The sequence below is a fragment of the Equus przewalskii genome, chromosome 14 (assembly GCF_037783145.1).
Source record: "Equus przewalskii isolate Varuska chromosome 14, EquPr2, whole genome shotgun sequence".
Taxonomy (NCBI): domain Eukaryota; kingdom Metazoa; phylum Chordata; class Mammalia; order Perissodactyla; family Equidae; genus Equus; species Equus przewalskii.
In genome coordinates this window covers 16,586,404-16,654,761 of record NC_091844.1, presented here as the reverse complement: position 1 = coordinate 16,654,761, position 68,358 = coordinate 16,586,404, and the positions used below count along the sequence as shown (strand labels likewise).

Below are 68,358 nucleotides of genomic sequence, written 5' to 3'. Positions count from 1 at the left end.
TGTGGAATGAATATATAAGGCAACTGAACGGAAACCTTGTTTAGGCTGAGTAGATTGAGAAGAAAAAGGGAGAGACAAGATGTGTTCTCTATGGGAACAAAGAAGGGTAGATTTCTTTAAGGAGAGGGAAAAAATTGACAATGGGAAGAAATTTGTGTTAAATTTTGTAGGGTGCTAGCAAATTTGGGCTCCCTTACCTTGCTGGTGGCTGTATTATCTGGTGCATGTTGCATGAGCCAGTTCAGGCAGCTGAGCATAATTGAAAAAACAGATGGTGACTTCTCTCCTTAATGGATAGTGTGGGTTTGGGATAAACTTATTTATTTCAAAGACTTCTAGGGTAAAAATGAAAGGCATTCATAAAATATGCAGGATGCAGCGCTGCCTATATATTTGGTCCCAGGTGAATACATAAGGGGACAAATACAAGATAACCTCAAACATGTTGGGATAATAGGAAATGTACAAGCAGTAGAGAAAACTTGCTTAAGAAATCCACCAGCTGTACTCCATCATTGAAAAGTGGAAGCTTTGAGCCTCTGAAAAGCCTGAGTAGAGTTTTGTTGTGTAATAGCCAGAAGCACATCTGTTAACCAGGAGGAGTAAACAGAGGTTTCTTGGGCACTGAGTGCTGAGGGAATTTGTTACAGATGGTTCTGGAAAACTGGACATCCACATGCAAAAAAAATTAATCTTGACACAGACCTTACACCGTTCCCAGAAATTAACTCCAAATGGATCACAGACCTAAACATGAAATGCAAAACTATAAAACTCCTAGAAGATAATGGGAGAAAATCTAGATGACCTTGGGTTTGGCAATGACTTTTTAGATGCAACACCAAAGGCACAATCCATAAAAGAAAGAATTGATAAGCTGGACTTCATTAAAATTAAATTTTTTTCTCTGTGAAAGACACCGTCAAGAGAATTAGAAGACAAGCCGCAGACTGGGAAAAAATATTTGCAAAAGACTGTCAACTTAAAAAGCAAATTTGCTTGTTATTTTATTTCAAAATGAGTTTATTTAGGAATAGCCAAAATAATTGCGACTTGGGATGTGCATGCTATGGCAAACAACAGGCAAATCTGGAAAACAAAGTGCCAGATTTTTGTTTTTTTCTCTGCCTTTACAGAGAAAAAGAGGGAGTAGGGAGGGGCTGTTCTAAATGAAAGTTGATTGGGGGAAAGTAACAGTTCAGGGCAGCAACAGCTTCTCACTGGTTGAGATGCAGCATTTCCCATTGCCTGGGCTCTTGCCAACTGGGGAGAGAAATCTTTCTACAGTAGTAAACTAGTTTTACTTCCTGTCTAAGATTCAAGCCGCTGTCTCTCCCTGTTTGGTGTAATTGACAATGTGTGCTAGGGCATGAGAGCTCCCCCTACAGGCCTTCCTGACTCCAATTTAGTTAGGGTTTCTTTTATTAATTTCCACAACACATTTCACATAAAGGACTGTTATCCAAAATATACAAAGAACTCTTAGAATTCAACAATAAGAACACAATATGTTAAAAAATGGGCCAAAGACCTCAATAGACACTTCACCAAAGAACATATACAGATGGCAAATAAGCATATGAAAAGATGCTCCACACCCTACATCATCAGGGAAATGTAAATTAAAACAACAAGGAGATACCACTTACACATGTATTAGAATTGCCTAAATCCAGAAGACTGACAATGCCAAATACTGATGAAGATGCAGAGCAACAGAGACTCTCAACCATTGCTGGTGGGAATGGAAAATGGTACAGCTACTTTGGAAGACAACTTGGTGTTTTATTACAAAACCAAACCTCCTCTTACCATATGATCCAGCAATTACACTCATTGGTATTTACCCAAAGGAGTTGAAAACTTATTTCCACACAAAAACTTGCATGTGGATGTTTATAGCAGTTTTATTCATGATTGCCAAAACCTGAAAGCAACTAAGATGTGCTTTAATACATGAATGGATAAACTGTGGTACATCCAGACAATGGAATGTTATTCAGCGCTAAAAAGAAATGAGCTATTAAACCATGAAGGGAGATGGAGGAAACTTAAATGCATATTATTAAGTGAAAGAAGCCAATATGAAAAGGCTATACAGTATGTATATGATTCCAACTATTTGATATTCTGGAAAAGGCAAAATTATGGGGACAGTAAAAAGATCAGTGGTTGCCAGGGATTAGGGGGAAGGAAAGATGAACAGGCAGAGCACAGAGGATTTTTAGGGCAGTGAAACTATTCTGTATGATACTATAATGGTGGATACATGTCATTATAAAATTTGTCCAAATTCATGAAATGTACAACATCAAGAGTGAACCCTACTGCAAACTATTGACTCTGGGTGATAAGATGTCAATGTAGGTTCATCAGCAGTAGTAAATACATCACTCTGGTGGGGGATGTTGATAATTGGGGAAAGTATGTGTGGGGCAGGGGGTACATGGGAAATCTCTGTACTTTCTGCTCAATTTGCTATGAATGTAAAACTGCTTTAAAAAAATAAAGTCTATTAAAAATTATAATCAAAACATCTGAGTCATAAACGCAATGAATATTTAGATGATAATTTAGAAAAAAATTGAAGCCTGGGAGAGTCTGGACTTTCTAACCAACTTAAGAAAAACATGCTGAGAAAGTTAACTTGTTTTGCATCCATCCTCCCTGTAATAATAGAAACTATGCTCATTTCCTGCAGCTTTCTTTCCCAGTAATAGAAATTTATGTCAGGCCACTTGAAATGGTGTTCAAGACGTCTAGTGGGGAGAACAATGGAACAATGGTGGCTGACCCTGGGTCTGTTCTTCTCCTGCTTGAACCCCACCCATGTGTGGTGACACCCAGCCCCAGCGGCCTCCACCAGAAGCCCCTCCCCTCTAAACTCTGGCTGTGCCTTGAGTCAGGGAAATCAGCAAGGAAACAGTTGCTGTAAGATATCAGGAATGCTGTGCAGAGCACCCAGTAGTGCCTACAGTGTGCTTCATATATAGCAAACAGCTTCAGAGATGCAGGACAGACATTTGGGATGGAGTTACCTTGGTCTGTTGTTTTATCGTGGTTTCTTGGTAAAACTATTAAACTCTTAAACTGCTTGTAAACTAACAAAAAGGGAGGTAATTCCATACCATGTCTGAGGTAGAGTGAGGGTGAAGGTAGGAGTTGGAGGATGAGGGGAAGGAGGAGCCAAGGGCTGATGCCCTGCATTCATTCATTCTGAAAATGTGGGGATCCAGCAGTGAATAAGAAAGGCAAGTTTTCTGCTTATATTCTACAAGGGGGAATACAGGTAACAAACAAAGAAACAGATAACACAGCGAGATGATGTTAGAGCAGAATAGGATGATCCGATGGGCATGAGGTGGGTGGGGATTGGAAGGCTGAGGATTGGGGGAGTGGTACTCTGAGTGGGGAGAGACCTGAGGGAGTCAGTGGTAAGAAGGTCCATGGCTAAAATGTGTGGTGTAGTCTTAGAAGTGCCCCTCTGACTTCTCCAGAGAACTTATTAAATACTGAAGTGGCAGAACAGGTTATTTTCTTCCTCTCTTGCCTCCTTCTTTATGTGGGACATAAATCACTCCCTTCTTTGAGGGCAGGTGCCTGGTAAATCAGGCTGATGCTGCTCAAGGCTGAACAGAGACAGGCTTTTGGGGTAACAGTGCAGGCGTGAGGGCCAGAACTGATCCATCTGATGGTGTGGAAAGGATGGACCTTGTGGATGTTTGCAACCCCCCACCCCCACGCCCTCCAGTCAAAGCTTGGTTTCCTTCATCTTCCTCCTCCTCCACCCACAGGGATCTGAAGCTTCTTCCAGCCTCATCTGGAGGAAAAAAATCAATGGAACTGAGTGACAATATTGACCAAAGAGAAGAGGTGAACTCCTGAGGGTGCTCTGGGGAACAAGGAACAACCAACAGTGGTGGTGGCGATGGGAGGTGGCGAGCTCCTTGGTGACAGGAGGGGTCTGGAGAAGGCCGATCATGCAGGAGTTCTGGGTGTGGTGAAGCAGGTGAAACAAGCTGCAGAGGGTAGAGGAGTCATCCACGAATCCCCACTCAAGGGGTCTTTAAGGTGAGGTTCTCAACTTTAGCACTATCGACACTTTGGGTGGGAAAATTCTTTGTGTGTGTGGCTGTCTGTGCATGTAGGATGTTTAGCAGCATCCCTGGCCTCTACCCACTAGATGCCAGTAGCACCCCCCAGTCATGACAACCAAAAATGTCTCCAGACATTGCCAAACATCCCCTGAGGGCAAAATCACTCCAGGTTGACAGACCCTGCTGTAAAGATTTCGAAAGGTAGCTTGATCCTTAAGCAAGGAATGGTTTCACACAGCAGGAAGGAATTGTTCTATACATATATTTTGTTCCTTTCGGGACCATGTGGTCAACCAGCTGGAAGACCTGGTTTTGGTAAACAGAGTGCCCTACGCTCCCTTCCAGTACTGAAAGTATAGTAAGGCAGTAACACTGACGTATTAACCATGGCTCGTTTTGATCACTGGACCATCAAGAATAATAAGGTCCCATCCTCTTCCAAGGCCTTAACTGTCAGTCAAAATTATTAGTAGACAATAAAACCTGCCCTTGTAGAAAGGAGAAGAAGTGACAGAGGACACAAGGTGAGGCTCCAGAAGACCATTCTAAGGGTGTGAGAGTTAGGTGTTAAGGGGAGGTAAGCTAAGGGGACGCTAGCTTGAGTGCCTATTTCTTTCTTTTTTTTTTTTGAGGAAGATTAGCCCTGAGCTAACTGCTGCCAATCCTCCTCTTTTCACTGAGGAAGACTGGCCCTGAGCTAACATCCGTGCCCATCCTCCTCTACTTTTTTTTTTTTATATGTGGGACGCCTACCACAGCGTGGTGTGCCAAGCGGTACCATGTCTGCACCCGGGATCTGAACTGGCGAACCCCGAGCCACCGAAGTGGAACGTGTGCACTTAACCGCTGCGCCACCGGGCCGGCCCTGAGTGCCTATTTCTAAATTAGTCTAATTGCTGAATAAAATTAGGGTAACCTAAACTCTAGCCTTAGGCATATTTGAGGTAGCCCCACGCCAGGCTCTGGTAGAATCCTCAAATCTATTTCAGCATCTGCTTTGTAGCTCTGTACAGTCTTCCCTGAGGATCCCCTTCCACGTGAACACACTGAAGAAAAAGGGAGGGATAAGGGAGAGAGAAGGGAGGTGGGGAAGTGGAGAGGGAGTTTTTCTTGCTTCACTGAAGCCAAGGCAGGCACACAATGGTGGCTGTGTATCTCCCTGGGGGAGCCTGCATTCTGGGATTACGAGAAGCATCATGGTGCCCCATTGCCTTTGTTTTCTCTCAGACTGGACCACACTAGAGTCATCAACGGGGCGAGGTGCCCAAGGCCTTTCCTCTCACCATCAGTAATAGTGCAGGATGGTGGGCCCTGACCCTGCGATCCTTCATTCTGGCCCTGAAAACTCTTTTCCAAGGATATTAGGGCCCATGAAAGAGAGAAAAATGAGCCCTGGGTGGTTCTTTCTGATGCGAGTAATCTAGAAAAAAAATAGAACTTTTAGCAGGCTACTAAGATTATAAAGTAGACTGATCTCACCTTTGTGAGACCCTGAAAGTGGTCCGGCATCCCAAAACTGCTTCCTTTCATTTAGCACTTCCTCATTTATAGGTTTTTTCCCCCTTCTTTTTTCCCCCTTATTAACCATTTTGTCTTAAGGTCCATTGCTATTACTTGTGACTTTAAAGAGAAAAGGCATTACCTGTGTGGTTTATACAAAGTTTAGGGCTATACTGGTGTGTGCGTGGGCAATTAATAAATCTCCATCTGGGTGATTCCTTTAAAGTGTGGTCCTAGAGTCACTGAAGTTTTGCAGCCCAGCTTCACTTATGAGCAGTGTGACCTTGGGTAAGTTAGGACTTCTTTCGTGCCACATCTGTACAATGGGAATAATGGTACCCACTTCTTGGAGTTGTTAAGATTAAATGTGATAACATTTGTAAAGCATTTAGCATGGTGCCTAGCACTATTATCAATAAATACATAAATGAAGTGTCATAGGAACACAATGCCCATACTATTCCAAGGATCTGCATAGTCTTCAGCCTCTTGAGATGCCACTAGGATTTCAAAATGGCTACAAGAGTCACTGGGCATCATTGGTAGACCTAAGGAGAAGCGTTAAAAGTGGGGCAGGAATGAGAAATGATCACAAAGTGGAGAGAAGAGAGACAAGAAGAAAAGGGAAAACTGGCACAGACAGGTGGACCTTTGTAGAACACTGCTCACTCCCAAAATATTGCGCTAGGCAGTGTGCATTCTTTGAGGAATAGACTGTCTCTGCCATCAAGAGACTTGGTCTTTTGAGTGAGACAGTCAAGTGAAGAGAAAAAGACAGACTATAACAGAGAGGGAAGAGGTGATTGGGAGCACAGAAGAACAGCCAATCCAGCTAGCAGAAGGGTTCAGGGTTGCAGAGTAACAAGTGATAGAGTGGTGTCCTTAAGAACATCTGAGAGTTAGAAGGGTACAGTGTGTGCAAAGACGTGGAGGTAAGAGCATGTGTGCAGGGATTGCAATTCTGTACAGCTGAAGGTGAAGTGTGGGGTTGAGGCATGAAATCTCTGTTATTCAATCATTTAATCATGCTTTAGGTATTTGTTGTGGACCATCTACCTATCAGACACATGTAAGATACTGTAGGGAAAAAAAGCAAATTCTCTCTTCTCAGAAATATTATTTTCTAGAGACGATGGATGACAAGTACAAAACTAAGTAAAGAAATAAAGGATCAAGGAAAGTTCTGTGATGGAAATAAACAATGGGTAAAGTGATAGAGGATGGGTAGGGGTGAACCCAATTTAAAGGGGGTGGTCAGGAAGACTTCTCTGAAGTGGCATTTCAGCTGAGACTAAAGAATAAGATGGAGCTGGTAACGCAGAGGTGGGCAGAACTAGAACGACAGGCAGAGCATTTAAGATGGTGGGAAGACCCCGTGCAAATGCCCTGAGGTTGGAGGAGTAAGGCAGAGATTGGCCACCAACTTTTGCTCCATTACTCTTTGGTGGCGAGTAGAGGAGCCTGAATGGGGGAAAGAGTGCCCCCAAGAGGATGCAGAAAAGGTCACAAATTTGCCTAAGGAGGGCTTCAACTGTGAAGAGGCCAACTGTAACAGGGGTCCAGATACTTTTTCCTTCGTCTTAGCCAGAACTTTGTACTAATTTCCAAATTCTGCCTAAAACCTTGGATTCAAATACCACCTCAAACAACTTCTCCTCCTGCAGACTAAGGCGGAGGTCCAGAGGCTGACAGCTTCATGGGACGCAGCAAAGAGAACTCAGGTGAGAGCGATGACAGCGGCCTATACTGGTGCCTTGCACACACAAGAGGGAGAAGGCTTGCAGTGTTTGAAGGAGATGAGTTCATAGGCAGACAGAAGGGATTCCACCAACATGGACGAAAAGCACAAAGGCTACGTGCTCTTTAAGGACCTCCAAGGAGTCGGTATGGCTGGGGTCAGCATTAGCTTTCTCGCCTGTAAAATGGGGACAATAATTCTCTGCCCCTTCCTATTCCCTACAGTAAGGCACTTTACAAGTAGAGAAGTAAAGAGAAAGTTGTTAAGTCCAGTTAAAGCCCTTGTTAGTCAACAAGGATTGCGGGGTCTCTGCAGAGAACACTTATGCTCGGGTCCAAGCTCTATACGGACGAAGCACGCCACCCAATACTGCCGAGCGCAGAACATCTAGGGCAGATGTTCTAAATTTGCAGTCCTGGGCCTGTTGGGGTCTTAAAGTGGACTTCAGCGGGCGCCAGAGCCCGCGGAGAAGTCACTCCCAAAAGGACGTCTCCAGAAGAGTGACCGCCTTGAAGTCTTGTCCACTGCCACGTTCTTACTGCTGCGAAAAACAGGGTCAGGTCTAACACCCACTTCTCAGACAAAAAACTCCTAAGGTTCACTGAACCGCGGCGACTGGGGCCATACAGGCTGATTCGCTAAAGCCGGCCGCCGGCAATTTGCGCACCCGGTCGCGGAGCATTGTGGGGCTGGTAGTTCAGGCTGGGAAGCGGCTTCGGGTTACCGAAGCCATAGAACTACATTTCCCAGCAAGTCCCGCGCAGCAGTGGGTGCGGAACAGCTTTGTGTACGTGAGCGACCAGACTTCCGGACGAACCGGGGGCGGGTCCGTGGCGGAGGCTGGAGCGAGGCGTCGGGATGCAGCGCCCGGGGCCCTTCAGCACCCTCTACGGGCGGGTCCTGGCCCCGCTCCCCGGGCGGGCCGGGGGCGCGGCCTCTGGCGGAGGCGGGAACGGTTGGGGCGTCCCGGGCTCCCACGTGCAGCTGCTGGGGCCCGCGCAGTTCGGGACCCGCGGCGGCGCTGGCAACACAAACACCAGTGGCCGGGACGCTCATAGCGTGTGCCCGGCCCCCTCCACGATGTCTAAGGCCGAGGAGGCCAAGAAGCTGGCGGGCCGCGCGGCCGTGGAGAACCACGTGAGGGTGAGCAGCTCAGGGCGTGGGGCGTCTATGCTCGCCGTGATAGGCTCATATTGCGCGCTCTGAGCACTGCCGGGCGCGACTCGTTGCTGGCAGGGCCGGGGCTGCCTGAGAGGGGGGAGAGTGCGCACCTTACCCCGCTTTAGACCCGTTTCTTCCCAGCTTCTTAAAGACCTTTTAGGTATGGAATCGGTTGGGGGCGAGTCCCTTAAAGGTTGAGCTACCTAAGACTTCTCTGGCTGGATAACAGTTTACAAAGTGGAGCCTGGGTCTCATGTTTGGAATGGGACTGGAAGGGACTGCCGTGTGGCTTCCTTATCGACAAATGGAAAATGATGAGTTCTGGAGCTGCCGAGAGGTCTTCCCTTCTCTTCAGTGTCGTGGGAAGTGAGTGGAGAGCTGGTTTGAAAATTGCTTTGAAATTTCATTCTAAGGAAGTTGTCCTTTGGCGCGCGCCGGCTTCTGAGTGTAATCACCAGAGGGAAGGAGAGACAGAGCCAAAGGGCTTTAAACCTACTCCCTTTGACGGGCCGGGTGGACACTTGAAGTCTGGAGGATGTTGTTGTTTAAGGTCGCGGTGCAGAGATGTTTAGCTGTTACTCGGTGACGTCGTGGCCCCACTTGTTTGTCAAGCGGCGGGTGTGGTGCTGTTTGTGGAGTCTTTTAACCTGAGTGGATTTCCTATCACCAATCAAGTTAATTATCTTAATTACAGTACTTCGGGAGCCAGTGGAGTATCTCTGCCCTTGGGTGGAGTTTCCTTGGCTTTACTGGCTTTTTGTCTTTCTTTTTTACTTCTTAGAAAGTGTTATCAGACTCCCTTTTTTCCTCTAATGATAGTTCTTAACATTGGATAATGCTTTAGTGTACTACAATTTTGCATAGATAGATGATGTTTGATCCTCAGACAGCCTGGTTAAGTGGGAGGGGCCGGTGTGGCAACCTGTGGCACAGCGTGTTCTGTAGAAGGAATGGCCAAGGATCTTCCAGAACCCAAACCAAGTGACTCTTGTTCCAGTGCCCCAACTCCTGTTCCAGTGCCCTTCCACCAGTTCCACAGCTGCCCTCTTCTGGTGTAACTTGTTCCAAATCTGGTTAGCAATAGGATTTTCTATGGGAATTCACAGAGATAATGTGAAACGTGTGATCTGGCTCTACTTTTGGGATTCAGTACCTCAGCTGTAAAATTGGGACAATAAGCTGAAATTTCAAAATGCCTCGATAAAGCAAATAGCTAATAGGTAAATGAAATCTATACAGTTAGAAAATCCCTATAAGTTAGTTTTCCTATTAATCTATTTACGTTAATATTTGGTGGCACGTCTCCCTGACCTTCGTTTTATGGTTATGTATTTGGTTAAATAGAAATCTGCAAGCCCCCACCTCAGGCTAGAGCCCTAAAACACTGGATTCCAGCCGCATTATTCCATGAAGTTATGAGGTCATCCTGGGGAGATGTCTACTGGCCTTTTGGGGGCACCTCCCCCCAGTCTTAGTTGTACCCACTTTTCCTACCAAACTTCTTTCCTGATATGCCAATACTACTTGAATTTTGTGTTTTCTGCTCTTTGACATTGATTTATTCATTTGTTTGCCAGGTGTTTATTGAGTGCTTAGTATGTGTCAGGAAGTTGGTGTGGTGGCCAAGAGGAGGAGAGTCAGGTCCTCGATACCCTGCAAACAGGATGACTAATTCAAGTCCACACGTTTCTTGAGCGTAGTTATGTGCCTAATTGGCAAGGCTTAGCTGCCCTCCCCGGGGGGTATCCTTTGCCCCATCTAAGGCTGTTTTTCTCTAGCACTTCGTGTCTTGAAATAGTTTACTCATTTGTGTGAGTTTATCCAGGTAGGTTGTATACCAAGTCCTTTGGAGTGTTCTTAGAGTTGACCTTTCCCTTTGACCTGACAACTTTCCTGGTTTAGGCTCTCCGCATGGCCAGAGGATTGCAGCTGTGCTTATCCTGTCCCCTCTGCGAACCTCCCAACTGATGTATTATTATCTTCTGAAGCTCTCATCTGCTCTTGTCGCAGTGGCCCTCCGGTGGCCTCATTCTAACCTTTGTGTAACATCATCTGGAGCATCTGTTGCAAGCTAGGTACTGAGCTCGGTGGAGGGGCTAACAGATAAGAGGCTCTGGTTCTTGTCCTTAAGGCCAGAGTCTTGTTTCCTTCTATGCTCTCTTCTCTCCCATGTTCCAGAACATTGGAAAAGTGAGATTGCTGGCATATAGTGTGTGTTTTAACATCACCGCCCTCGACCTAGAATGCTCTTTCTTGTCCTCTGCGTTTGCCTCTTAAAATTGTGTGTGTCCTTTAGGGTTTGGTTCACGGGCCATTTCCTCCTTTCAGTTTTTCCTTAGCCTCCTAAGGGAAGGAAGAGTTCTCCTCTTTGCTTCTGTAGCACTTTATACCTCTTAGGTGCCTTATGTTGGTGTCTTATGTCCTAGTCATCTGTGTGTTTGTTTCTGCCATCCCCCTAAAGGGTAAGCTCCTAGAGGGTAGTAAACCTTATCTTCACTCAGTGTTGGTCACAGTGGGGCCTGCCGGTAAATCTTCATTGAATTGTGTGGAGTATGGATGCAAATATGGAGGTTGTGGAGTTATTGGTGGTCCTTTGCTTAGAATCTCTGGGGTGTCAGGTTTCCAGTTCCTTAGCCTATTGGTATTCCAGTGTGGTGACCACTTCCATGTCTGGGCGGATGGAGAACTTGGAGAGTTCTCAGCTGAATCCTTTGGGTAGCCACCCTGGACTCAGGTCTGCCTGTTTCTGGGAGTAGCCACCCAGGATGGGTCGCCATGCAGGGCCATGCTCTCCTGAAGGTCTGTAGCCCCTTTGTTCTCTTTGGAGCCTGGGCTTTGTGTTTTGACTGGCTTAGCTTTGAAGAAGTTGGTGGGCAGTGGTTCCAGTTGGTCAGCAGAAAACATATTTCCAAGGTTACCCCATTGGAGAAGGAGAGGGAAGTTCTGATGTTGCACATACAACATATGGTTTAGTATTGCCCATTAGAAGGGGCTTGGCAGCTGCCTGCTTGGCAGCCTTTTGCTGTTGCGCACAAGCAGCCTTTGGCCACCTCTGTTTGGCTTTGGCTAGAACACTGGTTCCTGGGCCAGTCAATCGATTCCAAGGTAGCAGGACCACATGGTTGAAGAGCTTTGGGCCTGGCAGGCTCCTGCAGTTCTTGGCCTTCTCCAAGAGCCAAGGAAGAGCCTTGCACAGAGCTTGTCTGACTCATCCAGGTTCATCGGTGTGCCACCTGCCTCCTGGGTGACGTGAGTCTATGGCAGAGCATGGTAATGAGGAATCTGGCGGTTGAATGATTCTGTAATTAGAGCTCTCAGCTTTAGGTCAGGTGTGAAAGTCAGGTCAAGTCTACCTAGCTAGGCATTAATAAGTCAAGACATTTTTTCATTACTTGAAAATTTTTACGTGTTCAGAAATTCAGCTATTTTGAATGTTTTTCTGTTGTGATGTGCTGTTTACTCGTCTTGAAGACTGCTGTTGCCCAGGAAGCCAAACGACCATTGGATGTGTTGCCTTCTTGAGGTCATCATTGCAGATGGAATCTTGACTTAACCTGAGCTCTGCTCTGAGTGCCCCTTGGTGTATTTGGTGACTTTGGAACTATGAGCTAGTAAAGGTGATTTCTGTCAGGTCGCAAACACAGAGGTTGATGGGTAAAGGCCTCTCTGTAGGTAGAAGAGGCCCAGCTAGAATTGGGGACATTAGCATTTGATTTGTTCCTTTTTGTAACTCCCTTCACCTGTGAGTCATTCTTTCCAATCTTTTCTACTTTGAGATAGAGTCTCACTTTGAGAAGGACCATATGGGGACCAGGGGCAGGCCTTGTGTATTCTTGTGTCCTTTGTCCTGTGGGGTGTGAGGAATGTTGGCTGTAGCCCTCAGTTTGTCCTGAGGGGCCTCTAAGACTTTTCTTCCTCCTACAAAGAAAGTTTCACTATGGGCTTCCCCTTGCCAAATGAGTTAGTTGTTAATCAGTTGCTGGAACTCTAAGAAATTTGAAATAAAATGATGTTTCAGCTAATTGAACTTCCTGAAGTTGTATCTTCAAAGTGAGGTTGTGTAGGGGGAATAATGGATATCGTTAAAAGATAATTTTTTTAAAAAAGGTAAAATAGTGATACTTATTCAGATATAAAATAAGCATATCAAAGATTTTATGTAACTCATTAAATTAATGAGGGAACTGGAAAAGATGTTACAGCCTGTTCACAGGAAAAACCAAAGAGCCATAGATTTATATGCATTCAAGAAATGTTAAAATAAATTTACAAGACCTATCTATAGGTTATTAACCAGTTGGATCTCACAATTAATTTGCATTTCTATGGACAAGAATTATTTGCTTTGTTAACACTTATCTAGAGTTGTAAAGCTGCCTAGTCCAAGGCAAAGACCCACACTCCTGTAGGGTCAGATAATACCTGAAGATAATACTCTTTCAATTCCATTGAAAGGGTGTCCAATAATCTCTTTTGCTCATTTCCTTTTTATTTATTTATTTATTTATTTATTTATTTTATTCTTTTAAAGATTGGCCCTGAGTTAACCTCTGTTGCCAATCTTCCTCTTTTTTTTTCTTCTCCCCAAAGCCCCCCTGTACGTAGTTGTATAGTCTAGCTGTACGTCCTTATGGTTGTGCTATGTGGGATGCCGCCTCAGCATGGCCTGATGAGCTGTGCTAGGTCCATGCCCATGATCCAAATGGCGAAACCCTGGGTTGTTGAAGCCCAGCTCGAGAACTTAACCCCTCGGCCACGGGGCTGGCCTCTCTTTTGCTCATTTCTAAGTCTTAAATTTTTCCTTACATTGTTGAATTCATTTCTAAAGGGAGGATAATGGGTCTTAAGGTCACAGGGGGTGGTTGTGAGATTTGCTTTGCATTAACATTTTAAAGATTGGCACCTGAGCTAACAACTGTTGCCAATCTCCTTTTTTTTTCTTCTTCTTCTCCCAAAAGCCCCCCAGTACCTAGTTGTATATTCTAGTTGTAGATCCTTCTGGTTGTGCTATGTGGGACGCTACCTCAGCAAGGCTTGATGAGCAGTGCTATGTCCATGCACAGAATCCAAACTGGCGAAACCCTGGGCTGCTGAAGTACTCCAGTACGTGGACTTAACCACTCGGCCATGGGGCTGGCCCCTGATTTGTATTAACATTTATAAATCTTCTTGGTAGGTGCTTAATGGTAGCTGCTGCTTTGGTTTTTAGCTGTTTTGTGGGAGATTGCTTCCAGAGAGTTGCTTAGGAACTGAGCTCCACATTAGTTCCTGATTGTTCCTACCCTGACCTTGTTTTACTGTTTGTGGTCTAACTGACCTCGCTGGGCCCCTACTCCGCCCTTAGTCTGCTGATAGGTACCTTCCCCCTTTCTTAAGACGGCAGGCTCGGTAGTGTGATGCCTGTTTCTTGTCCTTTGTACTCAGGAAGTGCTCTACATCTCTTACGAATCCTTCCTATTGTGGATGAAGACTAGTTCTCATGTTCCTAAGTCGTTGCCTTCTTCCCATATTCTCTGAGGCAGGCTTGTACAAAATGAGGACCCCTTGGCATCAACTAGACAGATGATGTGAATTGCTGTTTTGAGGTTCCATCAGACCTTCCCCTCTTCCACTGATTTTAGGGGAGCTCTCGATGGTGGGCTTGATGTGTCTCTTAGGTTCCCTCTGATGCCACCAACTTGAAGGTGCCTGTGGTCAGTCTCCTGCCTCTAGATGTTAAGCTTGTGTGAAAAGGCACTGAAGCCAGAAACCTCTGCTTTCTGCTCTTAGGGTGCAGCTAGAATCTGTTGTATTTTCTCTTAGGGCCTTTCCTTTCTGATCACCCTCCTGGAGTTGGCCAGGAATCTTTCAGTGCTCATCTGCAGGCCATTTTTACGAGGCCAACTTAAGTTGCTTTGTGTTGTGAGTAAGCCAAGCCTTTTGTCTGATAGGATGTAGAGAGTGTTATAAACAAGACAACAGGCCTAAAATGGAGTCACTTCTGCTAAACCGCATATCACCAAACCGAGACTGAATTACAATTTTGGCTCTCCCAGAAATGGAATCTTAAACCATTCAAACAGGAATTGCCTGATGGGCACTAGTTAGGTAATCTGCCTGATAGACCCCGGCCATCCCCTAAAGGAAAGTAACCTTACAATAACCAACCCGCTTTTTTGCCTCCTATGCTGTCCTTCCTACTCCCTTCTGGCTATAAATGTCTTTCATTTTGTATAGCTCCTAGGAACTTCTTTCTGTCTGCCAGGTTGGATGGTCCCCAATTCAAATCAGTTTTTGCTCAAATAAACTCTTAAAATTTTTGATATGCCTCCGTTTATCTTTTAACAGGAGAAAATGGTGATGTCAGTGTCAGAGATGAAAGGAGGACCGTGCTGATAAATTACCGTAGGGCGCTAGGATAAAGGACAGCTTTGAGCTTTAGTAATTATGTTTCTGTGAAATGGGCACAGTACCTACCTTGCACCCATGTTGGCGAATTGCCGTTAATAATAATTTTACAGTTTGAGAAAGTGGGATGAAGAGGGAGTAAAATATGACATTAGTAAGTTTTGATTGTTCCTCCCTTTTTTGGCAGAATAACCAAGTACTGGGAATTGGAAGTGGTTCTACAATTGTCCATGCTGTGCAACGAATAGGTATGTTCTTGGGCTGTCTACTGGGCGTTTTGTGTGGCATGATGGGGGTGGGAAAGTAGAGGAGGAGGGGAAGTGGGGCACAGGTTTGGCACCTGCCTAGCTCGGCTCCAGCAGCAGGGAGCTGGGGAGCGGGACTGCCTGCCTGAGGTCAGTTGAGTGTTTCTGCTCTTCTCTGAGAGAGGGGTTCTTGGACCTGTCTAACTAACTTTTGGGGATACCCTGGGTTTGTTTACTCTGCTCAGCTGGAGGGGCGGAGCTGACTTAGGATGAGGTCTCCACAGAATTTTAATCATCAGTGGTCTTGAGTGTGCCTGCAAGGACCCTGAGGCAAGGTGTCTGATGCCTGTGGGTTCCTCAGGCAAACAAATCAAGGCCAGCCAGGCTTGCCCTGTCCGTGACCCTGGAGTGGATGTGAGGCGCCTGCAGTTGCTGGCTGGTTCCTGCAGGTGCTGGCTTCCTTCTGATTAGGGTGTCTCCGTGCTGAGGAAAGGCTCAGGAATTGTTAGCCCTTGTGGCTGCTCAACAGGTTTTACTGCCCTGCTCTTGTTTGTAAGAACAAAACCCAGAGGAGAGGCTTGCCTGAATGCTGATCGATTCTTCTAGGTGCCAAGGGGCAGTGCTCAGGAGACAGTCCAGGAACGCTTTGTCTTTAAGAAGTGGTTGTGGTGGCTTCTGGAAGCCTTCTCATTGGCCCTACAGGGGCTTTAGTGTTGCTCACCTTTTACCTTAGCACTGAGTGTGTGGAGAGTTTTAAGTGCAAGAGTTACTGTAGATTTCATAATAGTGACATCTAAACCTCCCACGATCCAGATCAATGATTAAAAAGACTTGAAATTTTAATAAGACGGTTTTTTCCTTAAGACTGTTTTTTTTAAATCAAGTTTTCCTGAAAGGTACAAATCCAAAATGAATAAATAGACACCCTTTAACTGCTTTCTGGGGTCTACGAATGATTATATTTTTTACTAAATGTAAAAGTTGAGTTCTCGCCTTTTCCCTGTAAAAGCCAATATAGGAACGTAGTTAAGACTGTGGAGCTGGACTGCCTGGGATCATATCCCAGCTCTGCGACTTGTGAGCTGTGTAACTACTCAGTTACTTTACCTCTCTGTGCCTCAGTTTCCTCATCTGTAAAATGAGGATAATAACTGTAACTTATCTGTGGGTTGTTAGGATTAAAAGAGTTCACATGTACGAAGTTCTTTGAATATTGCCAGGCACATACTAATAGCAAACACACTGCTCTTTCTGTGGTTAGTACTTAACCTTCTTAGACTTTCTAGTGTCCCTATCTTGTGACGTGTGACGTTGCTCACCAACCTTTTCACCAAGGGTGTAGACACACAATGAAAGACAGCTGTTGGTGGTGGTGGTGGGGGGGGGTTGGCCTTTCTTTTCTGTTGGATTTGAGCAAGTGTGCACATGACATGACAAGTAAAGGGAGGAGAATGAAAAGCCACCAACACAGCTTTTGTCTCCACAGCTGAAAGAGTGAAACAAGAGAATCTGAACCTCGTCTGTATTCCCACGTCCTTCCAGGTATGTCCTGTTTTCCATTCAGCGTCTTGGCAGTTCCTGCTGAATCTCCTGGTCCCTGAGGACATGGAGGTGTGGCTTTGGACTGTGCACCAGGGTGGTTCTAGGTGAGAGAGCCAGGAGCAGGAGGGGGTTTATTGACTGGGCACTGCTCCTTGGAAGTGTGGTTTTAGATGCATTGATTTTTCACTGAGTGAATATTTCAGTGTATCTTGTATTAGGCACCATGGGGTATGTAGAGATGACCACATAGTCTCTATCCTCAAGGTGTATTATCTCCGTTTATAGGTAAAAAGACTGAGGCTGAAGGGCAGTCAGTGTTGTGTTAGTAATGCATGTACAGTAGTTTGAGTCCATGTCTAGTGCTCTTTCATCATAAAATAGTAGGGCTGGTGGAGGAAAGCAGTGGGGCCAGTTAAATATGAGGAAAGGTAAGGAAGAGTAGAGTTAAGGAAGGGAGGGAAGAGAGGTGCCCAGATAGAGACAGCCGCCGTCCCTCATCTCGCCATGCTGGGGAAGGCTATGTGTATAATCTCTTTGGATTCGTCAAGGCGATACTGTGAACTGAGGTTAAAGGTTGGAACTGAGGGTGGCTGGTTCTCCTGTGATTTTGTGGACTTAGTTTTGGACAGCTGGGTCTTAGGAAAGCCTCCCAATCCTGGAGGCTCAGTGCTGGCAGGCTGCAGGTAGCTCTGGTGAAGGGAGAGAGTGTTTGAGGGGCTGCTAGGTTCTTTCTATGCGGGTGTGTGCCCCAGCTTGTCAAAGTAGGGGGTGGACGGATTCCAGGTAGACAGGATAGGGAGGTAGGAGAGCGCATGCTGTCAGAGCTTCCTTGAACTTAAATCTCTTGGGGACTCTGAACAAGGTGGGTGGGCACCCAGGGGACTGAAAACAATATCATGATTCCTGCTTCATGCTAGAAAATGAGTAGTTTTACATTGCCTGTTTTGCCTTTGAAATCCTGCTGTCCTGAGGAGATGCTTTTAAAGTCAGTGGAAATCATAAAATGTCACACACTTTTATTTGCGTGATATTCACACTGAACTATATGCAGTTCGTATCATTTGTCTAACATCATCTCTATTAGATATCTGTTGCTATGGAACAAATTACCCCCAAACTTAGCAGCTTAAAACAACAAATATTTATTATCTCATAGTTTCCAAGAGTCAGGAATCTGGAGTGGTTTAGCTGGGTGGTTCTGGCTTCAGCTCTCTCGTGAGGTTGCAGTTAAGCTGTTGGCCAGGGCTGCAGTCATTTCAAGGCTCCAGCTCCCAGGATGAATTAACTTAGTTTTGCCATTCTTGGGGCTAGATCTCCTATCTCTTGGTGGGCCAGGTTGGCAGTTGGGAGGGAACCTTGATCAGGATTCAGTGTTGGACACTTAAGTCAATTCTGAGAATCTTTGCCATGTGCTCCGAGTAAATGATTATGGGTGCTTTTTCCTGTCCTCTGCAGGCCCGTCAGCTCATCCTGCAATACGGCTTAACTCTCAGTGACCTGGACCGACACCCAGAGGTAAGAGAGAGTCAGGCTGTTGTCTCTTTCTGTCTCCTTTTCCGTGGCTGTCACTTGTTCTTGGTCTCTGGATATCTCGTCGAGTCTAGGAGAAAGGTCGGTTAGTCATACTAGCTTTTCTCCTGGGACCTTGAGTATGAATCCTGGCTGAGGTCACAAGTGGAGAGCTCCTTAGTTTTCAGTACATTCTCTGTGGTTTAACTGTGAGGGCTCAGTAAGAGTGTTGTGAAGGGGGATTTGTCAAGTCCAAGGCTGGACCCAGGACTTCCTGCAGTTCTTGTACAGAGGTATAAGAGCGAGCCGGCCCATGGAGCTTACCTCTAAGGGGAGATAAGAAGTAATCATCTGAGGCAGCCATGGACATTTTGAAAGCAGGTTGAAATTGGGTTTTATGGTAAAGACAGTTAAACACACAGGCAAATCCGGAGGAAATTGAATTGATAAGGGTGAGCAGCATGCTTACAGCCAGCATTTACTGAGCCCTTACTGTATACTAGGTATGGTGCTCAGTGCTGTACCTGTAATAAACTACTTAATCTTCCGTAGTCTTGAGGGTGGGTACATCATTGTCCCCTTTTACAAATATGAAAAAGGCACAGAGAGGACAAAGCATTTGCCTTAGGCCATGCTTTTTTTTTTAAAGATTTTATTTTTTTCCTTTTTCTCTCCAAAGCCCCCCGGTACATAGTTGTATGTTCTTAGTTATGGTCCTTCTAGTTGTGGCATGTGGGATGCCGCCTCACCGTGGCTTGATGAGCGGTGCCATGTCCGTGCCCAGGATTCGAACTGACAAAATACTGGGCTGCCTACAGTGGAGTGTGCGAACTTAACCACTCAGCCACGGGGCCGGCTCCTTCAGGCCATGCTTTTTGTAAGTGGCAGAGCCAGAATTTGAATTCAGGTGATTCTGGCTATAGAGCAGTGCTGTTTAGAAGGGTTTTGTGGGAAGAGGTAAAGTTTGAGCAGAGCTGTGAAGGCCAGGGCAAGAGACCATTCCCGAGCGGGGTAGATGGAAGCCCCGGGAGTAATTCCAGGCAGCCGTGGGCATATGTGGACAGTGCCCAGATTAGCTGGGGAAATTAGGAGCAAGTGAGCGGAATGTGTTGGTGTGGAGTGGGGAAAGGGGAGGGGCCAGGCTGGATTGGGAGAGTGGGACAGGGTGATGGCGGCCTGTGGGGTGAGGCCTGATAGTGATCTGGTAACCTAGTCATCATGGTATATACAGACCTCAGGGGTTAAGGAAGAACTGTGGTAAGCACTCATTGGGAGATTTCTGTGGGAGAGCCAGGGCATAAGCTGAATCAGCTGTTCAATGTTGTGAGGAAGTGAATTGGGCTGAAGATGGGCCTGTAACCCAGACAGATATAGTTGCAGCCTTCCAGGCCCCAGAAGAGTTGGTGTAACCCCAGCCCGGCCCTGGGGTTAGTGCAGGGTCGGGGAGGAGCGTTGCAGGCCATAACTTCAGACAAAGGGCAGGTCTGTAAAAGTATGGAAGCAGGAGTGCCCTGCTGAAGTGTTGTGGGCTTTATACCTGTGTCACGCCAGCCACGCCAGGTAACTTCTAACTGCAACCTGAACTGAATTTGCACCCTGAGATTGGTTTACCCATCTATTTATTTATTTAATTTATTTATTTTTGGTTAGGAAGGCTGGCCCTGAGCTAACATCTGTTCCAGTCTTCCTCTTTTTGCTTGAGGAAGATTGTTGCTGAGCTAACATCTGTGGCAATCTTCCTCTGTTTTGTATGTGGGACATGGGACGCTGCCACAGCATGGCCTGATGAGTGGTGTGTGCAGGTCTGTGCCTGGGATCCAAATGCAAGAACCCTGGACCTCTGAAGGGGAGTGCAGGAACCACTCTGCCATGGGCCGGCCCCACCCTAAAGTTTATTTTTTGAGGAAGATTAGCCCTGAGTTAACATCTCCTGCCAATCCTCTTCTTTTTGCTGAGGAAGATTGGCCCTGAGCTAACATGTGTGCCCATCTTCCTCTATTTTTTTATATGTGGGACGAATGCCACAGCATGGCTTGACAAGCGGTACATAGGTCTGCACCCGGGATCCAAACCGGCAAACCCCGGGCCGCCGAAGTGGAATGTGCATACTTAACCGCCACACTACTGGGCTGGCCCCCCTGCTGTTTTAAAAAACTGTACTTGAAGCTCCCACATTGTCCATGCAGGATACCGGGAGTGATGGGAAATACATAGCTTCTTTCATTAGCCCCTCGACCACGTTTGGGGCTGGTGGTGGAGCTTTCTAATAGAGGGAGTGTGCAAACCCAGACAGATGCTTTGGTGGGATTGTAATAGGGGTGCCTGAGATAATTTCCAATTCCAGATCATGTCACGTGTGTGTCAACTTTAACTCTTCACTGGGTCTTTTCTGTCTGCTTGAAATTGCCTGTGTTTTTTGCTACGTTAGTATGTAGACTTCTGAATCAGTGTTTCTCAGCCTTTTTTCTATTATTATTCCCTTAATTGAATTTTTAATACCACGGATATACTGTATATCTATTTCTGTACTTGGGGGTTATGTCACTAATGTTGAGATTGCATGCTCTCAATAATTCCAGCTCGTCCACAAAGAAGCCCTTCAGTGAGAAAAGGGAGTGTAATGTTGTAGGTTTGCTGGTGACCCTAGTGGAACAGTTTAACCTCTCAGAGCCTCAGTTCCTTGATTGGTTAAATGGGACTAACTTGACCTAGCTAATAAGGCTGCCAAGGATTCAATGGGCTATTGCATGTTCAAACTTTTCTCAGAGCCTCCCTTCATAAGGCTGTTAGTAGTTTTTGTATCTTTTCTTTCCCCCAACACAGATCGACCTTGCCATTGATGGTGCTGATGAAGTAGATGCTGACCTCAATCTCATCAAGGGCGGTGGGTGAGTGTGGTGAGGACTTTCTTGCTAAAGAGTATCTGCCAGTTAATCCTTAGCAAAGCCAAGTGGAATACAGAATAAGCAAATTGCCACTGTGGTGTATGTGAGTCTGTCTTTCTACTAGGATTTTGATAGCATATGGCCATGGAGCCAACTTTGCATTTCTGCTCATTAGTAGCAATCTGGTGACTAGGAACCTGGGCCTCTTCAGTGAAATTATTCATCTTAATGGGTTTTCTGTGTCTACATTCTTCTGCTGATTCAAACTTTAAAAACTGTACAGGCTAAACGAAACATATTATTGGAGTAGATTATTAGGTCTCTGGGCACCAGTGTGTGATCTTTGCTTCAAAGCTGCCCTTACCTCTGTTAGCAGTTGATGATATATTTATTCATTCATTTGGAGAACGTTTACTGGGTGTTTGTTAAGTGTTGATTTAGGGGGTAGGGAATGGTGAGTTGAAGAAGGTAAAGTCCTGTTCTCCTGGTTCTTGTAATCAAGCAGAGCATGGAACGATGCAAAATTTGTTTAAAATCTCACTGTGCTTTCTCCACTTCATCATCCTGACTGTCAAGTGTGGATAGAGCAGGTTGTTCAAAGCTTTTCCTTACTTCTCAAGTTATAGACCTTTCTGTTCACGCCGTGCTCAGATGACTTCTCCCTGAGCACAGTGCTTCCTATCAGATGGATCTTAGATGGGGTTATGCCCGGCCTGACTGGGAACCGTTTCTCCCAGACACAGGCTAATGTTTCCATAGTCCATTTACTACTAGAAGCAGCATGTCTGAGCTCGGGCTGCCCTAACAAAATACCGTAAACTGGGTGCCTTCAACAACAAAAACTTATTTCTCACAGTTTGGAGGCTCTTGGCTGCCTTTTCACTGTATCCTCACATGGCGGAGAGAGTAAGCGAGCTCTCTAGAGTCTCTTCTTAGAAGAACTCTAATCCTGTCAGACCAGGGCCCCACCCTTATGGCCTAATTTAATTGTAATTCCTTAGAGACCTCATCTTCCGAATACAGTCACATTGGGGGTCAGGGTTTCAACATATGATTTTTTTTGCGTGGGTGTGGGGCACAGTTCAGTCCATTGCACAGCATGATGAAGTCGGGGATGTTCTTTTAAGAATTAAAAATGAGATTTCTCTTTAAGCGCCAGAATTGAGTGGTTTCCTGTATCTGACCTTAGTTCCCAAATTGAGTTTTTGTCTTATTCCTGTGTTCATTTGCTTCTTCCTGTCCCCAGAGGCTGCCTGACCCAGGAGAAAATTGTGGCTGGCTATGCCAGTCGCTTCATTGTGATTGCTGATTTCAGGTACAGTGTTCAGTGTTCTGAACTGTCCACTAAGGAGGTAGATCAGACCCAGGCCTCATCCCCATGTTACAGAGGAGGAAATAGAGGGACTGTCTGACTTTCTGAGACTGATGGTAGGGCAGTGTCTTGGAGGGTTATGTTCAACTTTCATGCTGAAGATAGAGATCGCTATTTCATGTGTCCGTTGCAAGGAGGAGGAAGCAGCTTGTCACCCTTGTTAACAGAGCACGTCCTCATATAGCACTCATTTGATCCTTGCAGGGAGCCTCAGAGGAAACAGGGCAAGCCCTGCCCACTGACAGTGACTCAGCATGCCCTGCTTCTTCTGGGGTCACACGTGACTTGCGTTGTGGACAAGGCTTGACCAGGCTCTCAGATTCTCTTTTAAGGAGTCTGGTGGAAGGCACTTGTGCTGAGCATGTTAATTAAAAAAAAAAATGTATTTACTTAGGAAGGATTGGAGCTGTAGGAAGAACATAAATAATAAACACTTGTATAACCACAAGCCAGTCATATCTAATTTTAACATTTTTGTCATATTTACTTCAAATACCTCTTTTCTTAAATAGTAACACATAGCCAATATGTGTGAAGCCCTGTATACTTGTCTCTGCTCGCTTCCTTTGCCCTCTCACCATATAATTAACCCCATGCCTGATTTGCTGTTTATTTGTACCATTGAGCTTATTTATATTTATTGTGCTTTTTGACTCTTTCTTTCCAGGAAAGATTCAAAGAACCTTGGGGATCAATGGCACAAGGGAATCCCCATTGAGGTCATCCCAATGGCCTACGTCCCAGTGAGCCGAGCTGTGACCCGGAAGTTTGGGGGCACGATTGAACTTCGAATGGCCATCAACAAGGCAGTAAGTGGCCAGGAAGCTTTCAGGAGGGCATTCCAGCGTCTCAGCGTGCTGTCTTCCTTTCTGCTTCAGTTAGGTCCTCTGTGCCTAGACTGAGTGGTCAGCTTTCATTTATTTATTTTTAATCAGTTTATTGGTTTATTTTTAGAGTGCTGGCTTTATTGGTTTCTATATTCAAACTCATGTAGATAAGACTATACTTAATGCAGTGCATATCCTCTGTACAAATTGAGGAATGATTCTTTCTCTTTGTCCCTTGGGGTCTGACCCTCCTGAGGTGATCTGACTTTTGTACGTGAGGCCTGGACCACCCTGATTGACAGCTGCTAAAAACAGGCTTGGGAAGCCCTCCTGGGGCAGAAAATTTTTCAGGTTTCATGATGTAATTTTCTTTTTTCCTCCTCTTTTCTCATTCTGTGGTTAAATGTGACAAGAAGTAGAATTTCTTGGGGGATATGAACCCCTCCCCAGGAATACACTCCAGAAATATAGTCCAACTGTTTCTCTTCAGCTGCTAAAGTGGGTTGCACAGAACTTTTTTTATTTTCCTCTTAGGCTTAAATAAACAAGCAAAAGTAAAAATCCAAAAACTAACTGTAGTTAGAGACATAACTATAAAGTTTGGAAGCTATAGAAAAGAAAACAAATTATCTGTAACTCTGCCCTGATGAATTTTTATTTTGATATGTTTTCTTCCTGGGGTTTTCGTGACTTTTTAAAAATCACTCCTAATCAGAGTGCTTGTACAGAGCGCTGACTCTGGCTTCCTTTGTAGATCGTCGGAGGGTCTCTCTCACAGCTGGGATTACTCCAGCACCTGCCTTTGTGGCGTTCTTACCTGACCTCCCACTTCTTCTCCTCCCGTCTGCAGGGAGGACTTTGACTGTAGTGTTCTGTCAACACTTGTCCTAAACGCCGTCTAGTGCCCACAGCTGTTCAGGAATTCTGGGTTAATTAACTAAAACTGCCTCCTGCGTGTTTGACCTCAGAACCTGTCTCTGCTTCCTGTCTTTTTGAAGGGACGGCCTGGTCATGGGGAAGTGATGGGTGCAATAGCATTCTTATTTTGCATTACTGGTCGTACTTAATGTGAAGCTGTGAGAACGTTATGTCGTGTCGGTAGCCTGTTCTCTTGCTATAGTTTTTCACTCAAATAATAGCTAAGAATTGTTGAGCCGTTACTGTGAGGCCTCACTCTGGTAAGTGCTTACCCGTGTGGTTTATACATAAGCTGTCCTAGGAAGTATGTATCATTATCCCTTTTTACAGTTGAGGAATCTGAGGCTCACTGAGCTTAATGGCTTCTCGGAGATCTATACCTATGTGGCTTCAGGACTCAAATTTTTTAAAATTAAATTAATTAATTATTTTTGAGGAAGATTAGCCCTGAGCTAACTTCTGCCGCCAGTCCTCCTCTTTTTGCTGAGGAAGACTGGCCCTGAGCTAACATCCATGCCCATGTTCCTCTACTTTCAATGTGGGGCACTTGCCACAGCATAGCTTGAACAGCAGTACGTAGGTGCACACCTGGGATCTGAACCCACAAACCCCGGGGCACTGAAGCAGAATGTGCGAACTTAACTGCTGTGCCACTGGGCTGGCCCCTCAAGACTCAAATTTTGACTCCAGAGCTCCTGCTCAGTACTGCTTCATAGCTCTGCCTTCTAGAAAGCACGAGGTGGGAGTACTGGTTGTAGTGGGTTAATTAAGATGCTTATCTTTGGTTATCATCTGTATTTTTCTGCCTCTCTCTGCCTACCTGTATTCACATCCTCTGTAAATGTGGAAAATTATCTTCTAGGGTCCTGTGGTGACAGATAATGGGAATTTTATCCTGGACTGGAAGTTTGACCGGGTACACAAATGGAGTGAAGTGAACACAGCTATCAAAATGATCCCAGGTAATGTGAATGGCGTTCACTGAGCATAGACACCTATGCACTTCATAACTGTCCCCAGCCTCTGGCCGCAGGAGGCACAATGGACATGGGCTCTGTGAGACTTGGTTGGAAAGAGGAATTTCCTTTATACCATGTTTGGGGTTTCTAACTTCATGCTTTGCCTTTTTCCCCCAGGAATAGTTATTGCTTACCTAGCAACTTTGTTGGTTGCGCATTTCACAACCCATCTCAGTTGGGATAGACCTGGAGGTAATGGAGTGTAAGAGGGGGCTTGCCTTGAAATAACCCCACCCTCTCTGTGTAGAGCCTTTCCTTCCAGGAGCTTGACTGCAGCCTCTTTGGTTTTTATGGGCTCGCTCCTTAAGCAGTGGGGAAAAATGACTCAGTTCACCCATACTCGTTAGATACGTACCACAGGCAAGATGCTGTGCCACACGTTACAGGGAATGCTCCCATCTATAGAATGTGGAGTCTGCCTCTACTCCAACTCTCCATCAAGGAGAGCTGATGTAAACTTGGGGAAGCTGTGGGCAGTTGTGTAGAAGCCATGCCTCCAAATAAGATGGAATGTGCTAAATTCTGCTGGGGAATACCGAGAGTCTAGAGTGTGCATAGTTGCTTCCTTTTTGGGGTATGTAGGGAAGTTCTGTGGAGAAGAGGTGGCTTTTGACCTATGCTTTCACATAGCGTGATCTAGACACTATGCTAAGTGTTTAAAAATGTCTCATTTGGGGGGCTGGCCCCGTGGCCGAGTGGTTAAGTTCGTGCATTCCGCTGCAGGCGGCCCAGTGTTTCGTTGGTTCGCATCCTGGGTGCAGACATGGCACTGCTCATCAAACCACGCTGAGGCAGCGTCCCACATGCCACAGCTAGAAGAACCCACAACGAAGAATATACAACTATGTACTGGGGGGCTTTGGGGAGAAAAAGGAAAAAAAACCCCACAAAACTAAAATTAAAAAAAACAAATGTCTCATTTGATTCTGCGTTTTGGTGAGATCGTTGCAGAGGAAGGCATCGGTGGAGGAAGGTTAAACAATTTGCCCAAGGGCTGCAATGCCAAGATGGGAGCCCTGGATTATCTGCCTCTAGACTCTCAGCTTTTAGTCCTTACTTCCTCGAGTGCCAGGTCGAGGAGGGTTGTCTGATGTGAACATTTGGAGCAGTGGAGAGCCTCACTGCACCTTGTGCCTGGGATCTAGGGCAAAGGCTGGGTGGGCAGTGTGGAGGTGAATTATGAGGCCAGGCCAGAGGAGGTATTGAGGGATCATACGAGGGGATTAAAAAGAGGAGGAAGATATGGGAGATACTAGTCTTATGATATTGGTCTGGGAATATTCTGTGACATGGAATGGGCCAGAACTGGCTAATGAGGCAGATACGGTCAGTTTAGCAGATTGCAGTGGCTAAGAGTGGATTCTGGGGCAGAGCGCCTGGGTAAGGATCCTAACCCAGGCTTGCTCTATCAGTGTGAATTTTGAGCAGTTAGTTAACATCTCTGTGCCTCAGTTTCTTCCTCTGTAAAAAAAGCTAATTCTAGTACCTACCTCACAAGGTTGTTGGGAAGATTAAATGAGTTAAAATGGTGCCTGGCACACAAGGGAGTGTTTGTTGACTGAATAAATTCCTAGGAAAAAAGGATACGAAGGATACTATCTTCACCATTAGTTAAATATGCTAGATTCTAAGTTATCCATGCTATTTGGGAATGAAAATGGTGTGAATATATGCCATGTAATGAAGAGCTAATTCTTCCAAGCTTTATTTAGTCTGCTATTTTAGTCTTCTATTGACAATCTTTTACCAGATTTATTAAGTAAAAAAGATGAGTTGAATTATATTTATTTTCTCACTTAGTGTTACCTTTTTGGTGGAAGAACTAAAGAGCCAGAAGGCAGGAGGAAGAGAAGATGTAGAGGTCACTGTTAGTAATATGGAGAATTTGCCCCTAATGATAATGCAGACAAACCCAGGGGACCTCAGAGGAAACAGCTCACCAGTGTTGGCACTGTTCTTCCGTGGGTGGATTTCTTGCCGTGCCCACTAGGTAGCTCTGTTGCTCCGGCTCAGACCTTTCTTGACTTGTTGAGACATTGAGATGTCCTTTGTGAGGAAATTTCTCCCGTACTTTGCTCTCCACCTCAGTAAGTCGAGGCCAGATCCTAGAGAAGTTCAGAATTTTATTAGGAACCTAAAGTGAGGAAAGTGAAAAAAGAGGCTAGATATTAAATCCTGTAGTACACTGCCACCAAGATCATCAATGTGACTTGTTGTCTTTCTCTTCCCCATTTGGTTCATTATAATACTTGCTGCTGGACCAAGATCAAGGGAGAAGCAGGGCAAGTTTCCCTGTCTGTCCCTGTCATCCTGCCTATGTTCCACACACACATGTTTGTGTGAGGACATTTAGAGGACAGCTGGACTGCTGCATGGCTGGTCACTCCTTTGGATGTTCCCTTGGGTGACACCCAGAACAGAGAGGTTCTATTGAAGGGTCAAAGCTAGTGGGCTTCTTTCCCCTGTGGTCACATGGAGCCACCTCTGCCCTTTCCACTATTTTGCGGGTAGAGGGTGGGGAGCATGGTGCAGTCACTTGCAGCATCTCAGTAACCTGAAGAGATGTTGCTCCAAGCTCAGAGCTTAGACTTCTGCCATTTGTCTCTGCTCTTTCTTTGAAGCCTTTTCTGAACCTGGTTTGACTTCTTTTTGGATCAAGTGGGAGCTGTCACCTTTTGTTACAGAATTTTTGAAAAGGATGGGCTTTGGCCACTTTGCTTGTCTTTGGGAGGCTCCACTAGTGTCAGCACAGTGTGGTGCCAGGGACCTTTATGTCTCAGCAGCTCTTTTCTCTAGCTAGTGGCTTCACATTGCCAATAGATTATTTATGTATTGGGGGCTGTCTTTGGAAGTTTTAAATTTATTTATCCTTTGTAATTTACATTGTTCAAAATTACAAGAATAAATAGTGAAAAGTCTCTTCTTTCCGCCTCGCCACCTTTTCCCTGTCTGGAGGCAGCCAGTGTTACCACAACTGTGTGTCCTTGAGTTGGTCTTTCATAAACACAAACCGACCTCCCCCCGCCCCATCCTTTTTTACACAAGTGGAGCACACTTGACAGGTGTTTTGCTTCCTATGTTTTTCTGTCTTGGAGATTATTACATAATGGTTCACAAAAGAGCTTCCTCATTCTTCTTTTTGAAATAACTGCATGGCATTCCATTTTATGGCTATCACATAATTTACTTAACCAGATCCCCACTAGTGGGTTTTTGTTTCCAGTCCTTTGCTAGACAAGAATTACTAGATCAAAGGATGATGTATCTGATTTTACTAGATGGTGGCTAATTGCCCTCCATGGATTGCACCAGTTCATCCTCCCATTAGCAGCATATGCAGGTGCTGCTTTCCCTACACACTGGGTCCATCAAACTTTTTTTCTGATAGTTGAACTGTATTATCTCGTTATAGTATGTGCATATATATAGATATTTTCGGTAAAGATTGCTTACAGTTGTAGTTAATTCTCACTGCTGAATACTATTCCATTGTATTTGTGTTTATGAAAAAAAAAATGTTTGTAGTATCCATTCTACCCTTGATGGGCATTTGGGTGTTTCCAGTTTTTAGCCTATTAGGAAAGTGCTGCTGTGAACATTCTTATACATGTATTTTGATTATTCTGTGTATGTCTAACAGTTGCATACATACCTAGGAATAGAATTGCTGGATCATTAGGTAAGAGTGTGTTTAGCTTTAGAAGATGTACTAACAAACATCTTCCAAAGTGGTTTTGCCAATTACTGTTGCTCCGAATGTGTGGAAGTGTCTGCATCTTAGTCTAATTTTATTATACTCATCCTAGTGAGTGTGTAGTGGTATCTCGTAGGTTTAATTTGCATTCGCTTTTGACTGATTAATTTGAGCAACATTTTTTGTGTTTATTGGCCATTTTGTATAGCCATTTTTGTGAAGTACCTCTTTAAATCTTTTGCCCATTTTTCTACTAGATTGTCTTACTGGTTTGGAGAGTTGTTTATATATTTTGATGTGGGTCCTTTGTTGGGTATATACATTGCAAATATTTTCTTGCGCTCTGTGGGGAACACATTTAAGGTGGATAGTGTGACTGAAAATAACTGGGAGTAGGAATTGCTTAGAGTAGTCATGGAACGCCTCTCTGAAAAGATGTCATCTGATATCTGAAGCACAGAGAAGAACCAGCCCCTTGAAGGGCTCAAAGATGCCTAGTCCAGCAAAGGAAATAGCATGAGCAAAGGTCCTGAGGCAGGACAGAGCTTTCCATGTTTGGGTATGGAAAGAAAGCCAAGATAGAAGAGGAGAAGAGGATTGTAAGAAGAAATAAAAATAATCATAATCTCTTTCATTGTCATGTGAGAGGAAAGGGCTTTATATTTGTCATTTTGTTCACTGCTGCTAATGGTAGTTGCTCCTACTGATCTTTGATTGTTGTCCTGTCTTGGGAATCTGAAACTTAATGCTTCTTTCTGTGCTTTGTCCTGCAGGCGTGGTGGATACAGGCCTATTCATCAACATGGCTGAGAGAGTTTACTTTGGCATGCAGGACGGCTCAGTGAACATGAGGGAGAAGCCTTTCTGTTGACCCTGTAGGAGTGGAGTGTGTTCACCTTGAGCCTCCAGCCCACAGTCGAGGTGCACATGCCTCTCCAGGGGCCCTTGCCTTAATGGATCTGCCAGGTGGACAGCTGGCAGGGTCGAGGGTTGGATTCAATCCCGTCTTTTGAAGTATTGTTATTAAATGTCTTTTTAAAAAAAGAAATATAAACATATATATTTTTACTATTAAAAATACTCAGTTTTTTTTATAATGTAGAACTTGATTTCATGTTTTATATGAAACATTTACCAAAAAAAAAAAAAAAGAAGGGGACTGTCTTTTAAACTTTTAACTTGAGCCTGCTGGTTAAGCTTCTGAATATTGGGTTTGCTGAGAAATGTAAATCAAACCTTTTCTTTAAACTGGTAAAATGAAGGGCCCGGCCGGCAGTGATTCCCTGATGCCTTACTGGAAACATTAGTTTACTTTTCTACCACACTCTGTTTAGTTTTTAGTTTTCGTTGTGATCACGCACAATACCTGGTTACGTATTTTAAGATGAGGTTTACAAAAGTCTGGTGAGTGGTGCAGTGTGGTGTGTAGTGACCCAGTGTAAACTGTCAGGGAGAAAATCTGGTGGTTCTTCTGCTAAGATCAGGGGGTTCATTCAGACCTCTGTCGGAAGCAGTTGCCCAGAAATACTTGCCAGTACTGCCAAAGCACTGCTGTGAAATGTGAAATACTTTTTAATGATTGTCTTTTTGTTAATATTTTTTCCATTCCTTTTGTTATTACTTGCATGACTTGGCATCAGAAGTTGTCACCTCTTTATATTGTTTGAAAGTTGAAATAAAACAGTATGGTGCCATTTTGACTCTTTGTCTTTTTTATAGAATTTGCAGTAGTTCTGCCGTAGAATAGGAAGCAATTTTGCTCATCCCGTTTATATTGGGTCTTTGATGAGGGGTGGAGTTCACTCAAGAAATCTTGAACCAAAGAGCAAGTAAATATTTCCTTTATTTCTGAGAGAGCCTGACGTCAGTTTTATTCCATAGACCTTTGTCAAACAAGACATCATATTTATTTGTTAATTGAGGATTGTTCAAAACAGCTGAATGAAAGTCACAAATTATCCCCAAGTTTTTATTAGTCAAACCTGTAGTCATGGAAGCTGACAAGCGGTTAAGTGGGTAACCTGAATTTCCTCTGCATCCTCTCCACTCTGTAGTCTTCACAGTCTGTCTGATGAGTGGTGAACTGTCCAGAAAGCCTCACAGGCAGGGTAAGGAAAGGCCGTGATCAGCTCAGTGATCACTCTAGACGGGACTGGAATCCATCCTGTTGTAAAGGTGTTGATGCTGAGAGCCCTCGATTCCCCGCTGCTGACTTTGCCCCGTACTTGGTTGGCACAGGCATTTCACTTGGCTTGCCCTCTGTTTTGAAGCTTGGATGGTAACTACCAAACTTGTTGACATCTCAATTCTTGCAGAATCAAATTGCAGGATAAAAGTTAATCAGGACTGAGCATTGAAGAGGCTTATTTCCTGGCTGGATTCCTCTTTTTCTTCGCTGTCACGGTGCTCTTTAAAAATAGTTGCCTCACACATTGTTAGGAGATCTGTTGTTAGAAGTGCTTTAGTTTTCTTCAGGACTGTTTTGGTCTGGATGATAGGTTAGTTTTGCACAAAATGGGCACTAGATCTTAGCCAAGAAAACTTGATAGAGCTGATTTTTTGAAATAATCCTTTAAAGTTCTTGTGGGGTGGATTATACTCAGGGATAAAGGTAAACAACAAAGTTAAACTGAGTTTCTGAAAAACACCTGCATGCTCCACATCACATGTAAATTCTCAGCGGGTTTCGTAAGCGTTCGCACCTGTGACTGAACCACAGTTCCTGTATGTGTTAGTATGAGGGTTTTCTTGAAGAAAAACACTCGCTATGCTTTAGGCACGTACACACCAGTGTGTTCTAGAGGTAATTTTTGATTAAAGTTTCTTAAATGAAATTGTTGTTAAAAGTGATCTTGTGGGTAATAAGTTGGGTGGAAAAAATTTGCAGGCTTGTGATCTGTCTGAGGGGGGCACAGGGCAAGCTTGGCAAGTTTGGTGTTTGGGAAAGGTTTATCACTAAGTTAACCTGCCACATTTCTGCAATGTGTCAAAGGGGAAAAATCACTTAGGTTTGAATGAAATCTGTTCAATTTTGATTTCAGCTAGAGCTCATAAAGTTTTGGTACTCTGCATTCATCATACTTTTTTGAGTTCCCATCAGGTGCCAATTCCCAGTGGGAGGGAGGGAGGGAGGGAGGGGTGGGGCAGAGAAGAGTAAGACACCTCTGGTGCTCCAGTTTACCTTTGTGCTTCAGATGCTTCCAGCCTGTTGGGCGAGACAGGTGGTTGACAGAGGAATGCCATGGTGGAGGAGCACCATGAAGGAACTGTCAGCATGGTGGGGAAGAGGTGGGCCATGCGGTGATTCTGGTGATAGCTTCCTGTCGTTACTCACTGTGTGCCAGGTGCTGTTGTGGGCCTCTGGCCTGTTATCTCACAGCCAGTCTATGGTGTTTGTTCTCTGAGTTTGTGGAATGAACAACAGGCTCAGTTTACGTAACTTGCTCAGGTCATATACTGAAAGCAGGTCAGACGTCTCTGGCTCTGGGCCTTGCTCCTAATTCCAGGTGTTGGTAGGACCCTGAATAGTTTGTTCCTTAATTGTGTGTCTATCATTTGTAATTGGAGTGACAAGTAATTTGTTAAAGTACTGAAGTTAGTGAAATGGTTTATTTTATGTATGTGTGTCTAGGTTCATAGGCAATCCTACAATATTAATTAATTTCTGTTTTCTGATAAGCTCTCTATAGTGGGAGAAAGGAGTAACACATTGCACAATCTGGGGTTGGCCATGGAAGAGTGCCCTTGACCTAGAAGACATCCTTACCTGCCACCACTGAATTTTCTCCTCTCCTGTGTTTACTTCCTTTCTCCCCTTCCCAGGCCCAGGGATGTGGGCACAGTGGCAACCATAGGCATTGCTAAGGGGGAAGGAATGTATATGGCTAAGTATTGTTAGTTCCTTTTAGCCAAAGACTCTTCAGGAACACGTAGCTGAGCAAAATTGATTTTATTGACCCATTGAAGTAGGGAAGTGACATGCTGTGGGGAGCCACAGGCTATCTCAATCAGAGGGTTTTAGCACTTATGAATTTGGGCTATGTCTGGTGCTTTGGGGGAGGGCTCAAGGAAGCAGGGTTTTGCTCTGTCTGGGTCGGACGTTGTCAGGAAGCAGAATTCTATGATCAAGTGTCTTCATTTTTACCAAGAAGGTAAGAAGCATGGAGTGAGGCTAAAGCTGGGATTGGTAAAGAAGCAGCAGTCGCTCATTAGCCAGGACAGGGAGATGCCTGGTCTTTCCTGTGGTTTGGACAATGTTCCTGTTTTGTCTGTGTTGAGATGTGATTACTGAGTTGTCTGATTTTGGCTTCATCACTGTCACAGAGTGGCCTTGTCTGATGGTGTTGTGTGAAATAGTTTGTGTTCCACAGGAGAACACAACAGCCTGGCTGTGGATGCCAGGCAAGCTTGTAGCAACAGTAAGGCCTGACTATAGAGCCAGGCCAGTTCCCAGCTGTCAGGGGCTGCGTTTCTCTTTCTCAGGATCCAGAGGGCTTGAGCATTCTGTGATCAACTCTTTCCTTCCCTTTGATTAACAGGTATTGAGCACTTGTTGTGTACTGGGCACTGGGGTGGAGGAATCAGGCCACGGATACCCTGTGACGTGCTCCAGCCTTCAAGGACTTCATTGGTGCCGTGACAATCGCTTCTCATGACTTCCTTCTCAAATGCCTGAGTGTGTTCACTTCCTGTCAGAGCCGGCAGCTAGCTGATGCAGCCCGATTTAGGATTGCATCAGCCTTCACTCTCCACTAACACTATGATCAGGGGATGTTTTGACATAGGTTCAGTGTCTTGGCTTTTTTAGTAACTGGGTTGTATTGCAGGACAGCAAAACACTGCAATATAGCCTGGCATTCAAATGTGCCAAGTTCACCTCTGCAAATAAACATCTGTAAAGGTACTTTGGGGAAGGGGGATGGAAGTGTGATGGTTAGTGGGGGGATTGGGGTGGGGGTAGAATCCAGAGGGGAGGGAAAGGTCTTCCTTGGTCCACAGTGTTCTGTGTACGGTGCATTATGCAGGCTGATGAATGAAGTAAATCCAGTGTTGAAACCCCATTCTCTTATGTCACATCGCTGGGAACCATCTCTGCTCAGCAGCAAGGTGAGAGAGGAAGCAGCTTCTCCGGGAACTGAAGGCCTGACTGGCTGCATCTCTCTCGGCCTTGGACCAGTGACACTAAGACCCCTGTGTGTCTCCCTGATGACAGTGAGAACTGCATTTGAGGGGGTTCCCAGGTTCAGGGATATCCCAACCTAAGTTTCAAATAGAAGAGTTGTGTTCATCCTCATTTTATTTCAGAAGCTGTTCTTAGTGGAGGGTTGGACAATCTCCAGTCACTGATGAGTGCTGAAGGTTCCAGAGCTCTGTTCTGAGTTTGGCTGCAGTTGGCCCATGTTCTTCTGTGCCAATGGTGCCACCTCCTGTTTCTTTGTGAACCTGTGAGAATAATTCACAAGGTGAGAGCCCACAGGGAGCTGGCACCCAGGGCAGCACGTGTATGGTCAGGAACAGCACTGCCCAGTGGAAATGTGAGCCACGTATGTAATTTTAAATGTCCTAGTAGCCACACTAAAAAGGTATAGACAAACAGGTGAGATTAATTTTAATAAAATATTTAACCCAATATACCTAAAATATTACTATTTTAACATGGAATCAATATTTTACATTCTTTTTTTGGCACTGTCTTCAAAATACAGTGTGTATTTAACTTCAGTACATCTCATTTTGACTAGCCACATTTCAAGTGCTCGGTAGCCACACTGGTGAGTGACTACAGGAGAACACAGTTCTAGAACTCAAGGGGAGCTCTATGCTGTCCTTATTCTTGCTTATTTAAGCCTCCTTCAATTTCCTGGAGCAAGCCTGGGGTCCTCGTGTGGCTTTAGACATGTCTCAGAGCCCACAGAGTTGAGTCACTCTCAGGAGGTCCACTCAGTGGCCCGAGTGTGACCTGAGACCAACGATACTTCATCTGTGCTTCTTGACATTGTAAGTGGCCTTAACTCCAGGAAAGAGAACACCATTCTTTCAGCTTCTAAGTTAAATGATTATTTTAGTTGTGTTCTGCTACTCTTTCTGAGAGAGAGAAGTATGAGTAAGATAGTAACCTCAATTTGAAATTCCTTTCTTCCACTCACTAGCTTTTGGAGAAGTTATTTCACCTCTAAGCCTTGATTTCCTCCATGTAAAATGGGTATAATAATGTTAGCTTTTATGGTTGTTTCAAAGATTAAACAAACTAATTCATGCCAAGTGCTTAGAATGCTTACTGGACATAAAGCACTCAATGTTAAATTTCTTCCGACTGCTGTGGTCTTATATTTTCTAGGTGCCTTGGGTCCCGGCATTAAGAGCATTGAGATGCACAAAATGGCTTGATGAAAATAATTTGGGGGGGGGGCAGTAGATGGGGACACTATGGGCTGAGACGTAGGTACATGGGAGTTCACTGCTCTCTACTTTTACATGTGTGATAATTTCCGTAATAAAATTTTTCTTAAAATGCTTTGCCAACTTTTGTTCTGGAATTTCCTGAAAGAAAAAATTGTTACAAGAATTTTATATGGCCTTGTGAAGTGCCATATAGGTTTACTTGAGATGAATGTGTGTGTATGTGTATTCTGCTTCGGGAAGTCAGGGAAACCTTGTAGAGTAGGTGGTCACTTAGCTGAATCTTTAAAAAAAATCTTTTGTCAGTTTTATTGAGATATAATTCACATACCATAGATCACCCATTTAAAGTGTACAGTTCAGTGGCTTTTAGTCTATGCAGAGTTGTGCGACCATCACCACAATCAATTCTAGAACGTTTTCATCAACTCCAAGAGAAACCCCATGTCCAGTAGCAGTTCATTTCCTATTTCCACCCAGGGCCCCTCCGTCCCAGCCCCCAGCCCTAGGCAACCATGAATTCACTTTCCGTTTATATAGCTTTGCCTCTTCTGGACATTTCCTATAAATGGAGTCATACAATATATGGGGGTTCTCTTGTGTCTGGCTTCTTTTATTTAGCATAATAGTTTCAAGGTTCATCCATGTTGTAGCCTGTATCAGTACTTCATTCTTTTTTATTGCCAAAGAATATTCCATTGTATGGATGTACCACATTTTATTTATCCATTCATCAGTTGATTGGACATTTGGCATTTGGGTTGTTTCCACTTTTAATGAATAATACTGCTATGACCATTCATGTACAGGTTCTGGTCTATGATATGTAGATACATGTTTTCATTGTTTCCTGCTTTTACTTTTTATTCCTCTCTTCCTCCTTTACTAGCTTCTTTGGATTTAAATAAATATTTTTTAGCTCACCATTCTAATTCTTCTGTTTTTTTTTTCTTTGTTTTGTTTCTTTTTTACTATATATATTTTAGTGACTTACTCAGTAGTTGTCTAGTTGCTGAATCTTGAAGGAAAAGTAAAAGATCACCAGGAGGCAGTGGTGGGTAGGGGGAAGAGCGAGGTGGAAAGAAGCATTCCATGAAGGGGGAACAGAATGTGCAAAGACAAGAGTTAATGAGGACCTAGGAGGTACAGATAACTTGGAGGAGCTGTATATGGCTGACAAGTAACACTGGCTCTGGGAAGTGTTGAGAGAGAAGAAAGGAAGGCAGGAACCACATACTAAAAGCAATGTTCACCATAGCTGAGGACTTTGGCCTTAATCCTGACAGTGGGGAATTTTAGGCGGTGGATGGCGTGATCAAAGTCATTGCTGGCTGCAGGGAGGAGGGTGGGATGAACGAAGCAGAGTCTGGCCCAGGGAAATCAGTTATGAATCTGTAGAAATGGTTCAAAGGGGCTTCCCAGCATATTTGAAGACTTTCTTTAAGGCTGATGGCATGTTTTATTTTAAGTTTCAGGGCACAGCAAGTATGGCTTGTGGGAGATGCTCCCACTGCCGGGAAACATTGTCTCATGTGGGTATTTTTTCTGAGATATTGTAGAGTGTCACTAGTTACCATGAGGGCAGGAACTTTGAAACTTCCTAAATCCAGTTAACTTCAAAGTGTTTCCATTAAGATGATCAATTGTTTAGGAATCTCACAAACACAATAAGATATAAAATGGAAGTAAGGAATATAATTCTTGGGAAGGAGACAATGATCAGTATCTGCAGAGATAGATCAGTATATAAAACACAGATGTGCAAAGGCACACAAAAGGCAGGTACTAAGTTTAGCAGCTTTTTCTTTTCTGATCTTCCCCAGTATCTGAATTCCCTATTTCTATTTGGGGAATTCCTCACTGTGGGAACTTGCTGTGGGGCATATCTTCCCCTCTCTACTGAAGCTGAAATGTCCATTCTCCCTGCTCCCTGGTGGCCAGGCCTTGGACCTGGTCTTGGCCAATTGGTTGTTCCTGCCCGGGGTTTGAACTTTAAGGCAGTGTTTTAGTTAACTATTGCAGATAACAAACCATCCCCAAACTTAGCCACTTTAAACAACCATCACCATTCATTTGCTCACAGTCCTGCAAATCGAGCAGAGCTTGGTGGGCAAGGCTCATCTCTGTTGCACGTGGCCTCAGCTGGGGCAACTGGGCTGAGGCTGGAATGTCTGGGAGATGCCTGGGCCTCTCACTCTCCATGGGCCATCTTGGGCTTCCTCACATCATGGCTGCTGGATTCTCAGAAGGAGCATTCTTGTGGAAGCTGCAAGGCTTCCGAAGAAATTGTACAATGCCACTCTCACTTCAGTTGCTAAAAGCAAGTCAAAAAGCCAGCCCAGATTCAAAGGGGTGGAGAAATAGACTCTACTTCTTGATGAGGGAAGGAATTAATGCAAAGTTTGCAAGTTGTCACAAGGAATGACAAAGGCACAAAAAGAGTTTAATATTCATTCTGCCAGTGGCATCCAGAATTCCGTGGTGGGTGGAAGAAATGCCAGGAACAACATTCAGGGTAGCAGCATCAATAGTGGCATCTTCTTCAGACCATTTTAGAGGTGGGAGCTTGGCCATATTTCCAGCTTACCAGGTTTCTTGATTCCATCTACTTTCTGAACTTAATTTTCCAAACTTCCCATCCATTTTAGACTTGCATGATATACTTTCAGTAAATCCCATTTCGGCTTAATTTATCCAGAGCCAACTTCTGTCCTTTGCATCTAAGAACCCTGACGGATACCCAGTCAATAAGAGAATCACTCAGGACTGTTTAGTAAAATAGATAATTTACCACAAAGGAAGTGCATATGGCTAATAAACACCTGAAAAACATGTTTGTCTTACAGTAAAAACAAAACAGATCTCAGTTAAAACGGTAACAACCAGATGCTTTTTTTTTAACCTATAAAATTAACAAATTAATGTTGTAAACAGAAGGCATGGTGAGACAGCTTTCTTTAGACCTCTGGTGGATTGCAAACTGATCTAATCTTTTTTTCTGGGGATTTTTTGGCAATATTTACCAAGAATCTTAAAATAGATCAATCCTTTTTGGTGACTTCTAGGAATCCAGTCTGAGCAAATACTTAGGAATGTAGATAGAAATTTATGCACAAAGATGTTCATACCAATGTTACATTGTAGCAAACATTAGAAACTTGATGGATGCAAATCAGTTAAAGTGCGATGTAACACGACATTGTGCAGCTGTTAAGATAGGTTTGTAAAGAGGTAAAGATACAAGAAAAACCTTTATGGAATAGTATTCAATGATAAATTAGCCAAAAATTATAGACATGACATATATTAGTCATGATCTAGTCAGGAAAGTAAATCACTCTAGGCATTTCCAACAAAGGGCATTTATTATGGGAAATGCTTCACAGGTGATGGAAGTGCAGAGAAGCCAGTCATTATGTTGAAGCAACGCAGAGATGAGCAACAGCAGGAAGCCACTCCACTCCCAGGGCTGGAGAGGTGGTGTTGCCAGAACCCAGATGTCGGGCACTTGGAAGAAGCTAGAACCACAGAGATGTGTCCACTCCTGGAAAATTCCTCCCCAAAGCAGAGAGGGACAAATACCTTGGCTTAACCCTTCTTCCCACTCTCCAGGCTTTTGCCAGTGCTTTTCATTAGGCAAGTCTAGCTGGAAGCCAGTTGGCAATGGAGTCAAGGGCAAGAAATGGATCTGCGAGTAGACGACAATAACTTCCACACATATGATCTCAACTAGATAAAAATTCTGCACATTAAGTGATGTTAAAAGTGGTTATCTTTGCCAATGGAATTGTATATGACTATTTTCATTTGTTTTTCTGTATTTTCTGTAGAACCCAAACAATATTATTAAAATAAAAAATAGCGAGTGTGTGCGGGGGAGATAACGTGTACGTCAGGATGGATGTGATTCAGTCAAACAACTGAGTTTTGTATACTGGGTCTCTTTCATTAAGCTCCAGGCCTTAGTCAGTGGCCCTTCAAGGGCTGGGTGTTCGCTCTTCACGAGGGCCAGCAGGGGGCGCTCCAGCCTAGCACAAGTCACACTCCGACTGCTGGCTGACAGACTGGGATTTCCGGTGGCCCTTGCACAGCAGGACTCTAGACGAGATGTTGCCCTGTTGGCTAGCCCCGGTCCCCAGAGGTTTTCCTCCGTCAGCCTCCATTTCAGAGCTGCCCCTCCTTTCCATTTTAGGCACGCTATTGCCAGAACTCATGAGAAAGCCAAGCCAAGCACCACTGGACCTGGAGGGTCCTTCCTTGTCTGGTTGGGGTGTTTGACATGTGTGTCCATTGAACCTTGATCCTCACTGTATGATTATACTTGGCCTAAAGGGACTTGCACGGAGGTGCCAGTGTTACTGATTAGAGCTCTCAGTCCTAGATGTCATGTATCAGCAAATGCTCTAAAAATCCATCCTGGCTTTTCCCTGAATAAGTACCTCAAACTGCTGTGTGCGAGGCTTCATAATTTGCAGTTTCTGCTGTTTCTTCAAGCCATCTCACTCAAAGTGCCTGGTTCTGGTAGATCAGCTTTGCTTGCCTAACTCTTATCTTTGCTCTCCTGGGTTCACAAAGCTCTCCCACAGCTGAAAGTGCAGGCTGGGCTGGGCTGGAATTCCTGCCTGCCTGAAGCCCCTCCATCTTCAGGCGGGCGGTTTTCCCTGGACATCTACATACAAGTCCTCAGAGATCACAGGTGATTGTTCTGGGGAGTGGGGAAGCTTTCCTGGGGGAGAATGGGTCAAACTCTAAATAGTGGACATTGCCAAAACGTAGCAGGTCTCTGATATTGAGGGCACCTGCAGCGAGGAGCTGCCCTGGGCTGCCACTAGGGCTCACACAGTGAGTGCTGCCAACCTGCTGCCTGTGCAGAAACTCTCGGGTAAGAGCTGGGTCCTTGAGTCCACCCAGGCTGTATGCCCATCATAGTCTGCTGTGTGCGTGCGTGCGTGTGTGTGTGTGTGTGTGTGTATTGTTGGCAAATCAAAGGGAGGTCCCGATGGAAGAGTAATTTCACGTTATCCCAGAGAGTTTGTCTTCCCCTGCCTCCCTTGCTCCTTGACTGAGAGAATGTGCTTTCTTTTTTGATGGCTCCCTTTCCCTCAATAAGTATAGAATGCTGTACAACTTTATGCTTTTCTGTTTTGGGAAATGAGTTAAAACCTCTTAAAGGAAAAGATTGCTTTGATGAAGTGTAAATAAAGAGATTGCATAAGCAAAATGCAGTTATTATTAATACAATTAATTGTATTAAATACAATTAAAGAGGGCAATGGATGCAATTTTAATTGTGAAAAAGAAGCATGATTTCAACAAGGTAAACTATTTCAGGTAAGAAAAGTTGAGTCTCTGAATAAGTATTCACCCAGTGATAATGCTTGCAAATGTTGATCTCAGCACTTCTTGAGGACTTTGCAGACCTGAGAGTTGTGTTCTCTGGGCTGATGCCTCAGATCACTTCCTTTCTCTTAAGGACAGTTTTCTTGGGGTAATACAATCTTATTTTTTATTGAGGTGTAATTCACATACAATGAAATTCACCACAATGCATTCTCATTCCTAAAATAGATCACTTTTTTATAAGACGTGTGCATAGGGTATTTTCTATTTATTTTAAAGGTTTTGAGGAGAAAAGAGGAATCCTTCTTTCTCTAAGTAACCTTGTAGATTTTGTTTCAATTGCAGACATATGGCAAGTTTTCGTTAATTATAAATTCACTTCACGGGGCAAATATATTTTCTTTATGCCCCTTTCTGTGGGAATCCTGCCAGATCGTTTCTCGTTCTTAGTGTATATCAGATATAAATAATGACAATGAGTAGGTGATCAAACATATTTATCCAAATAAAAGACTAAACTTTAGAACTTATTTTTCTGAATGATTTTCTGTAATTAAAATAATTAACACTTTTACAACCTTAATTTTATAGTAAGGGTAATTTTAAGTGAATTCTAAAAGTTTTGGTTTTAGAAGTAGTTCAAGAATTATTTCGCTCTACGAGGACAGCTTATGCAACGTGTCCCTCTAACTCTGGCTTCTTAATGTGTCTTTTCTAACATACCAGTTTTTGGTTTCAGCCCACTTTTATTAAAAAACCTAGCTTAGAGCTGAAATACTTTATTAAAAATGTCTTAGTGTGGGGTGCATGGAGTGGGAGAAAATTACTTCTCACGATCATTCTTTTGTACTGTTTGAATGGTTTACAAAGTGCATGTGTTACCTTTCCAACAATTACATGGAAAAATTCTCAGTAATCAAGTCAGTAAAATATTTGATGCATTCCAGTGTTTTTCTTTAACGTATTTTGTCTTTTTGAATACTTTCAAGAATGGAACTAGACAAATGGGCATGAGAAATTAGAGGGAAGTCACTTTATTAACTAACGCATGCCTGTGTCCCCAAGAATACCCTTATTAATTTATTTTAGACAACTGTCTAAATCTAAAGTATTTTCAGTTCTCAATCCAGAATGGCTCAACTTATTTTTGTGGTTCACACGTCATTTGACAATAAAAGATAGTTTATAATTCTGAGAAGCGTTTGCTGTAACTGGTGAAATTTTACCTTTCAAATCATTTAGTTCAAACTGTTGGGAAGCAATTAGCTCTTCTATTTTTCTGGTTAGGTCATGGCGCTGGACTTCGAGCGCTGGGCAGCGGCTCCACGACTGTGGGACGATCTGCCCAGGGCCTGGCACAATGCTGGTACTCACGAGGGATTAGTTCTATCTGAATCTGAAAACAAGACAACAATTTACTTCTGACGTCTACTATGCAATGCTGGCGTTATTTTCCTGTTCCTCAATATTACTTATTGGAAAAATGATATTCTAACAACAAAAATTTCAAAGGAAGAAAATGAACAATTTTGTACTTTGATATTACAGTCTTAGCATTGTTTTCTTTCCAATCTTTGTTCATAGGCATATATATTTCTACGTAGAGCTAATTGTAAGGCATATAAATTCCTATGCTTTATAAATGCTTCATTAATTGAGTTTTTCATGTTGCCACGCAGACTTTGGAAGCCTCCTCTCAAATGACTGTAAGTTAGTCCGTTGAACTCGCTTTTCGTCATTTCCTCAGCCGTTCCTCCTGCTGTTGGGCATGTAGGATTTTTCTGATGTTTGATTTTTAGACTTCTTGAAATGATTAAGTTACAGGGAATGGAATTTTAGTGGCTTTTGATATGTTACTAAATTCCTCCTCAAAAGGTTAAACTGATTTATAGTGCCAATTAAGTGTTTCATAAGTGTTATTTTTCAACCACAAGAGGATTATTTTGCAGTTTATTTCCACACATCTATATCGCTCCTCTCCAGCCAGCAAAAAACTGTGCCTGAGGGTTAAGTAGGACATAGACATACACACAGACATGTATGTTTACTGTGAATGTCTGAGCTTCAGACACTAAATTCTGCAGACATTATCTCACTAAGAAATACGGAAATAACCCACTTAGCTCCAGGCCTCAAGTCTGGTATTAGTTCCTGCTTGATAACTTGATTCTCTAAGTCTTTTGTCACAAACCCTGAACAGTAAAGTGGAAACTTTGACTTTCTGTCTCTGAGTGTGATTTCAGGTGTCTTTCCAGAAAGAGGGAGTTGAGGGAAATTGTTTCCACCAGTCTCATTACAGAAGACTAAGTAAATACTCAACATGGAGTCAGTAAGGAGAGCAGACCTGGGACCCCATCACATGTGGAGAAAACAGCTTTGTTTCACATTGCCGGTGGGGGCGGGAAGGTGCACCACGTTGCCTTTCATGAAATGAATTCTGCTCTCATCCTGAGAGCTGTCATTTGAAGGTTGTGTATAACAAGCTTGCCAAAAGGTTTCTTGAACATTGTGTGACCATTACTCAACGGTATATAGAACATAAGCAGATATTTTAATCCTCAATTTTATACTGTGTTTATTTCAGATGGGCTAAGTGGCTCAGTCAGCCTCACATAGGAGCAGAACCAGAACCATGTACAAGTCTGTTTTGAGAACCAGTGTTGTTTTACTAGGTTTTATTTCCTTTTATTTCCACTTGACTATTTAAAACCATGCCATTGAGGATAGAAATCTCTCAATCGGCATCTACAGCACAGAGGAAGGGAAAAGTAGATCAGTTGTCTTGGTGATTTTGTCCAATGCTGACACTCAAACCAAGATTTCTAGATTTAATTTATGTTTCCTTCTGACTACATTGTTTAAATAATCTGGATCATCTAATCTTGCTCTTGGACTCTGTCGGCATATTCTCAGCATCCATGTAGGTGAGCACATGTTTTAGGTGGTGAGCTCCTAAAGGTCAGTGGAGGCACAAGGCTGTGCTCGTCAGGGGAGTCTTGGTTAATCTGCACGGGGCCTGGTCTGTCTCTGGTAGAGCTGTTACCTTAATTTCTCTTTGGCTAGTTATCTTCCTTAGAGCAGTGCCTCTTCCTATGCCTTTCATTTGGTGAAATTTAATGAAGATCCTCTCTAAAAGGAATATTGCAAAGCCTCTTTTCATATTAAAGTGGTTATTTCCACATTATAGATAAGAAATCATGTTCAAAGGAAGGACCTTAAAAATTCTTCATATTGCCATGTAGGAATCACAGCATTTTAGATGTGGAAGGGAGCTTCACAATCACCCAGTCCAGCCCCCTCAAGTTACAGGCTGGGAAACTGAGGCCCGGTGACTTGTCCAAGATTGTCAGCAAGGTGGTGTCTGAGGAAGGACTCCAGTGCATCTTCAGATGCCAGACCCTTGTTTTTAAAAACTGCACAGTAAGCATTTGATGTTTACTCTTCTGCAAAAGGGGAGCAGACAAAAGGAAACATGCACTACTTCAGAAATCAGAGGCAACTAATGATCATAATCACAGGATCCCCTCACAACTACGAAGTCCTTTAAAGTTTATAAAGCTGTTGCACATGCAAAAGTATGAATACATAAAATGAAATTTATTTTATGAAATAGATTCTTAATTTGCCAACATTTTTGCCCCTTTCTAGTACTGCAGTAATTTTTTGTGAGATTCTGAAATGACTTCTGAGTTATCAAAGAAAGAAGATTGTTAAAGAAAAGAAACCAGATCTACTGGTCTTATTTCACTTCAGTCACGATCTTTCAAAATCTACTCAATTGATTTTCACTAGAATAACCTACTCTTGAAGTAAGACAGATAACAGGGAATTTTCTGAGGTTACTTAACAAATTTGGCAATTTCTTTAGTCCTGCATTGGACATTTTTATTTCTTCTTTTGCTGAATAAATAGTTTGTGAATTTTGATAATTGCAAACACCAGATTTTAAATCATGAGGTTTTGATAGAGCCAGGAGGTCTAATGACATGATTTAAACTAAAATTCACAGAATCCTTTGGATTTGAATGGCAGGGTCTTGGGAAGAGGAGGATCCTGGAGAGTAGCCTCTGTAGCATTAGAGGAGCTCTGAGGATAGGATTCATTGCTTGTGTTACAAAATGAAGAAACAGAGTAGCGAAGGATCTTGTCTAAGCTTTGAAAATTGTAAAGCAATGTTCGCACGTAGGTTGATAAAAATGATAGAGTAGTTGCCTTCACCTAGGCCCTGCCTGGGACAGTTGTCACTGTGCTTACAATAACTTTCGAAGAGGGGCTCTGTTATTATCTTAAAACTGGGGATGAGGAAACTGAGGTTTGACAGTGTTAGTAACTTGCTCAAGGCCAGTCAACCAAGTTAGTGGCAGAGTTGGCTTCAAAGTCAAGTCTGTCTGGCTCTAAAGTCCACAATCTTTCTGTTGCACTTTTATTGTTATACTGAAGAAGCTGTGATTAAAATATTTTTCTGCTTTTCTTGGCAGTTTATTCCAAGATCTAACAACTTTCTTCTTCTGGACGTGCTGAGTAGGGAGTGTGGGCTCTTACCTCCCCTGCCTCTGGCCTATGGCTGGGCTGGACCTTGTCTTGCTTCTCATTCCTCCAGCTTAATCAGCACAGCATGGGATGACACATGAGACAGGGTATTAGAGAATCTCTTTCTCTGGCTTTGCCTTACTTTTCCCCTTGATGTTGTGGGGACAAGCTCTGTACTAACTGAATTGGGAATCTTAGGAGGAAAGGCCCCACCCCCATGGGCGCACAGCAGCGAAATTTGGCTCCTCCATTGTGGCTTAAGCAACTTGTGACCTGGACCCTCACGCCAGCCAAGTAAGGAAAGCTTGTTTTCGTTTCTTCTTTTGCCAAGGCCATCTGCATAGAGCAGGTGCAGGGCCAGGCTCTTAAAATAGAAGCCTCTGTTCTGTCTGACGTGGCACTATGGAAACTCTCTTGCTTCTTCACCTGTTTTTCAGATTAATGAAATGATGAAGATCTGTTCCCTCATCGTGGCATTTTCCAGACTTCTGTGGGACCTTTCATTTGTCAGTTGACCTCTGTAGTTTCTTCATCTGTGAAACACAGGACTTGTTCTTGGCAACCTCAAGGATCCTTCCTAGCTTTGATATTCTGTGTCCATGTTTCTGACTAGGGCTCACATCTTGGGATTCGCCAACGCTATCTTATTTAATTCTCCCAGCAATATTGTTCTAGCAGGAAAACTGGGACTAAAAATTATTTTTGGTGGTTAAAGTACGTCATCCCATCATCTTGACATCTCATTGTTCTGTATCAACAACCCTTTCTAATGCAGGTGTCAGCACCACTTTTCAAAGCTTGAATAAGTCCTGATGTATGTGCTTGGGAATCACAGAAGACAAAGGTGATTTAATTTAACATCTGGGAGGGTTATTTCCATGACAACTGTTCTTCCCTTTTGGCTTAAAAATTAAGGATTCCTCTCAGAAGTTCTAAATCTTAAAAGATTAAACTTTAAGAAATTGATATTTATAAAACTCCTGTGGCTTTTTTTCCCTGATGATCAAACTGATCCTCAAGTGTCAGTCTCCTTTTCTGTAAATTAGGAATGATAATACTTCCTTCACGGGGAATTAAGTGAGGAAAAGGATGTGGCGCTGCTTAGCAAGTGTCCCACACAGTAGGCACTCAGAAAATGTTTGTTCACTTAGGATTAAATAATGTTTCATTTTTTATGCTCATGAGTGCTAGCTATTGATTAGACTTGAGGCTGAAAAATTGGCTCTCTGATCTCAAGAAGCTAGCAATATTTTCATGAGACAAAATAAATACATTCAAAACAATTAGAGAACAACTTAAGTCAAGACATGACCAATTGCTGCACTGGGGACAAGGTACTCTAAACAGAGTGGGCAGATTCTCACAGTCATCGTCTCTGAGTCAAACTTTCAAGAGAGTGCTGTGCCAGCATGGTGCCATCCTAGGAAAGAGTCAAGACCATGGGTTATGGGGAAAGAATAGGGAAAATGCTAAGTAAAATTATGCATTATCAGTAAGAGAGAATGACATGTATCATTCAAAATGATCAATATTATATCTAAGTAGAAAAAAGAAGTGCTGTGGAATTGCAAGTGAAAGAAGTTGAACATAAAATTGTAGTAATGATGTGAATTGCCCCTGTGACTATGTGTGAAGATATATAGATAAAAGAAAAGAATATGACATGAGAAATTTAAATAATAGATGTGTTAAGGTTATGGACTTATGGATGAATTTCAAAAATATTCCTTTTTCTAGGCTTTCACTTTTGACAATTGACATAGACCAAATATTTTGAATAATTTCATACTTAATAAGAACTTGGATTGAATATTATACCAGTCCCTGGGTGAAGCCTCCAGCCTTCTCTGAGGCAGGACTTCCTTTCTGATATTCATTGTGATCTGTGAATGACTTAAATTTTTTTAAAGAGAAAAAATGGCAACAAATCCAATAGGTTCTGGAGTCCTCTTCCATTTACATTTCTGTGGATCTTCCTTCTCAAATTCCCTACAAGCTGATATTGAATCTAAAGGAAGGGAGAGACCCTGGAAGCTCTGATATTGAGCTTCAGGGATTTGTCCTTCTACTTCTCTAGAAAATGCCTGGTTCTTCCAAGAAATCAGTCAGCCCCAATAGAGGCACATATCCCTTCAAGGAAAAGGAGTATATCAACAGTCAACTAAGCAAATGGATAGTTCAGGAGGTGATTTATGTTTTATTTTGGCAGATGAACCCTCAATTTTCAAAAGAATTCCCCGTGAACTCTCATTAAAAATGTACTGCCTTTTCAGGAACACACTGATTCCATGCAGTGACTTACCCTGTAGGTAGTAATGTGTACTTAGGGCTGGATCTTCCACAGCTTGGGTAGGTGGGTTCTTGTTAAGGGAAAGAATCTGAAGAGATGCAAGACAACTGTGACCCTCAGCGGTCTTCTAGCTTTCAATTCAATTTAAATCAAATCAATTCAACCCTATCCAAGCCAATCCAATGCAAACTAGTCCAAAAGACATGTGGGTGTTTGTGCCAGTGAATCTAAGGATCAAGCATTCCCTCCTGCCTAGAAGTTAATAAAGCAGCATGGCTCACGTTGTCTTCTAGTCTTTCTTGCCACCACAGGGAAGTCTGGGTCCGTTTTTCACTCACTCTGTGTGCCAGGTTCCCTAGGCCTCCTTGTCTAGTTTGCTTGAGAATGTAGATTAGAGGAAGGAGAACTGGACAGAGAGCCTCAAGACCTGGCTTCTAGTCTTGGCTCGACTTCACCTACTAACAGTGTTGAGTAAATCGGTCCACCTCTCTAGGGCTTAGTCTCCGTAATGCGTAAAGTAAGAAGGTAGTCTGATTTCTATGGCCATTTCTCTGTAGCTCTAGTAGTCCAGGTATTAACCTTCAGCTCTTATATGCAAAATTTTGATTAATTCAAATCAAGTCACAATATTCTGATACTTTTAGTTGACTCTTCTCAAAGCATTAATGCCTCATTTGTACTATTCTAATTTTCCCTTGTTTGTACCTATTTTTTGTGTTTTTTTTTTTGGCAAAGATATGGTTTTTGTTCCATAAAGACCTCTTCGGGGTAGGGCTTATGACATTCATGTCCTATAGCTCCCTTATATCTCAATGGTCCTGAGCTCTTAGGACCGTTGTCAAAACAATATTCTTCTTGGTCATCCTATCCTTCTTTTAGTCGCTCTTGTGTCTATAAAACATTCTTAAGAGTAAAAAGTTATCAAAATTTTAAATACATCCTAGAATTTTTATAGATTCAATGTTTCTTTTTTAGTAAGTGTTGGAAATAACTTCGCATATGATTTTTTAAAAAAGATTTATTCTTATAACTAAATGAGGTTGTTTGACTAATTTGTCTGGGGAGGAACACACAAAAAATCCTTTCCAGTTGTGAAAGAGCAATAATTCTAGGTCGTTCAGTGCAAATAAGCAGTTCTCTCCCGTGAATTCGATGACTTCTTGCCTCTGGTCAAACCACTATACCTCAAAGTGGACTTATTCTTTCCATTCGAAGTGGAAGTGCCCATCATGTGTGCACAGAGATGGTGAGGATGGACATGGTGCTGGGTAGGGAGTGGTGTTGGTGGAATTGGACTGGATTATCTGGGTTTATGAGAAATGACACTTCATTTCTGGCTGGCTGGCTCCAGAAGGTACAATCCCCTATCCTTACATGCAACGTTCTTTGGAACTGAAGGCAGCTGTACAAGAGCAGGCATGCTGTACAAGGACAGCAAAGGAATAAGATGACCAGTCCCTGAAGGTCACAGTGGGAGAGTGATTACAAGTACAGCAGGACTCTTCAGGAAGGTCTGGATCATTGGATCCAATAGTGTTCCAGGCAGGTGGTTGTGTGGAGCAAAAGGAGCAACGGGCTTAAAATCAGAGGGCAGGTATCTGAGAGATGGCTTTTCCACTTGGGCAAGTCTGTTGATCTTTCTGGTCCTGTTTCTTCATCCGTAAACTAGGGTAATAATGTCACACTTTGTGAGCTGGTGTATCCAAATAACAAATAAACATAACCACACACACAGAAAAACAGCCCCTATAATAGTCCTACAAACATACATCAACCATCAACAATTCATTATTCATTCACTCATTTATTTATTCAACAAATGCTTGTATAACTGAGGCACCATACTTTACTGCAATAAGGACAAAATTATAGAAAGATCAAGGTGCAAAAATTCTAGTTCAGATCTTTAATAAATGGTAGATGAATCATAAACTGAAGCATGGAAATAAAGAGTGGCTTTTGTTTTTCCCCTCCCCAAAGCCCCAGTACGTGGTTGTGTATCCTAGTTGTAAGTTGTTCTAGCTTTTCTATGTGAGCGGCCACCCAGCATGGCAATGGACAGACCGGTGGTGTGGTTCCACTACCATGAAGTGAACTGGGGCTGCTGAAGCAGAGAGCGCCAAACTTTAACCACTAGGCCTTCAGGGCTGGCTCAAGAGTGACTTTCTATAGGTCCTCCAGCTACTATTGTGATCCTCAAATATTTTGGTGCATGGTTTCCAAGTGAAGCAGTGCCAGTTTCTTTATAATGGACAAAAGGCTCTGCCTTGTAGGAGCCTATATTTTGATGGGAAATAAAGACAGAGAGACTTGGGGAGTGGTGGATGGTTCATCCTGAACACAGTGATGTGGGGAGTCAAGAGAGAGTGGACTCTGCGTGAAGTCAGAGTTTCTCATTGTTCACAGATAATCTTCTGGAGGAGGTTGGATTTCTTTAGGCCAACTGGAAATAGAACCAATTTTGTGGATTTTCTGACATGCCTGCAGATAAATAGCTAATAAGAGTTATAAGGTTAACAAATTTGATAGTGTGACATTTAACAAGGCATGTGTGCCTCATTGTCTTGGAGTATGTCATGAATCTGACAACGTGGGTGAAAAGGTTATTTGCAACTGTCATATCAGGTAGGCTTAGTGAAAAAATAAATTTTAGGAACTTGTTTAATTTTGCTTATAAACTCTAATTTTTGCTTATAAACTCTAATTTTGCTTATAAACTCTTACTACAGAATACAATGATTAAAAGAAGTGTATTCCTTTTTCTTACATAATAATTAGGGGTTACTATATTTCTGAGCAACATGGCATATTAAAAACCGAGTTGAGGTTGAGGGTAGAGAGAGCCGGTTGCAGGAGTGAGAAACACTCTAGACAGAGTGAGTCTGTGGGTAGGTGTGCGTGTTGAGGTGGGGGCGATGAGAGTTGGATTGTATCATTTTTCATATATGTCTATTAAGCTTCTTTTATTTCAAGAACTTTGGTTTTTTATGGTCAATTTAAGAGACACTGTGTGTGTCCTCAAGCATTTACAATCTTAGAAGAGTAGGGAGGGGAAAGGGAGGAGAAGACAAGGTAACAAGTGGATGTGAAGCCTCAGACCATCCAGCCCTTTGGCTGATGTGGCTGTCTTCACTATTGCTGCAATCTGAGGAAATCACTGCATCTCGGGGTGGGCTGTTCTGGTTAATATAGGCAGTGGAGACTTTTTGGAATTATATCATCTAGCAATGGAACCCTGGTACAGTGAGTGGCAGACCAGCTGAGCAACATCTCAAGGCACAGCAATTCTCAGAAGCTCACAGCCCAGGCTCTCAGGGGAAAGACCTCTGATTAGAACTCTCTTCAGAGCCTATGCAATTTCTCTCTGTTCCCTGTCTTTTCCCTTCCTTCCTTATTATTTTCATATCTATTTTCTTTTGTCTTCCTCTCAGCTCTCTTTATCCATTACCCTCTAACTTTCTTTTAAATTTACTTTAGTTAAGCACACTATGGAATTAACTTGTAAACATTAATTTGCTAAATAAAATGCTTGCACACACACACATAGGTGGAATACTTTCTATTTCTTAAAGAAAAAGAGAATTAAAAAATCTCTCCAGAATGTAGAAGTTTGGGGCAGATTATTTGCTTGGATCAGTGATTCTCAATCCAGAATTTCTTCAAGTCTAGATTATTGTCTTTGGTGGGCAAAAAAGAGAATATATATTGGAAACCCTTATGTGGATCCTTGACTGTGGAGAGTACAGTGAAAGTTGAATGGGAGTAGGTAGGAGGTCTTTCTCATTTTATTCAGGTCCAGGGAACAGATTTGACCTTCTGTTTGGTGACTGGGGATCTTAAAGGGCTCAAGGTGCTGTTTGTAGGTCTAGCTGCAGCCCTGTGAGGACAGTGACTTCTGTGTCCTCCCTTCCCTGTCCACCTTCCTTCATCCGCCTCCGTGGCCCTAGCACATAGACCAGGTGCTCAGAAATGTCTATAAAATGAAGGAATCCAGGAATACATGTGGGATTAGAAGTTGTAAGAGACTGGGTTGAATATATTCTGATTCCCCAAGTTATTTATCTGTTTATTTTCTTATTCTCCTCTATCTGTGATATTAGTTTTCTGCTTGTTATTTGTCTCTTTTCATGGCGAAGGGCAAAAAACCAGTTCCAGTCATTAGAGGACTTCAGCAAATGAGCCATCACCTGCCTGCCCATGAACCAAGTGGGTGGAAAGGGAGGTCTCAGCTGGCATGTAGTCCAAGATGAGTTTGTAATGTCTCAGATTCCAGAGTCTTCTTTCCCACGAGGATATGAAACACACCCTTAGCTCGCTGTCCTTCTTGTTGAGAAGAAAGTTGGATGGTTGGACCACTTGAAATCACATGCTGATGACTGGAGAGCACGTGTCTTTTTTTTTCAGTATGAAATATTGGTCTTTTGGGAAATGCAACTTCCACCTTAATTCTGCAACATTTTCTATGTTCCATTATGGCATCAGGCAGAATGGGTTGGGGGGAAATATACTGAACTGAACTCGATCCTTAGGCCTGTGGGTAAGACATGGTATCAACAAATAGTTCCTTCACTTTGTGCTTCAGTTTCTCCATCTTTCAGATTGAGAGATTTTTCTTGCCTTTACATGACAATTAGGCAAAGAAGAACAGAAGGACTGTGATGTATTATTGCAAACTAGAAGAAATAAAGATTTCAGACAAAACTGAAAAAGGCTTCCTTGTGAAATCACTGCAGTGAGAATATCTATTGAGTTCAACCACGGAATCCCAGAACCTATTAATTGCAAATAAGAAAAGATCATGGACTGAGAACATACTCTGTGACATGCCCTGTACTGAGTGGATTATATACAATATTTCATTTAAAGTTCACAGTGATATTGAGATAGAGATTTTATTACTATTGCTTTATTATAGACAAAGAAACTAAGGCCAAGAAGGGGTAAGTTTCTAAGTGTTGAGTGCCCATATCAGAGCTCATTAACCCATGGCTTCCCAGTCAGAGGGTTTGAATACTGGAGTGATTTATGAGGACACCCTTGGTGTCAGGTCTGTGTGGTTCCACGGAACTCTTTAGACACCTCAGCCTTCACCCCATTGCTCCATGTTGCAAGTTCTGCTTACTTGTTTCCACACTAAGCTGGGAGCTCCTTGAGGTTGAGAGCTCTATCTTGTTCACTATGTTATCTGCAGATATAGTACAGAGCCAGGTACATGAAGATGCTAATCAATGTCTGTGGAATGAATGAGGGTGGGGGTCCATACATCCAATCATAGAAACAAGTTTTGTCTAACGTAGTTAGGGTTGCTTGGTGTAGAAGGGCAAACACCTAACCCTGTGACTTGGGAACGAATACATGGATGGATGAATGGATGTGTGGATGGCTATATGCATGGATGGAAGGGGGATATAGTAGAAGAGAATGCTTCTGTCATTGATACTAGGAAGTTTACTGAACCACATTCTGAAATGTTGCTATATCTCATTCCTACCCTTCCCAGCCTCGTATCCCTGAGATGCCCAAACTATTCAACATGAATTTTTTCTTGCTGCTCTCAGATATTTTCAGGACCTCTGTAGGCCTCATGAAAAACCTGCTTGCTCACAATTTCTTTCTCATGTGCAGTCTCTGTGGATCCTGTTACCATATCCGACCTCTTAGAGGATGCTGGCTACTCTGGGCTGAGGTTTTCCAGAAGAATAACCCTAGGGCTGGAGATGGGGCAGTGGGTTTAGGAGGAATGGTATCAAACAAGGTTAGGGTTGGTGTTACTTCCATTCCAGTGCTGGGCACAGACTTGGCCAGGTGCTCTGAGAGCCCCAGGTGCAGGGGGCCAAGAGAACTTCTGAAAGGGTGCGGAGTGCACCACCCAGCCTGTTGGAGGAGGATGAGAATGAAACCAGCAGATGTGCTCAAGGTTCTGTTTTCAGTTCCCCAAAAGGTAGTCTTCTTGACCAAAGCAGTGTGACCGTTGCTATGACAGTTGCTATCTTGGTCCCTGGGACTCTTCCTCAAAATGTGGCATTACTTTTTTAGTCTTCTCAGGCCAGTCACCACGAAACTCAGTAATAACTAATCTGGGGTGGGGATGGTTTGGGGCATGATTGGGGCCTGAGCACTGTGATGGTGGAAGATGTTGGGGTACCAAGAGGGACCTTTGGTTAATGAGTTATTTTTCCAAACTAGACCAATACTCCTAGTTGTTTTAGGCTTGGTTGACTCTTTATTTTTGCAGGGATCATGGATTCCTCCCCAGGGATGTCTGTAATTAGCTCATTATTGCAACTAGTACAAACATAACTGGTAGAAAGAATACTGACTTTAATCTCAAGCCTGTGTATGAGTGTCCAGACCATGCCATTCAGCCTCTGCTCTTCAGTCTTCTCATCTGTTAATGAGAGATATGATTTCTAAGCTTCTTTCTCACTCTAAGATTCACTGATTCTTTGCCCCTGAAAATGGCAACTATGAATAGTAGTTATTAAGGGACTAGCACTGTTTTAGAGTTAGGGCTCTTGATCAGGCTGCCTGTGTTAGAAATAGGATTTTGGTATTTACTCTGTGTGATCTTGGACACAGCATTTATTGTCTCCAAGTCTTAGTTTCCTTATACTACAAACTACTCCCTGGGGTTGTTGGAAGATTCAGTGACTTGATCTCTGTCAGTGTTGAGCCATTGTATCCATTACTGTCATTACAGAGTAAAAACTTGTTACAAGTTGGCGTGTGTTGAGCCATCAACAATATTGCAGAAGGTCTTCTCTATATATTTTTTATTTCCAACCTTGGCCACGAACATTTTATTATTTTGTGGTAGTTTGGAGGCTGTTCCTCATTTCCTCTTTGAGCCCATGGTAAAATAAAAACTTGTATATTTTCTTGAGAAAGTATCATAGAGAGGGAAGACCTTTATTCAGCACTAAGTCCAAACATTTTATTAGATTTAGAGGAGTTGCTTGAGGTCTAACTATTATTATTGGAAACCAATATAATTGAAAACCTACACAGAGCATGCCATGTGCAAAACTATGAGAAAGACACAATGGTTTGGGCTTGATAACTTGGTTTAAGGCATAGTTCTCCCTTTTATGAGCTCTGTAAATCTAAGTTTGTTATGTAAACTTTTGTAGCCTCAGCTTCTTTATCCATGAAGCAAGGTTAATAAGAAACACTTCAGTGTGTCATGTGAGGACCAAAGGTGATCATACAGGCAGGTGACAGTATTAGCAAATGTTGGTATCCTCCTTTCCTCTGTCTCCCTCACTCCATTGCCCCTGTACTCTCCATCTCTTTCTTACTTTATCCAGAGAATCTTGCTAACTTCAGGGATACAAGAGTTTCCAGCCAGAGTTGGGAGATAGAACCTTCTCATAAGAGATAAGTAACCCCATGGTAGGGGTAGTAAGGGCTGTTCAAATCCTGAGAAGACATTGGTAGGTAAATGGAGAGTTAGAAAGGCTGAGAGGAACCAAGGAGAGAGATAAGGAAGATGGAAAGAGTTGGAGAGGGAGGAGGGAGGATGTTACCTATCTGTGAACGGGTAAGAAGTAAGAAGAAGCAATGAGAAGGAGGCGAGGAAGAGTGGGAGGATGGGGAGAAATCAGAGAAGCAGGGTTTTTCTGAAAAGCAGGGGATGTCTGTTGGGTGTCTGTGGGGGGCCTTTTCCATGTCAATGGTCTCTGAGAACTCAGAGAAGGAGTTGGCAAGTAGAGCCAAGGGGAGAGGAACTGGCAGATGGTCAGAGGACTGCCTTGTGAATTTCACTCGTCTCCATCCTTCTTTTAGCTTCACTCTGCCCAGAGCCTTTACTTGCTTACTTCAATGTACAAAGTCTTCCCAAACTTCTAAACCTACATAATCTAAGTGATAACACATTTATTGGAGAAGTCATTAATAATTCCCAGTACATCTGTGGACCTCTCTGCATCGGTGCCCATGAACATTCTCTTCTCTTCTGTTCCTAGGTGAACTGTGTTCCTAGCTGATGGTAACGCCTCCACCTGTGCTCTACCCATCTTGTCTCACCCACTCACTGACATTGCTCCAGCAGTTTTCTCTTCTCTCTCCTCGGCACCAGATTTTTCTTCTCTACCAGATTATTGTCATTAGCATTCAAAAGTGCTATCATTTCTCTTTTCCTTCCAGATAATGCCTGACTTCTCTCTTCCTTTTTCCAACTCTTTCCTTCAAGGAATTGTCCATGCATGCTGTCTCCAATTTCTTTCTTCCCATCATCTTTTGAACCCATTCTGATCAGACTTTTGCCCCTGCCATTCTATAGAAACTGCTCTTAGTTCACCCATGAGCCCCGCAGTCACTAAATCTAATGGCCCATTTTAATTCCAATTGACACAATTGACAATGGATCAACTTCTCCTCCCTGTAATATTTCCTCTCCTGGATTCCAGGACAACACCACTCTCCTGATTTTCCTTCTCTGACCAATCCTTTTCAATCTTCTTTTCTGGTTCCTCCTCATCTCAACTTCTTAATTTTGGAGTGCCTCCCAGCTCAGTGCTTGGATTTTTCAATTCGTGCTCACTTGCTAGATATTCTGTCATAGTCTGATGGCTTTTTAGCACCATCTGTATGGCGACGACAGCACATTTATGTGTCTATCACTGACCTCTCTATTCTGAATTCCAGGCTCTTATATCCAGCTGTCCAGCTGAGATCTCTCCTTGGTTGTCTAATAGGCATCTCAGACTTAACATGTCCAAGATGGAGTTCCTAAAGCTTCGGTAATCAAGGCAGTGTCTATTGGTATAAAAATGGACAAACTGATCAATGAAATGGATAGAGAGCTTAGAAATAGACCCAACTTTATGGTCAATTGATTTTCAACAAAGGTACCAAAGCAATCCAACTGGGGAAAGAAAAGTCTTTTTAAATTAATGGTACTGGAGCAACTGGATATCCGCATGGGAAAAAAAAATGATATTACCCCTACACCTCATACTATATGCAAAAATGAATTCCAGATGGATCAAAATTGGGCTCCTAGTCTTTTCTCCCAAACCTGTGCCTTCTGTAAGCTTTCTCATTTCATTAAAGCAACTCTATCCTTCTAATTCCTCAGGCTGAAAACTCTGGATTCACCCTTGTCTTCTCCCTCTTTTCCCATGTCTACACTGTCAGCATGTCCTGTTAGCCCACCTTTCAAAGTAGCATCATCTCTTGCTTGGATTATTCTAATTTGCTCCTGCCTTGGGCTCCTACTGCTATACTTGCCCCCATGCCACTCCTGACAATTTATTCTCATCAGAGCACCCAAGGAATCACGTTTATATATAAATCAAGTGAAATTATTCTTCTGCTCAAAACCCACCAAACTTTATCTCACTTGGAGTAAAAAATATTCTTTCTGTGGCCCCTGAGACCCTGTGTTACCTGCTGCTCCTCCCTGTAACCCTGTGATTGAACACTCTGGGCACACACCTACCTCAGGACTTTTCATTTGCTGTTCCTGCTGCCTAGAATGTTCTTATCCACTTATCCACGGGGTTCACTTTCTCTCTTCATTTCAGTCTTTACCTAAATGTTACTTTCTCAGTGATGCTTTCCTGAGGACCTGTCTGATCTGATAACCCTGCTCTAACATTTCCTGCCCTCTTTCTCTGGTTTAATTTTCTCTTCAGCACGTATCACAATCTAAAATAATGTATTTTTCTATATTATTCTTGTTTATTATTTATTTCCTTAGCTAGATGATAAGCTTCATGAGGACAGGACATCTTACCTGTGCTATCTCTCCAGCATTTAAAACAGCACCTGACACATTTTAGGCATTCAATAAACACTTATTGAATGAAAGAATAATTTGGGATTCAGGTCCACAGACTATTAGTTAGTAAGTTTCCCATTTCTTCAAATCTTTCTCCCATCTGATGATGTTGTTTTATGGAGCTGGTTCAATTTCCTTGTGCATCACTTGACAGTCCAATTAGATTGTAAGAGCATTCACATCAAGAACCGTGGATCTTATCTCATACTGCCTTATATTCTCCACTATTGCTAGCACAGTGAAGGGCATGTAGCAGCGGCTTATCTCCTTCTAATTCCCTACATCGTACGTTATATTTATATCATGGAAATGTATGAGTATTATAAATATGTGAGGTCTACCTCCTTCTGTCTACAAAATATTTCATATTTTGTAAATATTTGAGTCCTAGTATTTTTGTATCACTGGGCATTTATGTAATTATGGCTTACATTGTCGTAACTCCTGTGCCCACACTTATAAGAAAAAATATTGGGAACATTTTCTGAAGGGTAATTGATTAGAAGGAAATAGAGTGGTAAAAGGAATTAACAGCAAAGTGGATAAACATGCTCAGCCTTTTGGTGGCTGGAAAATCTGAAGTAAGTGTCTTTCTGTCAGTTTTCTCATCTGTGCAATGAGAGAGTTGACTAGAAAAAAGTCCTTCCATTACTATCTGAGTCCAGAGAAACTTCATTTTATTTCTCCATGCGGCAGCTTAATGTCAAGGTCCAAAACCCTTTTGTGTAAAACTTTGGACCATTTTCCAGGATACATTTTATAGTTTAGGATAATCTAGACAGCCCTGCCTGATAGAAATAAGTGAGTCATATACATAATTTAAAATTTTCCAGTAGCCATATTACAAAAGTAAAAAGAAGCTTGTGAAATTAAGTTTGATAATGTATTTGATTTAACCCAACATATCCAAAGTATTATCATCTTAACATGTAATCAGTATAAGAATATTGATGAGATATTTTATATATATTTGTTGTATTAAGTCTTCAGCGTTGATCTTTTTACACTTATAGCACATCTCGATATGAACCACCCTCGTCTCAAGACCTCAGTAGCCATGTGTGGCTAGTGGCTCCCATATTGGACAGCACAGCTCTGGAACATATATGAGTTAAGGCAAGGTTCAAACGTTTTTGGGCTGAAAGAGTTATGACTGAAGAATAAATTCGTGGAGCCCCTTGAAGGAAATCAAACAATAGCCAAATTGAGCTACTCCTTCTATTACTAATGATGACTAGTATTTGCTCCTCCCTTAATATATGCTAGGCTGGGCGCTTAGCACTTCACATGAATTATTTCATTTATTCCTCACAATACTGTTACAATTAAGACACCCCTCCCCCTTTCAGAAGAGAAAACAGGCACAAAAGTCAAGTGACTTGCTGTTATGACTTGTGAACATATTTTCTGAGGCAATTATATACAAACAAAGATGTGGAGAAAACAGCCCAATAATTTGTCCCTTGCATCTCTCCAGGCTCATAGTCATGGCTGACTTGACCCCTGGTGTTACGTCACCTGTGCTCACCCAGTGGGAAGAGGGCACGGAGCGCCTGGCCTGTGTCTTTCAGACTCAGCCTTAGGTCCTTGACGGGCCACTCTGGCCAACAATTAAGTTTAATAAAACATTAGGTCCTATCTTGTAAATTTTTATATCAACCCTCTTCCTGCTCCCCCGGAACAGGTACCCAGCCCAAATGGCGCCTTCTGTGGGGAGATGAAAAGGCCTGACGTGTACACGAGCTCACTGGGATCCCGGGTTTCAAGAAAGAACAAAGAGAGTCATTAGGTTTCAAGATACGATTGAAGAATTAGGTCTTAGAATGGTCGATGCTTGGAACAAGGCACAGTGTAAAAAGACAGACAGATAAACAAACATCTATCTCCACTTCCTCTTTCAATTCTTATCCTCCATCAGTCAGTCTTTTCTGCTTCCTCCTCCTCTGTCTCCCCCTCCCTTCCCAATTTCTTTCTCTCCATCTTCCATTTCCTGATACTTTTTTATTTCTTGATTCATCTTCTGGTATCCCTTTCCCTTTTCTCCAAAATAATACATTCAACTTGTTGACTTGCTTAGGGATTTATGGGAATGTGTTAGCACCGACTCTAAGAAACATGGTTAATTCTGAAAGATTTTGCTTTTATAGAGAATAGCTAATAGAAAGCTACAGACCCTTTTTGAAGTGACAGAAAAATCTCACTCTGATATATAGACATTAGAGCTGGAAAAGGATCGAGCTCCCCAGTCCAGCCTTTTGTCTTATAGGTAGGGTGAGGGAGGCACAGAGGGGAAATGATGTGCCCAAGGGTACTTGGGATGGTGTGGGTGGCCCATAGGAGTGGCAGGTGGCAGTGGCGGGTTAGCAGTCAGATTGCCTCAGTCTTGTGACACTAAACATTTATTATTATTTTAAACCCACTGACAACTACTAGGAAGTTTTAATTTTCTTACTGTGTGTCTTAGTCTACATATCATCTATACGCTGGTCCCAAGATGTCCAGGCATTTCTACTCCCAAATAGTTGATGCCTAGCTCTGTACTCTGGCTGTGGGCCTCTTTTCTCTCAGGAATGATTGCTGTCCTCACACTTGGTAAGCTTCGAAGTGTGCTGAGATGCTTTCTCTGCTATGGAGAAAAGTACCAACTCTGCCGCAGTTGGGGGCATGACATTGCAGGGCCCTCCAAGTTTTCCTTGACAGACCTTGTTTTCTCTTTTTTTCTTTTCTCTCTTTCTCTTCTCTTCCTTCCTCTCTCTTTAATTTCTTCTCTTTTCCTTTTCTTTTTCATCTCTTTCCGCATTTCTGCTTTGATCTCCTATGGGGTCTATGGGGCTTTGGAGCCAGAGTTACCTCCCCCTGCAGATCAATGACAGGGTGTGCTCATTCAGTAGGTGGCCCTCACTGAGCTTTGATGTGTACCAGACAGTGCACTGAGCTCTGACATGTCTCTCTCTTTTAATCTTTACAACTTTTTTCCTATCAGGTGGTTACCATAATTTTCTACATCTTCCAGGTGAGAAAGCGAGGCCTGCAGAAGCTAGAAAACTTCTCAGCATCACAAAGCCAGTAAATGGTAGAGTAGAGGCTTTCTGACTCCAAACGTCATTTTCACAGCCAAAAACTATACCACGAGTCCCGGAGAAGCAGCCTGGATTTCTTCTTTGTTTGGCTTTTAACACATATTGACTTGAACTTGGTGGATTCAAGGAAATCTCAGACCCATAGCACCCCATTTCTATGAGTGGGTTTAGCCAGCCTTCTCTGGGGAGCATGAACACGTGCTGGGAGCTGACTCGTCAGTATAGATGGAAGTTTGTTGAGAACCCAACTCTCTTCTCTGTCATCACCATTTTATTAGTTTGTTTGGGCTGTCGTAACCAAGTACCACGAACTGGGTGGCCAAAAACAACAGAAATTTATTCTCTCACAGTTCTGGAGCCAGAGGTCTGAAGTGAAAGTGGTTCCTTCTTGAGGCTCTGAGGGAGAAGCTATCTAATGCCTGTTTCCCAGCTTCTGGTGGCTCCCCGGCAATCCTTGACATTACTAAGCTTGTGTCTCTCCAATTTCTGCCTCTCTTGCCACAGGGCATTCTCCTGTGTGTCTCTGCATCTCCAATCTCCCTCTCCAAATAAGATTAGGGCCCACCCTAATCCAATATGACCTCATCTCTCTTTTTTTTTAAACTTTTTATTTTGAAATAATTACAGATTCAGAAGAAGTTGCAAAGATAGAACAAAGAGGGTTGGTATGCCCTTCACCCAGTTTCTCCTGATGGTTACTTCTTACTTAATTATGGTACAATATCAAACCCAACAATTTGACATTGGGACAATGTGTATGTATAGCTTTATGCCATTTTATCACAGGTCTAGATGTATGTAACCACCACTGCAATCAAGAAACAAGGTTATTCCATTACTACCAAGATCTCCCTGTTCTATTCCCTTTATAGTCACATTCACTGTCCTTCCTCTCACTATCCCTAACCCCTGGCAACCAGTAATCTGTTCTCCATCTCTATAATTTTGTCTCTTCAAGAATGTGACATAAAGAATATGACATGTGACCCATTGAGATTGGCTTTTCTCACTCAGTATAATGCACTTTAGAATCATCCAAGATGTTGCATGTATCAATACTTTGTTTTTTGTGCTGCTACATAGTATTCCATGGAGATATAGATGTATCACAATTTGTTTAACCATTCGCCTATTGAGGGACGTGTGGATGGTTTCCAGTTTTTGGCAATTACATAGAAAGCCGCTATAAACAATTATGTACAAGTTTTTCTGTGGACATAATTTTTGATCTCTTGGAGATAAGTGCCTAGGAATGTAATTGCTGGGTCATATGGTGGGTGTATTTTGTTTAGTTTTTCAAGAAAATGACAAAGTATTTTCCAGAGTGGCTGTACCATTGTATATTTCCACCAGCAATGTGTGAATGATCCAGTTTCACTGCATCTTCACCAGGATTTCGGTGTGACCTCATCTTAATTTGATTAGCTCTCCAAAGACCCTATTCCCAGTGAGGTCACATGTATGGGTACCAGGAGTTGGGACTTGAGTATATCTTTTTAAGGGACACAATTCAAGCTGTAACACCAGCCTTTACATCCTTGGGTCCTGGTGAGTCTGGCTTCAGAGATTTGCTTTATGAGAAGAGCCTTGCTTTGGATTCAGGGCCTGATTAGAGAGCCCTTGGTTGTTGAATTTCACCCCCAGGGATGGGTGAGCAAGTTTATATCATTTGAAGGGACATTATTGAGTCTTTGAGAACTCTACTCAGACCTCTAAAGTTTCAAAGACTTGATGCTATTGAATATTCTCAGGAGGTAGAATGTCAATGTGGTCTCCCTACCCAGTTTTTTCATGACTGTCTTTTCCCACTGTTCCAGTACTGACAAGGGAAAGGAAGAAAATAGGAAAACTGGATTATAAGTTAATTGAGGGAAAAGACACAGTCTTAGTTATTTCTGTACCTCCTTCAGAGTGTAGGCTGAGAAAGGTGTTTAGGAGGTGTTTGTTGGATACATGAGTAGATGAGAGGGCAAGGGCCAGGGAGCCCACACAGAAGTGAAGTGGGCGAGTCAAAGTTGGTTTTATACAAACACTCCATTCCCTTCTTCCCAAATGTACAACCTTTGTACTTGGGTTCCCAAAATCTGGGCCAGATTAATTCTGTCCTTTGTCCCCTTGCTGAGGTCTGTTCCATTCCATTTCTATATTCATACGCTCCAGTCAGCCAGGTGGAGGGAGAGACCTGGGGAAGGTATTGTGTGTGACCCTCTGTTCTGTGCAGCACCTTAAGTGCTGAAAGGCAGAACTGTACAGGTTTCAAGAGGGCAGAGTTAGACAGGGATTTGATCCTGGGCCCACCACTTACCAGCTATGTGGCCTTGACCTATTACTTATTCCTCTTAGCCTCTTTTATCTGTAAATTTGGTACAAAATATTTCTTTATGTGAACTTATTTTGAAGTAGAATATATATACAGACAAGTGCACAGAACAAAATTGTACAGCTCAGTAAATTTTCACAAAGTGGCCTATGTTATATTACCAAACCCCCAGAAGCCCCTTCTCGTCTCCTCCTAGGCACTACCTCACCCCCCTCCCAGCCACAATAATCCCCATCCCAATTTCTGATTTTACTTTTACCCGGTTTTGATTTTATATAGATGAAAATATATAGAACATATCTTTTGTGTTTAGTTTCTTTTGCTTATTGTCATGCTTACAAGACTCATTTATGTTGCTGGGGACGGTTGTAGTTTTTTAATTCTCCTTATTGAATAGCATCCCCACGTGTAAACATACTACAATTTAATGACCCATTGAACTGATGGTGGACATTTGGACTATTTCCAGTTTTTGGCTATAAATGAAGCTGTTCTGAAAATTCTTGCATAAGCTTTTTGGTGGACTGGGACAGAGTCATCTAGGAGTAGGGTTGCTGGGTTAGAGCGTATGAACGTCTCTCAGCTTTATAGAACCTGCTCAGCATCTTTTTTTTTTTTTTATTAAAGGTATGCTTTTTTTGGTGAAGAAGATTGGCCCTGAGCTAACATCTGTTGCCAATGTCCCTCTTCTTTTTTTTCTCCCCAAAGCTCCAGTACGTAGTTGTATATCCCAGTTGTAGGTCATTCTAGTTCTTCTATGTGGGATGCTGCCACAGCATGGCTTGATGAGCAGTGTGTAGGCCGTGCCCAGGATCCAAATCAGTGAGCCCTGGGCTGCCAAAGCGAAGTGCGAGAACTTAACAGCTTGGCCACGGGGCTAGCCCCAGAACCTGCTCAACATCTTAATGAATGTTTTTTAACTTCACATTGTAGTGAGAAGTAAATTAGGTTGTGGAAAGTGCTCAGTATGGTCTTTAGCAGATAGAAGACCCTCAACACATGTTTAAAAATATAATGAAGGCATCATAGTCCATTAAGATGAAGTGCCATAATGGGCTTAAACATTTCCCTATTGCTTGTTCATCTAGATTGTTTGCATTGTTTTATTTTACATAATGTTGCCGTGAATGAGTCTCTTTATAGATGTTTCCTTCTTTTGAAAAATTTGCTTTCAGTAAATTAGATTCAACTAGATCAAAGAATATGTGTGATTGTGAGAACTGTCACCCTTAAAACAACTCTGAGGGCCTGCTGAAGCACGCTTCCCCTACCACAGCCCTGGGCTGCGGGGTATGAGGCTAGGTGGCTCGTGGGTTTCATGGAGGAGCGTCTTGTAGAGGACAGCAGGGTAGGGTAGAACAGAGGATGATGAATTTTATAAATCATGGTGTATTTTTCAGCAACTCAGTATTTAGTTCCTTAGAAGGTAAACTGGGTAATTAGACAAGCAATATATAACAACCATTAAATCAGACAGGAGAGAGAAATCACAGGTGCAAAGAGTCACTTTATTTTTTCATTTTCCCCCAAATATTAGCATGATTAAAGCCAAAGAGGGGGAGGGGGGTGAAGTGGGGAGAGGGGCTGGAGGACTGCAATGAGGGTAGGTCTCTCGGAAACGGGCCAAGGCCTGAGGGAGAAGGGAGGCTGGGGCTGAGGCTCAGGCGATGGGCCTGGTGGGCCGGCCTCTCTAACAATCTTGCCTTTTGAAGCTCTTGACCAGGGGGGAGCTCAGGGTCTTGTGGGAGACCTCGCAGGCATAGACATTATGAGCTTCGTAGTCTGCTTTGGGCAGCGTCAGGGTGCTGCTGAGGCTGTAGGTGTTGTCCTTGCTGTCCTGCTCCGTCAGACTGCTGTGGAAGCTACTTGTTTTGGCAAGACCATCCACTTTCCAGTTGATAGTGGCTCCACTGGGGTAGAAGCCATACACCAAGCATACGACAGAGGCACTTCCACTGCTTAACTCCTCAGAAGACGGTGGGAAGATGAAGGCAGATGGCTTAGCATCATCCCCTGAGGAAGGAAGCACAGAGAAGGTTGTTTAAGTTACAGGGAAGTTCTCCACTTGAGTGCATCGTTTGTGGGCAAGCCCAGAGCCCAGAGGAGACAGACGTACAGGGAGCAGCATGCTTATTCTATGTAATTGTAGCATTGAGGAAGGCCAGGAAGGATATTTATAATCTCCATGATTTTGAGTTTTTTCTCTAGCCCCTACCCCTTAAGAGAGTTCTAAACTATTGTGTTTGAACTCTTTGCAGCAGTTCTAAGGCCTTTTTGCATGCTTTTCTGACTTCACCTTTCTTTCCTCTAACCATGTTCCCTGTCTCCTGCAGTAAACACAGCGCTTCAGGCAAAGAAACAAAGACCCTTTCATCTGACCCCTCAGAGTTTAGAAGTGAGAACAAGTCTTGGCCTCTCTACATAGAAGATAATTTCCCCTGTGGCTCTCCTAGGACTGTGCAGTGACATCAGGCTGCCTTCCCCTTCCTGGGCTTCCTTTGGGTTTGTTGGGGTCAGATCCACCCTGCAGAATGGGCCCCAAGCCCTGAGTCTGTGCCCAGGTTGGGGTTAGCCCCTTCATTCTCTGTGATCAGGCCAGCAACTCTCTCATCCCTCACAAGGGCCTCAGTGGGAGACCTGAGCCCTGGTCTGAGGGCTGTCACCCCATGGGGCAATGTTCAGCCAGACCAGGACGAGTCAACTGTAATTTTGGCCACCTGCCTAGGAGGAACCGGCCAGCTTCACTTCTGACTTAGAGCAGCTGCCAGGTGTCCTCCTGGAAATCCCCCTCTATGGGCATTCAAACCCCCATGTCAGAGAAGAAGAGTGAAAATAACAAATCAAGAATCCTTTGCTGTGAAAAGTCAGCTAATAAGCGAACAGATTTTTATAAAGCTAAGCTCCATGTTAACCAAGCAGTTCAACATAAGATACCGAACTTTTTATGTTTTGATATTTTCTTCTCTTTTAACCTTCATTACCAACTTTTTTCCAGAGAATTTTATAAAATAATCTTGGCGGCAAAATAATGTAAATTCTAGAAAAAGATGGAGGAGAAATATTCTATGAGGCTACTCCTATCTGGCAGAATCCTTGACAGCTTTAAATTTTCTATCCTTCATTAAAATATTAAACAATTAGTATATTTGATACAGAAGTTCTTGCAAGACATCTTCGGAGCTTTTAATGGAATTTAAAATTCATTAAAAGAGTTTTTTAAAAGGCCCTAAAATAGTTTCTCTACTTAAATGGTTTAAATAATTCTGAGTTTTAAAAGAGTCTTAAAACAGCCCAAAAACAGTCCTGTCAAATTGCTGGAGACCAAAAGTAATCTTTCTGAAGCATCACTTTTGAAGTCAGCCGAAGTAAACAACAAATTACTAAACTATTTTAGAGAGTATGAGATTTGAATACTCAGATAAAAATTTTCTATCACAGAGTGAAGTCATTGGAAAATATGTTTATATCAAGTTTTTATTAATGGTATTTATATATGATTAGATATTTTGTACAACTGAAATATAATCCTACTCAAGCCATTAAATTTTTTAAAATTAAAAATGTATCATAGATTTATCTTATTTTTTGTCAGTTAATTTACCTTAATGGTATTTAATATGAACTCAGTAAAAGCTAATTGATCAAAACGCGAGTGGCCAGATGACCTTAAATTAGATTTTTGCTGGTGGAGATTTTACTCAGAAAGAGTTATGTACACTTCTTTCCTTTGAATTGAGCTTTTATTATTTAAATACATTTGATGAGAGGATATTGAAATAGTTACAGATCACTGAAAAAAATAGCTTTAAATTCTTTGTCGTCCCTTAATGGAATTTCCATTAAGAGGTTGTAATAATGAATGTGCGTTTAATTTCTGAAATCTCTAATAAATCAGGCTTCCCTCTGTTTTCCCTGTGTTAGCTCAGTGCCCACCACAGTTCTATTCTCTTCCGTTAGTGACATTATTTGTATCACTGTGGCGGGAAAGTGGGCCACAGCGGACTGCAGCGGGCTAACGCAGAGTTGCCATAGCCTTTAGCGGCTGTGCGCTCTGCCACACGAGCATTGTGGCCTGGCCACGAAAGTCATTCAGTCACGAAAAAAGATCGCCATGAGGTCTACAGACCATGCTAGCTGAGCCATGGCCTCCTTGGCGGTATGAAAACATGGCCAAGTAATAACTGAGAGAAATCAAAGAACATATTAAAATGTTTCCTATTTTTCTACATGTGTATAAACATGAAAAAAATGCAATTATTTTATTTTTCTTCATTTAAACAAATTTCTTCAAAACTCAGCTTTTGGGAATAACTGCCTTTATAAAAGATAATTTCAAGTTTAGTCTAATATAGAAATTGGGTTTAAAAAAAGGAGATATCTGCCAAGATATAAAATCTGTGTAGAAGTTCTGAATATTGACAGTTTATCACTCATTTTAGACTCTAAAAATGACATTGCTCCTCACTATCAATTAAGCTGCATCTTTTACGTGGCAAAAAGGTATACTTTTCTAACTTCTCACTGATTTTTCAGTGCATCCTGTTTATTCTTATTATCTTATAAAATAATTTATTGGACAGAAGAGAGAAATCAGACTAAGAAATACATTTCTCTACTTTTCTGTATCATACACAACGAGCAAAAATCAATACAATATTTGGCAAAACTGAATGAAAATTAGTTCACTTCTGTTCTTTAGAGCTGCAAAGGTTCCTTTCTCATTTACACTAATTTTTTTTTCCTTTGACTCATTCAGTTTAGATTAAATTAATCTTTTTGTCTACGAATCCATTTTTGGAGCTGAGTTTAACTTTTGAAACTGATGATAAATCTGAAATGCTCCCATTTACCTATTTCCACAAAACTCATACTTAAACCTCTAAAAGTAAATACTGGCATTTAAACCCAAATTTTGGAAGGCAATAGAGAAAAATTACTTACTTTTAATGTCCAGACGCGTCCCTTCACCAAAGGTGATCCAGTATTAGCTGAATTACTTTCCCCTCAGCAAGAACCTCTTTTTGCCGCTAACCTCATTCGATTGGTGGATAGAGAAAATCTGGCCATGTCAGACTAACTAGCTCTATTCTCTTCCTTGAGACGAACTGATTTTGAGTCCCTTACCCATCTGACTTTCGGAAGAGTCCCATTTTCTTCAGAATTGGCCTCAACTCATATCCCAAACATGAAAACATCAAAATTTCACAACTCGAGAAGAAAAGGGATTAGAAAAGTGCACTTACGTTTGATCTCCAGCTTGGTCCCCTGGCCGAACGTAAGCCACAGTGAGGGATCTAACTCTGACCCCGCAACAAAAACCTCCTTCCGAAGCCAATCATGTGGGCAAGGCTAATTCTGAGAAAAAGCCAGCTATTCCGTCCCCACGCTCCCCACAAATCTTACTCTCCTCACAAACTCAACAATTAGTCTGTTTGCTCAGCTTAAAACTTGGCTATTTTCTAGTTTTCTGCTGTTTACTTCTGGGTCACCAGAATGGCTCATTTAACCAAAATGTCACACACTTGCACAAATGATACAATGAGACAAAAACCTTGCAAGTAATTGAGCAAGGTGTACTCACGTTTGATCTCCAGTTTGGTCCCTTGGCCGAAAGTGAACCACAGCGACTCCTTAACTTCCACCTCTACAAAAACCTGCCCTAAATGGCAGGCTAGCCCCTGCCCCAAGTAAGTGATTTTGATTTGGAAACCCTTTAAAAAT

At 42.8% G+C, this 68,358-nt stretch overlaps 1 protein-coding gene and 1 long non-coding RNA gene across 3 annotated transcripts; one reads left to right on the top strand and one right to left on the bottom strand.

Moving 5' to 3' along the window:
* Nucleotides 1–8,066: 8,066 nt before the first annotated feature.
* On the top strand, nt 8,067–30,594 carry RPIA (ribose 5-phosphate isomerase A). 2 transcript variants are annotated; one of them, XM_008518668.2, is made up of 9 exons: nt 8,067–8,478; nt 15,071–15,131; nt 16,615–16,670; nt 18,126–18,185; nt 21,003–21,067; nt 22,311–22,379; nt 23,104–23,245; nt 25,044–25,143; nt 29,668–30,594. In XM_008518668.2, exons 1-9 carry the CDS (start codon nt 8,194–8,196, stop codon nt 29,763–29,765), a joined length of 936 nt encoding a protein of 311 aa, XP_008516890.2. In that variant the 5' UTR covers nt 8,067–8,193; the 3' UTR covers nt 29,766–30,594. The 2 variants fall into 2 exon arrangements, with proteins under 2 accessions (XP_008516890.2, XP_070429775.1); XM_070573674.1 differs by lacking the exon at nt 22,311–22,379.
* Nucleotides 30,595–64,124: 33,530 nt separating this feature from the next.
* Nucleotides 64,125–68,229, bottom strand: LOC103549969 (uncharacterized). Its single transcript, XR_544653.2, has 2 exons — nt 67,881–68,229; nt 64,125–64,650 (listed from the first exon to the last, which is right to left on the bottom strand). It is a non-coding gene; the product is annotated as an uncharacterized lncRNA (long non-coding RNA).
* Between the last annotated feature and the right edge of the window lie 129 nt (nt 68,230–68,358).

Bases quoted from the DNA above. Each gene is read 5' to 3' on its own strand.
- RPIA (XM_008518668.2), top strand. From the start codon at position 8,194: ATGCAGCGCCCGGGGCCCTTCAGCACCCTCTACGGGCGGGTCCTGGCC. The intron at 8,479-15,070 runs GTGAGCAGCTCA...CTTTTTTGGCAG, and splicing joins CCGTGGAGAACCACGTGAGG to AATAACCAAGTACTGGGAAT. The intron at 16,671-18,125 runs GTATGTCCTGTT...TGTCCTCTGCAG, and splicing joins GTATTCCCACGTCCTTCCAG to GCCCGTCAGCTCATCCTGCA.